This window comes from Dermochelys coriacea, chromosome 1 (assembly GCF_009764565.3).
Source record: "Dermochelys coriacea isolate rDerCor1 chromosome 1, rDerCor1.pri.v4, whole genome shotgun sequence".
Taxonomy (NCBI): Eukaryota; Metazoa; Chordata; order Testudines; family Dermochelyidae; genus Dermochelys; species Dermochelys coriacea.
Window position 1 is genome coordinate 212,746,969 of NC_050068.2, and position 71,703 is coordinate 212,818,671.

The 71,703-nt window shown below is 44.0% G+C and overlaps 2 protein-coding genes across 24 annotated transcripts in view; both read left to right on the forward strand.

Moving 5' to 3' along the window:
* Positions 1–998: 998 nt before the first annotated feature.
* On the forward strand, positions 999–42,587 carry KEL (Kell metallo-endopeptidase (Kell blood group)). Of its 21 annotated transcripts, none has more exons than XR_006280880.1 (19): positions 999–1,259; positions 10,109–10,298; positions 11,918–12,121; positions 12,966–13,090; positions 14,008–14,154; positions 16,540–16,605; positions 18,784–18,972; positions 20,171–20,316; positions 20,768–20,894; positions 21,450–21,560; positions 23,900–23,998; positions 24,565–24,642; positions 25,142–25,245; positions 25,850–25,960; positions 27,975–28,042; positions 28,419–28,585; positions 29,727–29,822; positions 31,371–32,870; positions 42,237–42,587. XR_006280880.1 is itself a non-coding variant. In XM_043513411.1 (19 exons), the coding sequence occupies exons 1-18, from the start codon at positions 1,014–1,016 to the stop codon at positions 31,545–31,547; spliced, it is 2,451 nt and encodes an 816-aa protein (XP_043369346.1). In that variant the 5' UTR covers positions 999–1,013; the 3' UTR covers positions 31,548–31,587; positions 42,236–42,587. The 21 variants fall into 21 exon arrangements, 20 of the variants coding, with proteins under 20 accessions (XP_043369346.1, XP_043369350.1, XP_043369353.1 ...); XM_043513411.1 differs by having other exon boundaries at positions 31,371–31,587; positions 42,236–42,587; XM_043513415.1 differs by having other exon boundaries at positions 31,371–31,586; positions 42,240–42,587.
* Positions 42,588–69,795: 27,208 nt separating this feature from the next.
* The window catches only part of LOC119862273 (transient receptor potential cation channel subfamily V member 6-like), a 161,996-nt gene continuing 160,088 nt past the window's right edge, over positions 69,796–71,703 (forward strand). For all 3 annotated transcript variants that reach the window (XM_043513507.1, XM_043513518.1, XM_038418692.2), the window contains exon 1: positions 69,796–70,464. In XM_043513507.1, coding sequence (XP_043369442.1) covers positions 70,337–70,464 — 128 coding nt within the window. In that variant the 5' untranslated portion in view covers positions 69,796–70,336. The remainder of the gene's footprint in view (positions 70,465–71,703) is intronic.

Below are 71,703 nucleotides of genomic sequence, written 5' to 3' on the forward strand. Positions count from 1 at the left end.
AGCTGGGGGTGAGACGGGGTAAAACACTGCACAAAAAAAAAACTTCTACAGGGACCTCCATGTTCCAGGCTATTCAGAATCATCAGATGGATATGGAGATGTATGCCTTAGGGTGACCCAGAAGTATAAGGAACTGGGGATAAGTAATTGACTTCAGCTTCATAAGGAATCAATATCCTTATCTCATAATTATAAAACTATGAATCTGCATGTGCACTTCACGGATACACAAATAATCTCACTGTAAGATTTTTTTGGCGGGGGGCGCTAATATTTGGGAAATTTCTGAATGCCTGAACTGGAATCCAAGCCTATTTGTACATCCCAAAGGCAGTGTGAGAAGACAATGGCACATTCATCTGGAGAGTCTGTCCGAGCGGAGTGCTGAGGGAGGACCCTGCCACTGGACCTCTGCTCAAGTCTAACCTTTCTGTAAACTCTCCCCCCCCCCAAAAATAGGGCCCAGCCACCCTTCTGTAACTGTCCTTCCTTGTCACTGAGCTTTAGGGGTCTTGGGGGAAGTAACCTAGACTCCCACTCCACTCATGAAACCTTCAAAGGGACCACCAGCTGGTTTTTCTAATCGTCCCAGGAATGGTCTTCAGGGAAGTGGGCTGCTGCTATTTTGTACCAAGCTGGAATGCACATAGGGTGCACCTGCCACCCTGGAATGTATACCGGGTGCAGAAGGAAGAGAATCAGAATTCCATTTCTTCTCCTGCTGGAAATAGATACTGGTGCTTTTGTAGAAGCAGCAGGAGAAGCACATCTGGATTTTTGCACTTTCTGCGGGTGGAGGAGCTCCAGAATGTGCTCCTCATTATAACTGTCATTATCTTGGAGGTTAGCAGAGGCCTCAGGGCCCAGAACAGCAGGTTCAAACAGGCAGTTAGAATATCAGAGCAGGCATGTGGAGTGCAGGGAACAGCAGGGCAGCTGGGGTAGGAAAGAAGAAGCGGTGAGTTGGCAGGGGGGAAAAAATTGCATATTTGTGACCAACATGGGTTCCTGGCATGGCAGAGAGGGGGCAGGTGCACAGGGTAACTCAGAGAGATAGGCTGTGGTGGAGCCTTGTTCCCCCAAAGGGAAGCAGAAAGCGAAAATGCACTGCCGGGGGAGGAACCGGTGTCAGCAGGAGAAGGTGGGTGGGGAGCTGCAGAAATGTATCCATATCTCTGTCTCTCGGCCTCCTGTTTTCTTTAACGGTGTTTTTCAAAGCCCTTTTTCTCATCTCCTCCTCCTCCGAGCACACAGCCAAGGTGGGAAGGAGAGACTGTCTGGGATCTGAACTGTGTTCTTTACCAGCCCTTGGGGAGGAGTAGGGCATAAACAACCTAGCAGCAGCAGCAGCAACCATACAGGGAGCAGGAGAGTCTCCACAATGAATGGCATAAGGACGCCTCAGCAGGTAGGGAAAGACCCCTAGTCCCCTATTCATATCATTTAACACAGTTGTGCTCCCTCTCTTTTTCTTCCTTTCTATGTCTCTCTTTCACTCTTACCCTGCTTTGTGCCCTAAGGGGGGTTGAACAGCTGGACACAATTGCACTTGAGAGTTGGGGTACAAAAGCACTTGCACAGGGCCTAACACTAGGGGTTCAGGTTCCAGCATGGAGATCTACGAAGTTTGAGTTTCAACTTTGTTTTGGACTTGCCTAATTTACACATAGATAACTCCTGGCTCCCCCTCCCTGCTGCCGGTGAGACAAGATATCAGAGTTTTGTGTCTCTATATTTATCTGTATCCCCTGCTTTGCCTGCATTTGTCTTTAAGAGTCTTTCTTTCCATATCTCTGTATCAGAGTGAGTGAATTTGCGGGGGAGGCTCATTTTGCACAATTCCAGTTGGTAACTGCTACTAGAACCACCAGCTATAATTCAGAGTCATCCCAGTAGGCAGTTTTGTCTTGGAGTTGCTGTCCACAGTTAAAGGTTTTAGAGAACCGGTTCCCACTGGTGGCCATTTTGAGTTATACTGAGACTTAAGTGAACAATTTGCAACAAATAATGTATCTGATGAGGTTTTTTTTTATAGTATCCACAAATTGTCCACACACAAATTGCAGAATTCCAGATACACTCTTTATTCAGAATTATTTGCAATTTTTTCAACATTTTTTTTTAGTGTGAGCTCATTCTTAAGTTGGAAATATTTGCAAATTGAAAATCACACTGTATTGGCTAATTATATGTCATGTGGTTTTGTTTCTCTTTCCTGACTAGATGTCTTATGTAATTAATCAACATAACTGCAAATTTATAATCAAATGTACATTTGCCAAGTAGTGTTAATTTGGTTAAATATATAAGATCCAAATGGAACAGAAACAATACCATATGAGTTATGTAACTAATCAACATAACATTAATTTCAAAATATCTATTAGGTTATAATTAAAGCTGTTGAATTCAGCAAAAGGCAGAGTTCATAAGTCTTTGTGTGTATTCTAAATTGCTGTTCCATTTGTTTGTATTCATACCCATTTTTATTTTCTATTCAGACGAATGCGGTTTTGTTGGCATGTATATTTGGGGAATGGCTGTTTTACATACAAATACCCATATTCTCATGAGAACAAGAGTAGTTGTCATTCATTATTTCAATTTTTTAGTGGCTGTTTTTATGCTTCACACTTTTCAATCTTCCAGGCCAGGGTTTAGCAAAGCATCTCTGTTCAGCAAAGCACTTTAGTATATGCTTCACTTTCAATGTATGCTTCAGTCCCACATTTTCCAGGGATTTATGCACATGCTTAAGTGCCTTGCTAAACAGAGATGGATTTAAGCATGTGCTAAAGTGTTTTGCTGGACTGGGGCTCCAAATCTGAGAGGCTAAGGTCTTTGGTGCAAGTGCACCCACAGAAATCAGGCCCAGATTAACCAATGTGCACTTGCACAGGGCCCCCACATCTCAGGTTTTGCTCAGTTGCCCCTCCACTACGATGGAGGGGTGTTGGGACCCTGTGCACCAGGTTGCAGCACCCCTCAGGTTTGGATCAGCCAGTCCTCTGTCATGATGGGGCAGGGAGGTGGGCCAAATCTGCATGGTAGCGTGACCCTGGGTGCCAGATCACAATGCTTGGAGCAGGGAGCCGGAGAGAGCCCCATGGGACAGGAACTGCTGCCTGGGTGGTGAGCGTGAGGCAGGCTTGTTCTCCAACCCACCCACTTCACCCACCACTCCCTGGGATCTCCCATCTGCCCTGTGACAGTATTAGGATTGTAGTGCTGAGGCGGAGGGTGCTGCTGCTTGTGGCCAGTGCTCCCGCAGCAGGGCAAGGAGGAGGAGGCGGCATTGTTCCTCCCATTGAATCGGGAGACTATATCCACCCCTGCATGTGATTACCGTGGCAAATCATGCCTCAGGCCCACTGAATAGCAAATGGTCAAACTGAACAGTTTGTGAACAACCCAATGGCTGAAAATAATTTATTCAAGTTATTTAGAGAATACTTACAAATAATAGCCTGATTCACCACTGCCTTGCACCTTTTGTTTCATCATTTACACCCGTACTAACTGAGTGCAAATTTAGATGTAAATGCTATCATTCTGCTATGGTAGTGTTTTACACCTGCTTTGTGCTCATTTTGCACAAGTGTAAATGTTAATGACAAGAGAGAACCAGGTCCAGTGAATGCATAGGCAGAAATCTGTCACACACAGAAAAAGGGCTAAATTATTTGGAGAATTTATTTGCAACAAATAATTCTACTAGCTCTAACTGTAACAGTCTCAGTTCATGTCCTCTTAGTTTATAAATCACATGGTTGTTGTATCAACCAGACAAGGTACTAACAAGCTTCAACAGGACTTTATTTTCAAAAGTGGAAACCTTTTTACCAAGCTGCTACTGCACCCTCCGTAGCTGTCTCCCAGCCTCTCAATTCCTCCTCCCCCTTCCTTCCTGTTTCCTGTCCTTTCAGATTCCCAACAGCCAATGCTCCCAATTCTAATAATTACAAGCAAAATCTAAACACTACATTCCCTCCTCTCTTAAACTCTCCCAATTAAAATAAAACATTATTGTTCTAACCACAGGAACAAATATGAAACAAGACACTATATTGTTGGCAGAAATATTACACTGAAAGCACTGTAGATACTACGTAACAGTCTAGTCCAGACAGGAGGTCGTCTGGGTCTGATGGGCCGTCTCTCAAGCCCTGGTTCCAGTGCAATGTCTTGTTGTGTTGGTACTACAGTTAAGTCATCCAGTGCAGACTGGGTGTTGGCATAATTTCCTCTTGGTGCATAGGCAGGTGCAAGATAAGAAGCATTCCATACCCACCCATCAGAAAGTCAGTAGGTGCAAGGTCCCTTCTCCTCTATGATTTTAAGAGGAGCTGTGAATTTATGGTCCCCTTTGCGTAAAATTCCATGTTTTCGTATTCTAAGGAAGGAACTACACTCAAACTTTGGTTCCTTTGCATCTTGCCGCTTGTCTGTAAAAGCCTTATACTTTGCTTCGTTCTGTTCAACTGTTTTTCTCACATCGTCCTTGGCTGGGGCATCTGGTCGTGCCTTTAACAATCCAGCAATGTTCAGTTTAGTATTCATCTGTTTCCCATGCAGTAACACTGCGGGTGATCTTTGCGTTGTGGCATATCTTGTAGCCCGGTATGCTTGCAAGAAATCAGTAGTGAAGGAAGAAGAAACCGCCCTTCCAGTTTAGCCGTTTGCAAACTGTCTTTCAAACTTCTGTTAAACTGTTCGATTTCCCTATTGGCTTGAGGGTAATATAGGGATGACCTTCTGTGTAAACTGTTCCTCTGTGCTAGAAACTTTCAAACTCCAGGGAAGTAAATTGATTACCATTATCTGAAACCAGTTCTTTGGGGTTACATTCCCTGCTAAAAACTGAAGAAGGGAACTTAATTACTGTATCAGAAGAGATTTGCGATGTAAACACTACCTCAGGCCATTTACTGAAATAATCTATTAAAGTCATGGCATAATGGCAGTCAACTGGAGCAGTATCAAAGGGTCCTACAATGTCAATCGCAACTTTTTCTCATGCAGATTCAGGAAGAGGAACAGGCTGTAATGGAGGGGTACACGTCACTACTGTCTTATCATGCATTTGGCAAGTGACACAGAATTTTATGAAAAAAAGAAAAGGAGTACTTGTGGCACCTTAGAGACTAACAAATTTATTTGAGCATAAGCTTTCGTGAGCTACAGCTCACTTCATCGGATGCATTTACAGACTAACACTGCTGCTACTCTGAAACCTGTCAGGATTTTTTGAGTGCTTCAGTTTGAGAGTCCATCTGTGGCCACCAATACAGATCCTGTAGGCATTATTTGGTTCGGACAATTCCCTGCTGCATATCTTGTGCCAGGTGTATGGGTTTTGACAGTAATTCTTCTGGCACAAGGAGCTGGCGTGTACCTCGTAGCACACAGCCATTAAACAAAGAAAGTTCATACCGAACTCTAAAATAAGGCAGCAAAATTGAGTGGGATGACTTGTGTAATTAACCTACACACTGTAAATTGCAAACTGTGTATTTTACTCTCAAATAATCAGCTAGAAATTAGCTTCCAGTGACTATTCAAGCATTTGGGCTGAAATGGCAAATTTGGCAAGAGTTGGTGTTAGTAAAACTTGAGTGCCTGAATATTCGTGGAAAGCAAATAGGATTGTGAACATGGCTGAGTCGAAGTATACTTTCTCCTTCAGACTAATATTCTTAGAAAATTTTCCTTGCTTTGTTCACCTCGAGATACATCTTTGCTTTAGGTGCAGATTCTCTCTCTCTTTCCCCTCCCTCCAACTACCAAGAATTTCTCCCACATTCAGCACTTCAGTATCTGAGCACTTTACAAAATTATCATTAGCACAAGACAAAAGCTTCTTCCTTAGACACTCCGAATTGTTGGTTTTTTTTCTCCAGCAATTTCCTCTCCTCCTCCATCATCCCCTTTATTGCAGATGTGGGGAAAAGATCAGCTGAAGAAACAAGTTTTATACTTTGTGCTAAGAGCTGTGAGCTCTGAGCTTATTTTTCATGGGAAGTGAATTCTATCCTCTTGAGCCAGCTGCTGAAAAAGCTCTGCCATCTCTCCCAGGATTAACTCTGCAGACTAATATTTTCATAGTTCCTTATTATACATCTATGGAGATGGACAAAGATGTTTTCTAGCACTGCACTAGTTGAAATTATGGGCCAAAGATTCAGCAAAAAAATTCAAAAGTAAATTTAACAGTTTTGTTTTGTTCAAAATTTTTCACATTGTTTTCAATTTTTGAAAAAAGGAAAAGAAAATTAATTTTGAAAAAGTGTTTTGAATTTCTGGATTTCCCCCCCCCATATCAGTTTTTACTCCTGCCCATTTTTTAAAAAGGCAAGGGGGTGTAAAAATAGGAGGGAGGGGAGGGATTTTCTCTCACTATATATACACACACATTTTCATACATTTCCTGTAGTGAATCATTTAAATAGAGATAGTTGTTTTTTTCCCCCCATGTATTTCTCTAACTTTACCTTTCCTATCCCCCTTTTTCAGGAAGTAAAATTGAGAGAAACTGGGAAATTTCCAACTATTTTGAAATAAAAAATTCAAATATTTAAAAGTTTTGGATATTTTAACATTTTTGTTTAGAAATTTTTCTAAACAAGTCATCAACAATAATTTATATATTTATTCAACAAAAAAAAATTAAACCAACCCTATTTTTGGAGTCATACAAAATATCTGCCCAGGTGATTACTTGGCTTGGCTTGATTCTGTGTCTAACCTTAAAGGCTGAAACAGAACATTTGAATTTGGCCATTTATTCTGTGAGGAGCTCATGAAGTAAGCAGAGCTTTTGGAAGATCTGCTTTTATTGAATTGGAACCTGCCTTAGCCCTGCTGCACTGCCAAATGGACTTTTAACAGCCCGGTCAGCGGTGCCGACCAGAGCCGCCAGAGTCCCTTTTCGACTGGGCGTTCTGGTCGAAAACCAGATGCCTGGCAATTCTACCTATAAATGACAGGGTCCATACCCCATTTGCCCATGCCCATCCCCCACCCTGGAATATCCAGTCCCCACAACATGGAGCAGCACTGGAAATGCTGACCCACTCCTCAGTCTCCTGTAAACCATTCAGACTCCACACTCCATGAATTGAAGCTAGTGATGGCTTGGAGGTGAAAGGCTCTCTATCCTCTTCCTCAGTCTCCTCCAACCATACAGCCAGTTTACCCTCTCACTCCTCTTACCTGAGGCCAGGTTGGAAGGGGCAACCTGCACATGATAGGCTCCATATCCCATTCCTCAGGCCCTTGTAAGCTAGCCAACTGTCTTGCACCCCACAACTTCAGGCCAGATTGGAAGATGTAAAACCCTCCATATCCCATTGCCAAAACCCTTTGAGTATCCAGACCTACCTGAGCTGAGACTAGACTGAAGCCAGAGACTATTTGGAAAATTCTGTAGATCAGTGGCACCCCTTCCCCCCTACAGTTTCCCAGAGCCATTTTTATCCCCTTTCGACCTAAGATCAAGGGTAGTTAGTTTGTATTGGGCCACATGCATCTAGCCATGAGAGGCAAAGGAGGTATTCCCCCATTCTGTATCTTCTTCCCACACTACTAAGGGAGGAGATCAGTGTCCTTCTGAGCAGGCCCAGGACATTGTTATTTCAGAAGTTGAACGTCATTCCTTCAAACGCAACATAAAACGCAGATAAGCTAAATCCAAACGCTATTATTTAGGAAATATGAAGTGTTTTAGGAACATTTGTTCTTGTCATGACCCTCACTGCACAGACCCTAAAATCTCAGCTTCTTTGCATTATTCAGAATTGTGGGTTTGGAGGGAGCACTGTAAATATCTGGTTTTGTTTGTTTGCTTCTTTGTTTTAATCACTGTTATTTAAAGAGAGGCATTATTTAATAAGGAAAATATTAATACAATTTATGTAGGGTCTACTGTGAATCATATTACACAGGAAATGAAAAGTCATATCTTGCTGCTTCCTGTCTTATACCACAACTTTCAGGATTTGAGGAGGAGATATATGTACCCATCAAAGAGCACAAGACCAGAGTACTCCAGGATTTTAAACACCTTGTAATCAGGCTGCCAACCTGAAAAACAGAGAAACATACTGCAGGGGCAAGAAGGGGGCACAAGGGATGGTTTTGGAGGAAGTGAAGGAGTTGCACACAGAAGAAAAGGGTACCCACTCCTCTCTGTTCTTGAGCCATGCAAATTCTCCCTCCCTTTCCACCCCTTCCCTGAGACCATCTTCACTTTCAGAGTAAAACTCAGTGTGTGTCCATCACAAGGAGGTGGAAGAAAACCATTTTTCTCCTTTTTTTGTATTCAATCTGGTTACTTTCTATGTTTCCTATCCTATATGTGCAGGCCCAGCTCCTATGTATTTGATTTCCTTTCTCCTTTCTCCTATTCCAAATCCTGCCTTAATTAGTTGGTGCATAACTGTGCCTTTGAAAATCTGCACCCATTGAAAGTCAATGGGAACTGGGCACCTAACTGGAATGTCTGCCTTTGAAAATTAATGATTTTCACATTAATGATTGTGCTGCCTTTCAAGGATGTAAAATACTAGGTGTGCTAAGCATTATGGCCCCAGCTGCATAAAAATATTGAGGCAGGTTCCTAAATTCTGTTGAAATCAATGGAAGTTAGAAGCTTCAATACCTTTGTGGATCTGGGACTATAACCTTTCTTTTTGCTCTTCTTCTATTCAGCTCTGTATAGGATCTTCTATCATGCTCATCACTAGTGTGTGAGCAGCTTCCAGCAGATGTAGGAGCACTTTCCAGCGCTGCATTAAGCAGCATGACTAATGTCTGCCATGTCTGGTTAGTTCTCTCATATTCTCCCATGGGGAGAAGATTGTGTAGAAGTGTCATAAAAATAAAGGGAAGGGTAACCACCTTTCTGTATACAGTGCTATAAAATCCCTCCTGACCAGAGGCAAAATTGTTTCACCTGTAAAGGGTTAAGAAGCTAAGATAACCTCACTGGCTCCCTGACCAAAATGACCAATGAGGAGACAAGATACTTTCAAAGCTGGGGGGGGGGGGGAGAGGGGGGGAAGGGGGTGGAAGAGAACAAAGGATCTGTCTGTGTGATGCTTTTGCCGGGAACAGATCAGGAATGCAGTCTCAGAACTTCAGTTAGTTAGTAAGTAATCTAGCTAGAAATGCGTTAGATTTCCTTTTGTTTAATAGCTGGCAAAATAAGCTGTGCTGGATGGAATGTATATTCCTGCTTTTGTGCCTTTTTGTAATTTAAGGTTTTGCCTAGAGGGATTCTCTATGTTTTGAATCCGATTACCCTGTAAGGTATTTACCATCCTTAGTTTCTGGAGGAGTCTATTCCACACTCTCAGATCAGCCCCTGAGAAAGCTGTCTCCTGCACCAATGACCTTATAGAATAATCAGGGTTGGAAGGGACCTCAGGAGGTCATCTAGTCCAACCCCCTGTTTGAAGTAGGGCCAATCCCCAATAGTTCCCCCAGATCCCTAAATGGCCCCCTCAAGGATTGAACTCACAACCCTGGGTTTGAGCAGGCCAATGCTCAAACCACTGAGCTATCCCTCCCCCTTCTCTTTCTATACCATCTCTATATTCCTCCTCCCCCACCTGGGTTTTCTGTTATCTTTTCTCTGCTTTTATTATGATTATTGTTTATTATTAATCATGTTTATGGCAGTAGTGCCCGAGGCCTAGATACAAACACAAAGCAGCTGCTGGTCCCAGCCCAAAAGAGCTTACAGTCTGAACAGACCAGAAAGACACAGGGTTGGGGCAAGAGGGTAAAACACAAGCAGAACAAACAATGGGATGGCAGCATGTTAGTGCCATGATTTTGTGGGAGGATTTGGGGTGGGAGATCAGGTAAATGGAAAGAAAGGGAAGGATTGCTGCAGTTGGTGAGGAAGAGGTGCAGAAACAGCTGTTGAGGTTTCTGCAAGGCATGGATAGAAGCAACTGGGGAACTGGTACAATTAGTAATGTCTGGTTACCACCCCTCCTGTGTCAATATTAGTAGAATAGGTGGAGCTAGGAGGGTATGTGACCTGGTGTGACTTTAATAGGAATGTTTCTTCATCTCCTCTTTTCCTCACTCTCCTTTTCAGGCCTGTGAAAAGGATCCGAGAGAGGCTTCAAAGAAAGGAAGATGGCTCCGGGGGAAGAGCCTGCTCCTGTGTGCTCTCATGCTCAGCACTGTCCTTGGGTTTGCATTGCTTCTTGCCTACACCATCCTGACCGGTGGCCTGGGTACAAGACATGACAGTCCTTCTCCTTTCCCTCACACCCGACCCACCAGTGAGACCCCTTCCTCTCTCCTCTCCCTTCATTGCCTTTTGGGCTGAGCATCTATGCGAGGTCTAGGCCCTGGATGATTCCTAAGTCTTAGGAAAACAAATGTCTGAAGTAAATAAATTGTAATAAAGAAATATTGCCCTACCCCTCTCCAAGCCCTCCCTGCCATGTGAAGGCCTCCTTACTCCCAAGCTTCCTGCCAACCTAGTGTGGCCTGGCCCAGCTTTTATGAAGAGCAGCACTGCACCTTCTAAAAGCTATTGTATTACAGTACTCTCATCCCCTCTCTTACCCACAGCTTCTGTATCTCTGAGCAGTATTGGTCTGTAGGTGACCTAGCAGAAATAGGGATAAGTCTGGAATTTGGGGCTGGGGCTTAGAATTGCCCCTCCTTTCCATCCCTGAATTCATAGGCCCGTCCTAGTTTTCACAGGTACAACCAGTGGAATCCTTGTACTAATAAGACAATTAGAGTTCCTGTCAGTGGCAGAGCTGGAAATAGAGCCCAGGAATCCAGATCCACAAGCAGTCCATTTTTTTAACCACTAGACAGATCTCTGCTATAAAGGATCTATAAATATGAAGAGGCCAAGTCATACACATCCTGTTCCTCAGTTTACTTATTTTCCCCTTAGCTGGCATTTCCCTTTAACGCCTTTCCTATCCTTTCCCCATTTGTGAGGACTGGGGATACCCTCACTATAGACCCCTAGAAGGCTGCATTATTTCAAACCTTCTCTATCTCCCACCTTTTCCCCACGTATATCATACCAACCAGTGAAGGTTGGAGCCCTACTTGTATGTTATACAGGACTTTGTTTAGGCCAGTTTCCTATATCTCAGACCATGGCCCTTCCACCCTTCACCTTGAGACATTATGCCACAGCCTATGGCCTTGTCTAGACAAACATCCAAGGTTTTAACTAAAAAGATGTATTATTTTGACTGAAGAGTAGCTTATTTCAGCAAAGAACTGACTTAACTGGAAACCAACATAAACCACTCTTAAAACAAAATAAGAGTGTCTACCCAGGAGTTTACACAGGCTTAATTAAATCAGTTTAAGTCAACATAAGTTGGACTGGTACAACTTTCCTCTGTAGAAAAGGGGTGACAGATTTCACTTTTGGGAAATGCTTCTGATATATCATTGTTCAGGTTTCTCTTTTCCCCTAGCTATGCCCTTTTCTTCCTCTCTGGTGTTTACACCCTTCTTAACCTTGCAGTGGTTATCATATTCCCCTGAGGTCATTACTTGGCCAAACACCCATTGCCACAGTGACTGTGGTAAGAAGATGGAAACAGGAGAAGTTTGTTGATAATCAGCCTTGTGGCCACTTGGGTTGTGCCAAGATGGGACCTCCTCCCTGGGGTGACCATGCAGCCTTTATTTTAATGGCTTCCCTTAATTGGTACTTATTGTCATCTGTCCATAAAGTCAGACATAGGACAACACTTCATCCTCTGTTCAACCATTTTCCAAAGAATCCAACACTGTGCCAAAAGCACAGGATTTTTACCACAAATAAAATGTCAAAATAACCTCTCCTATATTTCCATACTGTTGTCCTGAATTTCCTTTACCCTGCTAATGATGGCTCCTGTCTTTGCTTCTTGCCCAGAACCTTGTGACACCGAGGAATGTCTCATGCTCCTGGCCAGGCTACTGGAGGTGAGAAATGCCACCATAGACCCCTGTGAGGATTTTTATGGCTATGCCTGTGGCAACTGGGAAGCCAACCACTTGCGCACGGAGACAATGGAGTCATCAAATGTGTTTGATGTCCTGCTGGAAGAAAACCAGCTGATCCTGAAGAGGCTCTTAGGTAGGGAGGGGAGATGGTGCATGTACTGCCAGCATCCTCTTCAGTCAGAGATGTGATTACTGACATACAACAGTGCAGCCACAACAGTGCAGCCACTCCCAACAGGGACCAACCCAACCTGTCACCTCTGTCACTGCAACCACAAGCATGAACCTGAGCATGCACCAGTATGGGACTGCACCACTGGGAATGTCACCACAACCCCCAACATGCATCACTACAACCTTCCCCAGAAAACGATCAAACCATTTCAGTCACCATAGACACAGTAACCACCACATGGTCTCTCACTTCAGCCCCTTGAAGTCCAAATCATTTTCCTGACATCTTACACCACCACTGTGGAAGTAGCCGTGCCAATCAGGCAGCAATACAACCAACCGTGCATTGACACACAACCACCTCCATGTTATCTCCCTGTTATTGCCACCAGAGCTATAACCATCCTAGATGGAAACAAAGCTCTCTTGGGATTCTCCAGTGCTGACTTGTGACTGTATCCCTCCGTCTCCTAGGAGTTTGGATGTGATCACGTCTCCCATTACTCTTGGCCCCTAGAAACTATAGTAGAAGCTTCCTTGCTCACAGCTAAAGCTATTACTTTGGTTTAGGTGATTGGATCTTCCCCACTAAAAAGTACAACTCACAGATTTGATCTTCACTGGTGACCATGGCGTTTATGCAGCTCCAGTATGCTATATTTCATCATGGATTATCAAACAAGCTGTAGTTTCTGCTTCAGGATGCACATTACCTCTTACCAACCCAACCTCCTCACCTGGTACTGCTTCTTGCTCTCCTTTAATTTTTGGCTTGTTAGTGTTGTGTGCTTTCCTTTTCTCAGAGGTTCCACAGCTCAGGGTTGGAGGCTCAGCCAAGGGAAAAGCCATCCAGTTCTACCACTCCTGCATGGATACCCAACAGATAGAAGCAGAAGGGGCTCAGCCCTTGAAGGAGCTCATAAATCAGGTGATCATTGTTCACACTATTATTTCTGAGCATACGTATACCCTTATACTTCAGAAAAGAGTTCTACCAGGAAAAGAATAGAAAACAAAAGGGGGAAAGGTAATCTGCTTCATTATTGTTCTTGCCAGCACCATGTCTACTAAACCATGGTGACTAAAGTGTCAGTGATGACAAGTTGGTGGCTTATGCCCATGGAATGAGTATAATTTGTAAATGAAGAATCACAGCCTAATTTATAACTGATGAGACTCCATGGCACAAACATTTCCCTAATAGATATGATGGGCCCAACGCTCATATTTGGCTGCCTGATTTTAGGCCCTGATTATGTATTTGTTACCTCAGTGTCTGTTCAGGCAAGTGTAGCCTTGCTGTTTCAGAATTCCTCCCATCCTGAAGGCAGGGATATTTTTCTTAACAGGAACTCAGTGTAATTCAATAAGATCCAGCCTTCAGGATAGGAAACTCCCTGCAAAAAACAGATGGAATTTTGAGGTGCAATGAATGTACAATCTGATTTAAGCACCTAAATCAGAAAGTATGAAAAATGAGCCCTAACTGCCCTGCTTGAGGGTCACAGTGAAGTGTAGACACTTTCCTTTCATCCCCCTTCTACCTTCTTAAGTCACCTGTGGCCCTCATGTGGCTTTCTCATCCTCTTGCCCTCCTCTGCTCTGTATGGCAATTTTAGGTCATTCCATAAAGATAAAGTGACAGGGTCACTTTAGGGTCACACAGTGAGAAGGTTTTCATGGATTCTTCCCATTCTTCTTCATTATTTGTACTGATCCTGAACCTTGGCTGTCATATTCATCATGTTCCATGGGGTGGAATTTGGAAGTCAGTATCCAGCTGTTCTTGCTTCTCTTTCCACCAATAGTAATCAGTAAGGTCTTCATTTGTCACTCTTTCCTCAGGTTGGTGGCTGGAACTTCACAGGTCCTGGGAAACAAACAGATTTTAACCAGACCCTGCAAACACTCATGGGCAAATACAACACTTTTCCCTTCTTCAGAGCGTATGTGGGACCCAGCTCTTCTGACCCCAGTACCAATATTATCCAGGTGAGAGAATCAGCAGGAGATGGCAGTTGGAAATAACAGAGTCAGAGCAGTACCTATTAGCCTTTAGGATCAAAAAACTGCTTAAGCTACTGCGAGAGGCAGTGGAAACTGGACATATCTTGAGTATTATAAACACATTTGCTTCATAAAAAGATCTCTGCAAATCTATGCAATTTCAACAAACAAGAAGAACTGTTTTGCCATGCAGTGTGTAATTAAGCCATGGAAATCATTGCTGCAGGATATCATTGATGCTACTAGATCATTGAGACTAGAAGAGGATTAGGCACTTTCATGAACTGAACGAAACCAGCAGTAACACTATGTAAGGGACAAATTGTTTTGGTCATCAATCCTCATGAGCTGGGAGGCCAAGGAGTCCTCCTTGCTCCAGTTTTCTAATAAGGTACGCTGTGGATATTTTAAAGCCTTTGTCTGCCAGAAACTGGAGACCAGATACTATTTTGTACCAGTTCCTTTTCTTACTTTTCTTTTAAAAGAAATTAGAAAATTAAGGAATTAGTGGAAAAAGTAACACAACAACTTATCATTCATTTCTGGAAATTGAGCATATGGAGAGTGGGTTAGGGTGAGCACATGCAGATAAAGTTATTTCCCTTTCTCCCACCCTTTATCTGCCCTTGTCTAGGTTATATAGTAAGCTGTCTTAGAGGGGACTGGCTCTTATCTGCCTAGCACAATGGGGCCCTGGTCTCAGATGGGGTCTCTTGGCATCACTTATATAAACAAGTTATGAATTTTTTAATGAATTGTTTAATTGTTTAATGAATTTTTATGTAATAATTAGGGCTGTCAAGTGATGAAAAAAGTCATGATTAATTGTGCAATAAATAGCAATTATTTTTAATCATGCAATTTCACTCTTAAATAGAATACTATTTATATAAATATTTTTGATTTTCCACATTTTCAAATATATTGATTCAATTATAACAGAATATAAGGTGTACACTGCTCATTTTATATTTGTTATAAATATTTGCACTGCAAAAATAGTATGTTTCAATTCACTTAATACAAGTACTGTAGTGCAATCTCTTTATCATGAAAGTTAAACTTACAAATGTAGAATTTGATGTACAGAAAATAACTGCATTGAAAAATAAAACAATGTAAAAAACTTTAGAGCCTACAAGCCCACTTAGTTCTACTTCTTGTTCAGCCAGTCGCTCAGACAAACAAGTTTTACATTTGCAGGAGATAATGCTGCCCACTTCTTGTTTACAATGTCACCTGAAAGTGAGAGCAGACGTTTGAAGGGCACTAAAGTAGCCAGTGTTGCAAGATATTATGTGCCACATGTGCTAAAGATTTATATGTCCCTTCATACTTTAACTTCAACCACCATTTCAGAAGACATGCGTCCATGATGAGTTCTGCTCGATAACAGTCCAATGCAGTGCAGACCAACGGATGTTCATTTTCATCAGCTGAGTCAGATGCTACCAGCAGAAGGTTGATTCTTTTTTGGTCATTTGGGTTCTGTCGTTTCTGCATTGGAGTGTTGCTCTTTTAAGACTTTTGAAAGCATGCTCCACACTTAATCCCCCTCTGATTTTTGGAAGGCACTTCAGATTCTTAAACCTTGGGTTGAGTGCTGTAGCTATCTTTAGAAATCTCACATTGGTACCTTCTTTGCGTTTTGTCAAATCTGCAGTGAAAATGTTCTTAAACGAAAAACATGCTGGTCATCTGAAACTGCTATAACATGAACTATATGGCACAATGCTGGTAAAAAGCAGAGCAGGAGATGTACAATTCTCCCACAAGCAGTTCAGTCACAAATTTAATTAACACTTTTTTTAAATGAGCATCAATCAGCATGGAAGCATGTCTTCTGGAAAGGTGGCCAAAGTATGAAGGGGCATACAAATGTTCATCATATCTGGCATGTAACTACCATGGAATGCCAGCTACAAGAGTGTCATGCGAACATCTGTTCCCACTTTTAGGTGACATTGTAAATAGGAAGCGGGCAGCATTATCTCCTGTAAATGTAAACAAACTTGTTTCTCTTAGCGATTGGCTGAAGTAGTACTGAATAGATTTTTAGGCTCTAAACTTTTAGATTGTTTTGTTTTTGATTGCAGTTATGTAACAAAAAAATTTACATATGTAAGATGCACTTTCACGATAAAGAGATTGCACTATGGTACTTGTATAAGGTGAACTTAAAAATACTATTTCTTTTATCTATCATTTTTACAGTGCAAATATTTGTCATAATAAAATCAGTTTATGACAATTGTAAGCTGCTTGCAGACGAATTATTGAACAGATAAAGAAACAAAAGTCATTGAATAAATTATTTCCTCATCTCTAGTGTTTTAGTATTAAGTGTTTTTCCTTCATTTCATTCCTCAGATTGACCATCCTGAGTTTGAGATGCCACCAGAGAGCGACTACAATGAAAAAGCAAATTATCCTGAGGTACCATATCAGAGGCTGGGGCAAGGGGGGGGAAAATGCATACTGGGTTAAGGGATCTACTTTGAAGTGTCCCCTGATTTGAAGTGGTTTGTGAGTGGTGATCACATGGGCTCAGTGTTGGATGAGATCATGGGGCTTTTCTAGGGCTTGTCCACACTAGGACAGGATGGGGGTGTTTTAGAACATTTTTAGCAGGTTTTCAAGTCGTGGTGTAGGAAGGGCCTGTTGACATTTTTTTAATGTGTTAGCTTGTCAAGGAGAACATGGCTTACAAAAGACTTGTCCTGATTATACTAGGACTTTATAACCTGTTAGTTAAAATGTAACACATTTCGTCCTAGCGTGGATGAGAGCCCTTGGAATCAATCACCTTTGAATTCAGTCCAGAAAATCCAATTCCATTTAGTCATTTCATCTTCCTGAACTGGATCAACTGAATTACTGCAATTTACTGAGTGAGAGTCTTTCAGAGATCTTAAATACCAAAGTTCTGTCTTCCCACCATGGATATTTAAGATCCCCTGATAATCCAAATAGAAACAGGAGTCTGGTCTGCTATCTCTGTCCAAAATTTCCATTCCGTTTGTCTCACTGTCTGGAGTGGCTAACAACTGTGAGTGCCAGTCTCAGGGCAGACTGTCAGAAAACAGGGCAGACACCCCAAACTGCTGGTGTATTCTATAATTAGATTTCACCAAGCCGGTAACAAATGTGCACTCCTGAATCACTACATCAGCCTTACCATGGAGTCATAGCCTCTCCAGCCTATCTTGACACCCAGACAAACTGGACTTTATGATAAAAAGGTTATATAAACCAATAATCACATCACATTAGGTTACTCCCAATCTCAAAGGATCAGTCACTTACCCCAGATCAACTCTGAATCTCACATCAAAGACAACGCTGGCAGCCAATTCTCTAGTAAACTAACTAAAGATTTATTAAATAAGAAAAGAAATGAGAATTAATGAGAGGTTAAAATAAGTAAAATACATTAATAGGCGAGTCAAAGTTTGTAAGTCCAAAATGATAGCAGCTGATATAATAAACTTCTAGTTGCCCAAAAGTCTTTTCAGGGAACCCAGATGTTTCTGGGGATCTCCACTTTGGACTTTTACGGGGAAGATACCAAACACAAACAGAGCTGATGATTATTCCTTTAAATCAGTATTTATAGTTTCTGCTCACAGAAGACAATCTGAAGAGTGTCTTCAACCATATGGGCCAGTAAATTTCCATTGTCAAATACAATGACCCTTGCTTTGAAAGTTAGCACTCTTCTTCATTTACATTTCCAAGGGTCCAATCACTTTTAATGAGTAATTTAGTTACATTACCTCTTACATTGTGTATATCCCTGTAATAGCAAACAATCCTTCATTAGTTTTCATGAAGTTTACACATCAAGTACATCCTCATTTTAACACAAACACCTTTGATCTAGGGTTATCTAGTTACAGGGATATACATAATGTAATGCGATAGCAATCAGCAGGTTATATATAAGCAAAGACAATACCATTAACAGTTCCTTTGTGTGTTCACAAATGAATTGGCCGGATTACACTGCAGTACCTTTGGAGGGGAAGGATAGTTCAGTGGTTTGAGCATTAGCCTGCTAAACCTAGGGTTGTGAGTTCAATCCTTGAGGGGGCCATTTAGGGATCTGGGGCAAAAATTGGGGATTGGTCCTACATTGAGCAGGGGGTTGAACTAGATGACCTCCTGAGGTCCCTTCCAACCCCGACATTCTATGACACTCCTTTGATTTACATTAGCATATGGATAAATTAGCTACAACCCTGTCCTGAGCTGGCACCAAGGAAGACAGGACCACACTGTTCACTTCTGCTTCATGCAATTAAACAGCTGCCTCCTCCCACCCCAAAAGTAGCTGCATTTCAGTGCTAAAATGATCCCTATATTTAAACCATGTATAAAGTGTAAGGGAACTATATGCTATTATTTCTCACTGATAATTCAGTTTTGTTCACAGATCCAACAGCCCGACTCAGCAAACCTTGCTCCAGGCAGATACACAGGAACATTGGGATAAAGGGGTGGTTTGTGGTGATGAGATGGTGGGGAACAACCCCTGAAAGATTGAGGGTTGCATAGAATGGTTCAGATCCCAATTCATAGCTCTTCTACTGGTGATTGGTTTTAAAATCACAGGTTGTCCGTGTGTATTTCTCATACCTGATGAAGCTGGGGACACTGTTGGGAGGGCCACAGAATGTTACCTCCACTGTCATCTCCTTCGCCTTGTCCTTCATCTCCAATCTCCAGAAGGAGGTCACCCCACTGCAGGAACGGCAGGAGAGAAGGATGCTGTTCTATCACACCACTATCAGGGAGCTGCAGGTGTGTGTCTTGAACTTCCAGGTGAGAGAAGATGTGTGGCACCCCTTGAAGGAGCCTGGCAAAAATTGCCACTCTCCTGCCTCCTAGAGTTTCCTCTGCCACTGAACTGTCAGTTACAGACTAACACAGCTACCACTCTGAATCAGTAAAAACCAATGATGAGTCCTTGTGGCACCTTAAAGACTAACAAATTTATTTGGGCATAAGCTTTTGTGGGCTAGAACCCACTTCAACAGATGAATGGAATGAGAAATACAGTAGGCAGGTATAAAGATACAGCACAAGAAAAGATGGGAGTTGCCTTACCAAGTGGGGGGGCAGTGCTAACAAGGCCAATTCAGTTGGGAATGGGCCACATCCACCCTAACAGCTGACAAGAAGGGATGAATAGCAACAGAGGGAAAATTATTTTTTGTAGTGATCCAGCCACTCCCAGTCTTTATTCAGGCCTAATTTGATGGTGTCAAGTTTGTAGATTAATTCCAGTTCTGCAGTTTCTCATTGAACGTACATGGCAGAGAGGTATTGTGCACATCTATCAATGTGATATATGCCATCAATGTGCCAGCAATGCCAGCAATGCCCTTCTGCCATGTACATTGGCCAAACCAAACAGTCTCTATACAAATGATTAAATGGACAAATCAGACAACAACTGTAACATTCAAAAACCAGTAGGAGAACACTTCAATCTCCCTGGACACTCAATAACAGACTTTAAAGTGGCCATTCTTCAATAGAAGTCTGTTTTTTGAAGGTTTTTTTTTGTTAAACTGGCCACATTAGCACTGATGCCCCTATGGGTAAGGCAACTCCCATCTTTTCATGTGCTGTATATTTATACCTGCCTACTGTATTTCTCATTCCATGCATCTGATGAAGTGGGTTCTAGCCCACGAAAGCTTATGCCCAAATAAATGTGTTAGTCTTTAAGATGCCACAAGGACTCCTCATTGTTTGAGCTATCAGTGCATCCCCAATCTGCTGAGGTTGTTCTTTGCTAGTTCCAGGGCTAGACTTCCATTCTCTGCCCTTTCAGTCCTGTAACTCCTCTCCCTGCACTGTCAGTGCCTCTGAATCTCACTCAGATGAGACTGGTACCACAAGGGGGCAGAGACACATTCCTATTTTCCCCATTCAGTCCTGGAGATAGGCAGGGAAGTTACATTTCAGCATTTCTGTTTGGCTTTACCTTTAGGAAAAGGCACCCACAATCGATTGGCTGTCATGCCTCCAGGCAGCCTTCCATCCTGTGCAACTGAACATCTCCCAGCCAATCGCAGTGCACGACATGGATTATTTGAAAGGCATGTCACGGCTGATTGAAAAATGGCAGAAGGGGAGGTAGGAGCTGATGTCTAATACTGTAGCCATTGTGCCTTGAGGAGGCGGTGATAGCTTCAGGTGTTAAACTAACCACGAAGAATAGACTTAGTCAGTGTTCAGATGGGAGATGGCCAAAGAAATACTAAGGCACTGCAGGAGGATGACCTAGCAGGGGCTCTTCCCACTTGTAGTCATTAAAGATCCTATGGCACTTTTTGCAAACTTTGACCTGTTTCCTGGCCCAGTTCCAGCTCAGGCAATTATATTCTGCCAAACTAAGTTCTTCCTGCAGTTCCAGGCAGAGGTACTGTTAATCACTCCTTGTCTTCACTGTTAAATGGTATCGCTGTTTGCGGTTAAACAGCTGCCACAGTTTACCCAAGATATGGGTGCATTTAGTGCTGGCTGAAGTGTTCCTTATATATTATTTATCCCTATAAATGTGCTGCTTTGTGTCTTTTCCCCCCAGGGTCCTACAGATCTATATGATCCTCTGCCTGGTTGGAAATCTCTCCCCAGCCCTTGACAGCCGGTTCCAAGATGCACGCAGGGAGCTGTTTGAAAAGCTGCATGGAAAGACAGGGGAATCTGGGATGGTGAGTCAGCTTTCCTTCAGTTCCCCCAGCCCCCAAGGCAGCTCTATAGATGCTCTGCTCCCATGGCCACCCCCACTGGCTGCTGCCCCTGATCTCTAGTCCTTGAAGAGGAGTTTCTCATGTTGGAGGGACAGAGTGGAAGGACATGTGGACCATGATTGCTGGAAAATAGGAAGTAATGCTGCTTTTTCCCCCCTAGTGATGATGCCATCAAGGAAGCCAGCCCTGTACCTACTGCACCCATGGAGTTCAATCCACACTAAGAGGCTTCCACAAGGACAGGGGTTGGAGAACAACATATAGATAGGCAGGTTTCCCTTTTCTGTCCCTTCCAGCCAGGATATGAGTCCCCTCCACTTGTGGAAGCAAAGAGGGTGAACCAGCCTTGAGTTCTATGGTCATGTTTTCTGAAGTGCTCAAAGCCTTTTAAGGTTGATAAAAATCAAATTAAAATAAATTAAATTCTTGATTTGCTATGATCATTACTACACATTTCTCTGTCCCTCTTTTTCTGTGTGCTGGTCTGCCTTCTTCCTCTCTCCCCCCGCCCCCCAGGTACTGGCCCATCGCTGGAGAAAATGCCTGAGTGACACTAGCACTTTCTTTGAGCCTGTCCTTGCAGAGATGATTGTGCAAGAGATTTTCCCTCAAGAGACAAAGGAACTCGTAGGTATTCTTCTTCCCCCACCCAAACACAAACTCAGCTTCATTTGCTTCTCCTCTTTCCATTCTTAGCTGATGACCTGACCTTGACAGTGTACTTCCTTATTCCTTACAAATGTCCCATCATTCTTTGTGAGTGAGGCAGATTATGGGATCAATACATTTATTGCTAAAATAGTGAGTATTAGGACCTCCATCCTTATCCCTTCAGTAACAAAGCAGAGAGTGGGGCCTCCAGTACTCATGCATGATCCTACACTAACAAACCACTGTGTGCAGGCCCAGCACTCATACAGCACCCTACAACAACAGGCCAGTGCATGCCTGTACTCATACACAACCTACAATAACAAACCAGTTCAGCTCTAATGTTCATGAGTATCCCTACAATAACTAGTGTATGCAGCGAGTTGTAGCTCATGAAAGCTTATGCTCAAATAAATTTGTTAGTCTCTAAGGTGCCACAAGTACTCCTTTTCTTTTTGCGGATACAGACTAACACGGCTGCTACTCTGAAACCTATCAGTACTTTCATGTGATCCTACAATAACAAACCAGTGCATACATCTCTAATGTTCATGAGAGACAATAGAATGACAACCGGTATGAACATAATTTATGAACAACAGCAGCAAGTGCAGTTCCAGCCATCTCATGATAACAAACTAGCATGGATTACCCAGTGCTTGTGAGCAATCCTATATTAACACATCAATATGCCAGGGCTTCTGAATGGTTCAGTAATAACAAACAAAGGGAACTTTTTTGCTAAGGGATCAGATTTTCATTTCCATTTCCAAGTGTAACGGGGCAGGACTCACCCCTGCGGCACCTCCTGCTGGTCATCTAGGGAATTAGCGTTTCCAGCCTCCAGAGCACCCTCTTCAGGCTGGTTTCCCGCTTGTCACTGGGCCCAAGTCCCTCCTCAACCCTGGTGCCCCTTTCAGGCTAGGGTACTGCCCCCTGGCAGTACCCCCACAGATTTGGGTCTCCCCTCCCCAAGGAACCCCCACCCTCTATCCCCACCTCACCTCAGTCTATGGCCACTGTCAGTCATCAACTAGCCCCCATTCCCTGGGGCAGACTGCAGCGTAAGTGCCACTCATCATCAGCAAGGGGGGTTTGGACCTGCTGCCTCTGCCTACCCTTGTGCTGTCCTCCACAACCCCAGTACCTTTCTTTAGCCTTTAACAAGGCCTGCAGCCTGGGGGGTTTCCTTGCCAAAGCTCCCCAGCTCCTTTGGCCTTCTCCCAGCCCTGCTTCAGTCTTAGTACACTGCTTAACTCCTAGCCATATTAAGATCCAGGAAGTAGGCAGGCAAAGCCCATCCCTCTCTACATCAAGTGAGTGTGTGTTTGTTCCTGGCCCACTGCCCCCTTATAAGGGCCAGCTGGGCCCTGATTGGGGCATGACCGCATCTGTGGCTGGTTCCCCAATCAGCCGAGGCTTGCTGCTTTTCCTAGCAGCAGCCCTCTCTGCCATCTCAGCCTTCTCCCAGGGCTGATTTCAAGCCCTTCAGGTCAGTAGCGGGTGGCCACCCCACTATACCAAGTTATTGGCACAAGCACTGAACTTATAAAGGGTTTGCAATGTGTGGAAAATGCCATGAAAAAATAACCCAGGGACATGGGACAATGAGAGACTGAGACCTTAAGAGGAAAGACCAATGAAGAAGCAGAGAAGAGAAAGAGGGAAGAAGGACACAGGAGAGCATATCAAACTACAGCACTCATCTTCCTTATAAGAGCAGCAGTGAAGTGAATTTGCTGGGCTTCCTCCAGGGCAGAATATAGGTTCCACTGTGGGAGAAGTGTATGTGTGTGTGCACATGTGTGTAGCGAAGCCCTGAACTGACTGATTGAATCCCCCTCAGACAGCACCAGCAAGGAGGAGGGTCAGATTGTGTAATAGAGGGAGTTGGAACTAAATGCATCCAGAATTTTCCTTTAATTTAAGCAAAGGGAAAATAGTCTAGAATAGATCCCATCCCATGTTAGGAGAGGAGAAGTCTAGAACTGAATGAACAAGGCATTGTGTTCTCCTCTCACCTAAGCAGAGGCAAGGGGGAGGTGAGGAGAACAGGGTTAAGGGAGCAGTGTATAGGGACAAGCCCATTGCTGAAAGGATGTAGAGAATGAATTTCTTTCTCACTTCCTGGAAAGAAGGATCCTTACCAGGGCTGGGCTGTAGCTCAATTTGTGGAGCATGAAGAGAGAATAGCCCAGGACTGAATAAACAAGGGCCCCAATTGCTCCCCTCTCCTCTCAGACCCAGATATTGCATTTCCTAAGGAGCAGCTGCTTTTCTGTAGCCCTGAGTGTGTCTCTCTTTCCCCTTGACAGGCTGAGAAGATGTTCTCTCTGGTCCGAGATGCCCTCCACAGTCGGCTGGATCAGGTGGAGTGGATGGATGAGCAGACCCGACAAGAGGCCAAGGACAAGGCATGTGTGGAAGACACAGGTCACTGAGGTCTTTGTATCCCAGAAGCTCCTGGAGAATGGATAGGTGTCTGCACCTGCACATACTTTGACATGCATGCTCATGTACATGATCCTACATGGACACTTTTATACATACCTGCTCAACACTTTTAGGTGGATACACATATACCATCATACGCACATGGTCATACACTGACATGTATATATGGAGAAGCTCCGTGTTTATCCATGCACATCCACAACTGCATACGTGCCAACATATATGAACACCAACAAGCTTACACATGGAGGGAGATAAAAAACAAGTCCATGGGCTTCATGAGAGAAGCTGCTCTTTATATCAGGGCTGCATTTGGCGTTAGGGCACTGACTTGGGAAGGGAGAAGAGCAAAGGGAGATGTGTTCCCTGGAGAAATCAAATAGGACAGCTCTTATTTTTACAGAGCTAATTTATAAGTCCTACTTACCCTGCCCTGAAACACATTATATGGACATTCAAAATGTAAGGAATCCTCTTGGTTATGTGTATTATTTAATTTTATTTTACTTTATTTTAATGATTTAAGGTTTCTAAGCTTCAGGTGGAAATTGGCTATCCAGACAGCATCCTCCAAACTGCTGAAATGGACCGGGAATTCCAGGATGTGAGTTCTACAATGCAAACATACCTGTCTTGTTACTGGTAATATACCTGTTCCATACTCAAGGGCATCTTCTGCTGGAGGGGAAGGGAGCAGAGCATACTCCATACAACTTGCATACCTTCTCCTTTCCTTCCAATGTCTTGTTTTGAAAGAGGTTGGGTCTGGAGAAGCTGGGAGATCCAGCCAGTGCTCTTGCGTCTTTGCCTACTCTGCCTCCTGTTGGGACAGGAGAAGTTGGGGGTGGCACAGTTCATCCCCCAAAGAAGGCATGCTCTGCTTTGCTTGTGATAATATCTCCTGCAGTCCTTTTCCACATCTTAGGTTGGAGATTTTGAGGGTTGGGAGAGAAAAGAGAGAATATTTGATTTTTGATTAACTCCATTTTCTGCCCTGTTGGTGTTGTCTCTTTTGCCCCATCCTCTCTCTGATTCTCATCTCTCTCTTACTCTCTCTTCTGTGTCCTTTTAAATATGCTCTCATTGCCTCTCTCTTTCCTCAGCTGGAGATACATGACAATACCTTTTTGCTCAATGTGGTGGCCTGCCTGAAGGCTGTGAGGGAAAATTTCTCCCTGAGGCTCCTTCAGCCCCACCTACAGGATAAGTATGTTTCAGCCAACAGGTGGTGGGGATGATGTGTGGTAGGGGGCAGTTATAGGAGGTATATAGGCAGTGGAGAGGAGGTATAGGAGCAGCTGATCGGATACAGAAGACGATACAACAAAAACAAGAGGATTTGAGATATGGTATAGGAATGGGCCAAGACAGTGGGGAGGAAAGTTGCTCTTGTGGTTAATGAACTGAGCAGAAAGTCAGACAAGCTGGGTTCATTTCCCTGTTCTGCCACATGCCACCTGCATGACCCCAAGCAACTCTCTTTGCCACTCTGTAAAATGAGGCTACTAGCACTGGCCTACCTGACAGTGGTGTGGGGAGGGTACATCCATGAATGTTTTCAAGGAGCTTAGCTTCAACAGTAATAAGTGCCTAATAAATAAATAAAGGCAGATACAGTGTTTCTACTGAATACATGAGGTTCTGAATAATGTGAACCTATAACTCTGCCTCCTCTCTGTATGGGATTGCACTGGGGAGTCCTTTCTCTATGTCACCACCATTCCCACAAAGGCCAGTAGGGAGAGAGAGCAGGAGAAGGTCCCAAGCCATTAATAGTGGGTGTTCTCTCTCCTTTCTTTTTCTGCTTCTAGTTGGGAGGTCTTCCCTTGGTCTGTCCATTCCTACTACTCAATGAGGCGCCACACCGTGGTCTTCCCTGCGGGAATGTTCCGCAGCCCCTTCTTCCATGCTGAGTTCCCCAGGTACTAAGAGGCTGCAAAGCCACCAACATAAACCTCACCCCTTCGGCATGCTGGGTTTCCAGCATATTGTTTTACTGCAAAAGGCCAAAAAGCGGGAGGGAGGGTCCTGCTCTGACTGAACTCAGTGGGAATTTGGCCACTGGCTTCAGTGAGAGCAAAATCAGAGCCTAAGTGCTTTCCATGTGGAACTGAGATAAGCCGCTGATGCTGAGTAACCTCAGGCTCTTACCCTGAGACTCAGGCGGGCAGTTTTCCTGGCCCTCACAGGCAGGCAGAATATAATAGAGCAAAAAGAAAAAAGACTTGAGGCTTGTCAAGACAGGCTACAAAGAAGACAGTTCCTGAGCCCACCTCAATATTGAGTCACTCAAAGATGGGGATTTATTATTTTCTAGATTCCAAGAATAAATCCTGTGATATCTTTAGGCAATCTCCGGTCCAAAGTGTCTTCAAATGGATCAAAGACAACTCTGCTTCCCCTTTATAAAAAGACCATCTCTACTAAGCAACCATTTATTTATTTATTTTGCATTATGAGGTTTGTATGCCTTCCTGTGAACCATCCAACAGTACAATGCTGTTCCTCTATTATAATGAGAGCACCTCTGTTGAGCAACCAGTTGTTGTCGTTGAGTGGTCATGTAAGACACATCAAACATTGTTTGATGTAATTTTTTGTCCCCCTGGAGAAAGGTTTTCACAGAGAGAATAATCCCAGACTCATTAAATTCCTATTGTACAAAAATAGCTCTCACTATGGGAAGGAATGAAACAGGTGGTCTGATCAATATAATAATTCTTTTCAGTCTAGTCTTTTTTAATGCTATGTGCTTCCACTTAATGAGTGAGTCACTTCGGAATCAACAGATCTGCCCCCTGTATTCAGTCTGATCTGCCGATTAAATTGACTGTGATGGAAGTATGTTTGTTACGACGGTTAGCCCAGCAGAGCCAACCCTTAAGAGAGAGAGAGCATTAGATTCAGGAGTCAGACATCCAGGGTTGGTTTGTTTTTTTTTTCAAAAATGCAGTTTGAGGTTGACAAAAACATTTCACAAATTCATTTTGAATTCTCCAAGTTGTTTCAGATGAAATAAAAACAAAAAAAATCAAAACATTTTATTTTGACATTTTTTAAATGCAAAGTTTTGATTTTTCAATTCTAAATGACTTTTCATTTTGAAATTTACTTCAATTTTATTAAAGAAACTTTTTTAAAAACTGAAAATGAAATTTCTTTTCAGGTGGAACTGAATGTTGCATTCAACACAAAGCAAAATTTTTTTCAGCAGTTTGCAGAAAAAGAATGAAATTCTCGTCAACCCTGAAATAAAAGTTAGTTTTGATTTTTCAGAATGGCCAGTAAACTGAAAAATCAGTTATACATCCAGCTGTAGTTGCAGATAACCTTTAAAATGTGAACTGACTGTAACCAGTGCAGTGATGTCTACTGAGTCTGTAAAACTCTTAAAGCAGCAGCTGTTAAAGAGATGTGAGCTGCTCCTATTCATTTCAGTGACCTGTTGATTCTGAAATCTAGTAACGGTCACTAAGTACATGTCAATGTTCTTTGCTTTTTCATTATTGATCAAGATGTGTAAAAAAGGAGAGGGATGATCATATTGTAGAAATTTGATTGTGAGTGGACTCATTCTGGTGTTTCAAATGGGTGGAGCTTGGTTTGTGGGTGGAGTTTGTGGGAGTATCACAACTATTTCTAGTGAAACCCCTGATTAGATTACTATCTTGCACATCTTTAGCAGACTTGTTAACAAACATCCAATTGCAATTGTTCACTTGTACAATCCCACTGTGTATACATTATACATTTACTGAACATGTTGATACGGAATAACAGAGACGATAAGCATGTAACCCCTGATACTGGTTTTACACCATCATTTGGCAGAGTAGAATCATACTTGATGAAGCAGGACTGTACAGAGAAACCCTTGCTTCCCCTGCCTCCTGCAGGTTTAGCAACTGATACCTCTTTACATTCTGTGTTTTTCAGTGCTGTGAACTTTGGAGCCATGGGAGTCATCATGGCACACGAGCTGCTTCATGCGGTCTATGATTACGGTGCGTATTGTGAACCATTCAGGGGTGCAGCAGCATCCCCTGGCTTGAAGTAGTAATAATAACTAAATACATGGTTTCCACTTTCAGCACCCTGACTTTAAAAATTGTTCCAGTGCCCCGAACCATTGCTGGTAATTTATAATAGAGTCTGTTTCCTCTGCTCACTGTCACAGGCCTCAAGGGTGTGTTCCCTTTGGAGAGCTCAGGGGAGTTGCTCCAGGACCTGCTCCCTATTTAAATTTATAGTGCAAAGGTGGGTTTGGTAAATTCAAAAGACTCAATCCCAGACCATGCTCATTACTAATGGGAGAAGTGACTGAATCCAAGTGGATACTGATATTGCATTTACCTTCTTGGATTTCCCTCTTCTCCACAGTGGTGCCTGAGAGCTGTCCTAGATGCAACAGGGATGCATTAGTGCGGGGTACAGACTGCCTGGTGGAACAGTATGAACGCTACTCTCTGCAGGGCCTGAGAATCAATGGCACTTTCACCCTCCTGGAGAATGCAGCTGACACAGGAGGACTCGCCATCGCTTACCAGGTATCACAAACTACCTGCTGTTCTAGTCTTGTAGTTTCACACAACTCTGCCTGTGCCCCTCAATCCTACCCTGCAACCCCCCTGCCCTGCTGTTCTGGTCCTGGGCTGCCCAACTTCCTGTCCCTATGTCACTCCACAAATGCACCTCAATCCAAATTAACTGCACTCTTTGCTGATCCAGTCCTCCACCCCATCCCTTCTTCCCCCACAGCTCTACCAATGCCCCTCAGTCCTGCCCCTCAGCCCCCTGCTATTCCAGTGCTAGGCTCCCCACACAGCCCTGCCAATGCCCCTCAGCCCCCTGCTATTCCAGTGCTGGGCTCCCCTCACAACTCTGGTAATGCCCCTGAGTCCTGGCCTGCAGCCTCCCTGCTATTCCAGCCCTGGGTTTCCCACACAGCTCTGCCAATGAACCTCAGTCCTGTACTGCAGACCCCCTGCTATTCCAGTCCCTGTTGGTTTTTTATTCCGAGACGGTCCTTTGTATGAAAATAGATGACCGTTATTTCAAGCTGATACAGGCCCCTGGGAACTAAACTGATGTCCTTCAATTAATTTGTCTTGGTCCTTGATGAATCAATACCCATATCTATTGAAGTAAAAGTACTCGGTAGAAGAAAGTTCCTCTTCAGTTTTCCGTTGCTGGGGAAGTTATGAGGTTTAATTAAATAATGTCTGTCACATGCCTTCAGATCTTTAGACAGAAGGTACTAGTGATATGCAAAGCATGGCAAGTATTTTTCGACCATGGGTGACTCAAGTTGAAATAGCTTTTATTCAATTATAGTGCATCAAACAGCATCATCTTCTGACCTTCTGCTGCCACTGTGTGGTATTGTCTGGAATGGGAAGCACAACAGTTAGGTTGATAGGGAGGAGGGCAGGGATAAGCCATCTCAGAGAGCAAGGAGATGGGATGGGAAAGAAAAGAATGCTACACTTTCTCGGTGAGTGGGTGGATGGATGTCTATATCCCAATGTAAGAGCTCCAGGGCAGCACCACTAGGCAGCACCACCATCCACACTGGGAGGATGAAGGCTCCTGATTTCAGCTCTCCCTTGTGAGTTAAACTTTAATGAAATTTGTGGGACACAATCTGAGATTTTTTATTTTAATTTATCTGTTCCTCTTTCCCCACAGGCCTATAAGAACTGGCTGAAAAAGCACAAACAGGAGAGGAATTTACCTAGGAGTGGACTCTCACACTATCAGCTCTTCTACATCAGCTTTGCGAATGTAATGAACGCCCTGCTGATCTTGTCTGTCCCAGCCCATAAGGCCTCTTTTAATGTATCTTTCTCTCATACTTTCTCTCTCTGATTTGTGTGTCTGATTATCACCATCTCCCTCCCTCCTGGTCTGAGTCTGTCTCCTAAGTTCACAGCACTGGACTGCTCTCTAAATGCTGATCAAAGGCCTCACTGAAGACCTACACCTTACACTGGGCTCTGAAGCGATAACAGACTGTCAAAGGGACCAAGCACAACAATATCTATCTAAAAAAGAAAAGGAGTACTTATGGCACCTTAGAGACTAACAAATTTATTAGAGCATAAGCTTTCGTGAGCTACAGCTCATTTCATCAGATGCATTTGTGAGCTGTAGCTCACGAAAGCTTATGCTCTAATAAATTTGTTAGTCTCTAAGGTGCCACAAGTACTCCTTTTTTTTTGCGAATACAGACTAACACAGCTGCTACTCTGAAATATCTATCTACTATACATCATTTAAGGTTTATCTAAGGCAGCAATCACTGGAATATCTAAGAACCCTTGGTTATGATGACTGATGATAATGAAATAAAAAAAAAATTATTTTTAACTTCCCCATCAAAAGATAATTTACTTACTGGGGAAGAGTGGGCAAGAAGAAATTTAGGTTTGCAGGAAGGAAAAGACAGCAAGAGTGAACCAGCACTGCCACTATAATGGCTTTAGGGAGAGAGCTGATCAAGTATTTTGGTGATGCGGTCAAGTACATGGATGGATGGAGTGAGATTTTTCAGGTACCTTCCTCTTAGCAAGTTTAGGGCTTATACATAATCAAACCCTTGAGCTGCAAGTGAAGTGCACTTCGTAGATCCCTGGTGTTATGTTCTCATAGAGGTTCAGGGAACATAGAGATCAGTCATTGTATTCCACACTAGCTGGAGCTTCAGGGTGCTTATTGATAGTAGGCCTGAGAAGAGTGCAGAAGAAGGTGATCCAGTCCTGAGGCTACAAAGGATTGGGTCACTCTGGTAAGGTCTGCATTAGAGAAGAGATGTGGCAGCTCTAGGACCAGCTGTCAGTGAATGCAGGCAGGATTAACCAGAGTGATCAACTGGGGTTCCAGCAACAGTGATGAGTCCAGTATGACCCAGATACTGCAAATCACCTGAATAAAGGCTGGACAATCCCCTCCAAAGAATGACATATTCACAGCACTGTCCTATAGGTGCTTCCCCTTCCAGCCAGCATAATTTTTGCCTTATCAGGACTGTGACTAAATCAACACACTGAAATAAAACAGTGACAAGTTTAGGACAGATAGATATGGATAGATGGAAATCTACCATGCACTAGGAAATGGCAGTATCCAGGTGTAGATCTGAGTGTCATCCTCTCTCCTGGCATGGTTGTCCAACATATCTCTCTGCCTCTCCTGTCTCCTCATGCTCATGTTGCTCAGGAAGGATGACAAGCTGGAACCCTGCAGAACCTATGTGAGGGCTTGTGGGTGATTCCAAAGTGAGCCTTTGGGATCATTCTTAGATGCTGACATGATTGTTTTGTTTCCCTCCAGGGGATGTGTGGGCACCAGAGCCCTGAGAGACTGCGAGCCTTCCTGCACAGGGATCCGCACAGCCCCCCACCACTCCGTGTCCGTGGGCCCCTCAGCAACAGCCAGGACTTTGCCAGGCATTTCCACTGCTCCAGCACAACACCAATGAATCCAGCCTTCAAGTGCCACATCTGGTAATCCACATTGAGAAGGAGAGGGAGAGAGAGAGGCAGGCAGAATTATGGAGACTGGAGCTGTAGAACTTTTCCCTGCTGAAGAATGGCCTGCCCTCACGCAGAGACATGCTGGAGCCTAACCAATTCCTCCCCATCCCTTCTTCTCATCCTTTTTCCCTGCCAACAGGTCATGGTGGCAGAAGGTTCCAGTCTGGGTAGCAGGAGGGAAGAAAGGCTAAACATAGCAGCCAGTACAGTGTATGCTACTCTCCAACTGCTCTGCATGCCCTGCCCCAGTTAGGCCAAACTTGCTCTTCAGAGTGTGGGGGCACAGGCTTGCAAGGTCAATAGACAAGCTGCAATCATTAACAACTCGGGGGGAACCTCACAAGTCCCCATGCACACCTCCCACCCTGGACCACCAGGGACAGAAGAACCTGGTTCTCTCACTCTGAAAGCACATTGGGGGGTAGGGGGAGAGAGACACGCTGGTTACTGCTTCCAGATGGGAAGATGAGACATTTAATTAATGTACATTGCTAAAAACCCCACCTGTCTTAGCGCCCCCAATATGAGTGGGATGGTCCTGGGATTTTATCTTATTTTCTGCTACTTAGCCTAGTGTCCTGGATCTGACCTGCCTAACTCTTTGGGATTGTTTTTTCCCCTATTACTCTTACCTCTGACCACTAGGGGCCTGGCCCAGTGCCAGCTTGAATGGAAAGCTCAGTTCCATTAACTTCATTGGACTTTGGATCAAACCCTAGATACCACTCCTCCAATGCAGCAGCTGCCTCTCTTTTCTGATTGCTCCCCCTGCTGACTTCTGCCGAGAAGGAATAGCTGCAGCAGTAGCAGCTATGCTCAAGCTTTTTCACACTCAGAAGAAAGGGAAGAGCATGCACTGGCTGAGGGAGAAGAAAGGCTGGAATGGTGGAACTCCTTCTGTGGAGAAGAGGAAGTGGGGAAGCAATTCATGGACGGGACAGGGAGTGGAATCTCAGGAGTCAGTGATGTAGCTACAATGTTGCAAGTAATGAAGTTCCACCAGAACCATTGAGTTATGAGGTTATGGGGGACTTCCAGATGGAATGGCGCTCTGGCACATCACTTGGTCCATAGGGTGGCAATGTCGCTCAAACAAATTTGGCCCTTACCCCACTGGGGCCCAGGCCAGATTTGAGTGGCATTGTGACCCAGGTGACACCACTCATCACTCAGATTTGGTCTGCTGTGTGATGTGGGGTGGACAATGGGGTGAGAGGAACTGAGGGGCAGCTGCCAGCCAAGATTAGGAGTTGTGTCCCTAGCCTGGGATGGGAGCGGAGTGCTGAGTTGGGTACTGGTGAGTGGCCTGGAAAGTCCTGGGGGCCAATGGATGAGGGGTTGGGGGTGTGAGGTATTGGTGTATTATGGGGCAAGTGGGAGGAGTTGTGGCAGACAACCGAAGATGTGGGAGGTGGTGGGGTAGGATGTGGGCCCAATGCTGGGCATAATCAACATTTTAGATTTTGGAAGGGAGCCCCTAACCTAGTCCTGCACCAGGGCCTTGTCATGTACTGTCAGGAGGAAATGGGGTCTGGGAGGGTGTTATCCTCCCCCCGCACCCCACAAGGTGTTAGAGATTCCTACTTATTGCCCCCAGTCACTTCATATGGAGATAACAGACAAGTCTTGTTCCCTCTCACAAAAAGGCATCAGGTTAGGGTGACCATATATCCCATTTTGGCCAGGACAGTCTCTTTTTTTAAGCCCTGTCCTGGCTGTCCCAACTTTTTTTGGCAAAACTGGGCATTTGTCCCATTGCTCTTGTCAACTGATCAGTTAGCAAGAGGAAACTGTACACATGCCCAGTTTTTCCAAAAAGGTTGGGTGCAAACCTTAGCGGAGTGTGGAGGAACATGTGTGTGGGGGTGAGCAGCAATGCCAGCCCTTCGCAGGAGGGAGGGCTTGGGAGAGCGGCTCGGGCCGGGCCAGCCCTCCACAGGTGGGTGGCAGGGAGTCTTGGGCTGGCTCCACACAGGAAGAAAGGAGGGGGTGCCTTGAGCTGGCCCCATATGGTGTCCCATTTTCCCTTTGGGAAAATATGGTCACCCTACATCAACTTAGCTAGGGCCTGGGCCTGTTTAAGGAAAGGTTGGGATGGGATTGTTTCCAGGGTTTATGGGAGCCTCCAGAGTCAGACTAACCATCCAGATTTTAGAATGCTTCTCCAAATACCAAACTGATTTTCAGGAATTTTTGCTATCCAGATGGGGGAGTTTTGCTGCTGTTATGTTTTTGTGACCTAGTATCGTTGTAACCAAATGTCTTGTAGTAATGCAGTGTAGGGGGGCAAAGAGTGAAAAATGTAGTGAATTTCAGGAGCAGCAAGAAAACTGGCATTTAAGAATGTTTCTATGTTACTAAGAACAGCCTGAAAACTATCAATTTGGAGGCCCTGATAATTAGACCTATACTTAAAAAAACAAAAAACCTAAAATTCACTAGAATTGGAGAACACACCCCTCCTAGCTCATGGATGCCTGGTTTCTTTGTAAAGCTGTCACTGGGAAATTTTTTAAATGGTGGGAGCTGTTTTATTCTGACCATTATACAGTAACTCCTCACTTAACGTTGTAGTTATGTTCCTGAAAAATGCAACTTTAAGTGAAATGATGTTAAACTAATCCAATTTTCCCATAAGATTTAATGTAAATGCGGGGGGTTAGGTTCCAAGAAAATTTTCTGGGGGCAGACAAAAGGCATTATATACTGTACAGTACTGTGGTTGGGAAGTGCCACTGGCTTACTCCAAACAGGCACAGCCCACTGCAGGCAAGGACACTAGGAAGCACCTTGCGCAGCAGCAGCAGAAGCTTCCCCCCAGAAGAACAGGCGCTGACTTTGCTGGGGAATGCTCCAGGCCCACCTCTTCCCACCCCCGATCCTCCTCATCTCTGGAGCACACTGCATCCCCACTCCTTCCCCTCCCTTCGAGAAAGTCCTAACAGCTGTTTGGCAGAGCTTAGGACTTTCTGGGAGGTAGGGGGAGGAGCAAAGAAGAGGAACTTGTTCAATGAAGAACAGCTGTTTGGTGACCGAGGAAGTGCTGGGAGGAAGGGGGAGGAGGCAGAGAAGAGGAACTTGTGCAATGCTCCCTTGTAAAGTTGCTGGTCTTCCACAAAATCTTACAAGCAGCGGACAGAGCAGGCAGCCAAACCTGTTACAAGGAAACATTGCACAACTTTAAACAAGCATGTTCCCTAATGGAGCAGTGACGTAACTTCAAAACAACGTTAAGCGGGAGGACGTTAAGTGAGGATTTGCTGTATTACCAGTGTGGTGATTCTTTGGGAGTAGATATTGGTATTGGGAATGAGCATCAAAATTAAAGCTGGAAAAGACCTATTAATTGTCTTATTACTGTGACAATTAGCAAGGGTTGTGGAGGATTCTCAATCTTTGGCAATTTTTAAATTAAGACTGGATGTTGCTCTAAAAAACAGGAATTATTGGGGGAAGTTCTATGGCCTGTTTATACAGGAGGTCAGACTAGATTATCACAATCATCTCTTCTGGCCTTGAAATCTATGAATCCAGTGCTAGCCAGTATAGGCCAACACAGTTTATTCTTCAGCAGCACTTCTTTTGAAAGACTATTCCACTGTTCTATTCTCACTGATTAAAGCCAAAGAGAATGTATATGAATAAAAGGTTCCTTACCTGTGTGGTTATTAATAACACTTTTGACTGAAAAATTATAATTGAAATTATTTTAAAAAATTAAATGTACTATTTACTATTAATGCTAATTGATTCATTTTTTAATTTCACTCAGTATAAGAGAATGAAAATAGACTGGTGAATTTCACTTTTTTTCTATCAGTTTTATTTTCCAGCTCTCAAGCACTAGGTCACTGCTGTAATATCAGAGTTGCAAATGCTGCAGGAGAATGTTTAAATCCAAACAAAAATCTGTATTCCTTGGAGTGAACAAAGAAAATCATAGAAAATCATAGAAACATTTCTACTAGTCTTGAGAAAATGGTGTATATCAAACTCACAGTTTGATAAAAGTAATAGCACATATGCTGGTGATTTTCATGCATAGATCTCAAAGCACTATACAAAGAGGGTTAGATATCATTACCTTTATTTTATAGATAGGGAAACTGTGGCACAGAGACACTAATGACTTAACCATTATCGCACAGCAGGTCAGTGGCAGAGATGAGAGAATAAACCATAGGTTAAATCCTGGCTCCCTCGAAGTCAGTGACAAAACTCCCTTATGATATTAATATGGCTGGATTTCACCCCAGGCCTTCTAACTCTTACCCCTATGCGTTATCCACTGCATCACACTGACTCTCTTTTAAAAAAAAACAACCTAATATTACATATTTAAGATTACTTCCAATGAGAAACAAATGTGGATTTCTGGGGTTTTTCTTTTCTTTTATTTGTTTGCTTCCTGAATGTGTTGGCATTCCTCCTCCCCCGCCCCAATATTTTTTCTTTTTTTTTTTTACATTGGAAATTCAGGTCTTGTCAGCCATGCTTTTCTTGGAAGCCTCTTGGGCTACCAGAGAGTTGGGATCTTTATAACATCAGAGAAATCATGCAAATGAAACCTGATTCATTGAGATGGAAAGAGATTTTTTTCTACTGTAACTGTTTAAAACCATTTGTTTGGTTGTTTGCGGTGATGCTTTTGTTTTTTAAACATCTATTTAACTAACTCAAATACCTGAATAATCAGTGCAAAGCAAAGTTCTTGTAAATAGGGCATACTTTACCCTTCAAGTATGGGCTGTGAGATCTGAGAATCTACATATCCATGTCTTCCAAGAAAGACCTCCAGCAAAACAGGAAAAACAAGACTTTATTTTCCTTTTATTTCTAAGGTTAAAAAAAAAAAAAAGAAGGTGGTAAATACCTTACAGCTTAACTACACATGGAGTTATTCAGGGACAGCTATTATTGAATTGTGTTGACACACCCTTACCTGGATTGTAAACTCTTAGGCAGGGCTCCCTTTTTGTTCTGTATCTGTACAGTGCCTAGCAATAGAGTCCATGTTCATGACTGGGGTGCCACCTTAACAAATCCTGTTAGGCCTTTTTTGTCCCTCAGAAAGACCACAAGCCCAATGTTGCTATCCTTTGCAGGTCACTCTTAAAGTGTTTACTGATTTCCTCACCCAAACTTTTCCTCTTCGTTCAATTTTGTTCCACTAATTCCTAGGTCAGTCACCTCACGCAAGACGCCCTGAAAATACTCCTCTTTCCTTTGCATTTATTTCCTTTAGATACTACAGCCTGACCTAATGAATTGTGAGCAATATATATTGAGAATGATTCCGCTCATTTTGCAAAAAGAAAAGGAGTACCCGTGGCACCTTAGAGACTAACAAATTTATTAGAGCATAAGCTTTCGTGAGCTACAGCTCACTTCATCGGATGCATTTGGTGGAAAAAACTCATTTGACTCACTCCATTGTACTTGGGTTGCATGTCTCCTTCTTTGCTTCTTTACAAGAAGGCTTTATAAATAAAACCTTTACAAAAATAAGGCTTTCTTTTCTGGTTGGTGTTTGCTTTAGGTTTTTCCAGAGGACTTCTTGTGGGGTGTCATGATACCTGTATTGTGAGCTTCCATAGCTCAGCTGAAGGGGTAGACATCCTTTGTCCAAACGGTTCATTCATTGGATTTTAATAAAAACAAAGAGTTCTGAACAATCTATAAACCTTTTCCATCACAATTGCTTCAGTCTCTGTTGACTCTCGTAATGTCATCTTTTCCCTACTTATCCTATTTCTGTAGAGTCTTTTAGGATGGACAAGACCTGAATTTCTAATGTTAAAAAAAAAAAAAAAAGGAAGGAAGGAAAATAAACTAACAAATAAACCCTTCCCAGGCCAGCAAAGTTGGCACAAGCCCAATTTTTAAAAATCCTTTGCAGGTCAATTTTAATATTTCTCATATGCTTTCTATTGGCTATTTTGGTGATTTTTTTATAATTGGTATTTCAAAGTGTATTTAGTTACTTTACGCATAATTTTCGTCATCAAAAAAAGATTGTGTTATATCCCCAACAAACCTATTTTTTATTATTTAAACTGATTCTTACAGTAAGCTACACTGGGCTCCGTTTTGACTTTTTTGCTCCTTGTTAATCAGGGAAAAAACATTTTCTCTGGAGTGTAGTTGAGAAAATGTTTGTCATTCAGTAGTTTCTTTTCCAGCAATATATGTAACATAATTGAGTAAGCCCTTTACATTGCTGATCTTTCAAAGACAGAAACATCTTTAAATATGGGACATTTTTGGCCATTATAGTGTCTGACTTTATTACACAGGGCATAGTTGGCCTGTGGAACTCATTGTCTCAATATATTATGGAGATGCAAAGTAAAGTGGGATTCAAAGCAGGCTGAGATGTATCTGAGTAAGAAAATATCTGCAGTGACATTGGATAGGATCAGCTCTTATAAAGAATATCAGACCTACTAGTTTATGGATAAAACCATCACTAACTGCTTGCATTAAGAAATACCTTCCCCTGTAAGCACGTGTTTGTATAGTTATGCTGGATTTTGCAGCTTCATGTGAAGCATCTGGTAATGGCCGCTGTTGGAGACAGAATACCAGATCAAATGGACCAGCTGCTGCCCTTTGTATAGCTAGTTCCTTTCACTCATTCTCATGTGAACAATCCATGTCATTGGTTTAACCATTAACCATTAAGTACCTACAGGGTGAGTCACTCCAGATCCTTGCATTGGTGGACCGTTAGGTATTTTGGCTGCCACACTGTAGAAACTGGGTCTCTATCACCTTAGCAGCACCAGGTGAGAAAGGAATTAAGACTGTGACCCATAGCTAGGTCACCAGCATGGCAGTGCAGCGCATAAGCCCCTTTAGAGTCCCCTGGCCCAGCTCACTGGGGAGTGCTCTGCTCTGCCATAAAAAGCAGAAGGGAGACAGAGGATGGAGATCCTGAGATGGGGAAATCTGGTTTATAAGAGATTCCGCAAGCTTTGGATTGAGGGTTTATTGCTGTTCTCAAGGGAGTTGGGAGATGAGACAGATCTGGGTGATGGGGAAGGTGCCTGTTGTTGTCACTGGGTGTCACAGGTTCCCTGGGGTGTGGGTAGTGGGGAAAAGCACTGCTGCCTAGTAGGCAATCATGAAACGCAGGTAGACATTCAGGTTGTCTTCATCCATGAGCATGGCAATGATTTCTGGTTCTATGTCACGCATAAAAAAAAGAGCATTATGCTGCCTGTGTTCAAGGAGATGGCCAGATCCAACAGCAAATCCTTCACCACTGCATTCCTCAGTCTTTGTGCATCCTCGTTCTGCACCATGTCAATCACCTCCATGCCTTCCCCTGTTGATGAGGCCACAAAGGTTTCTTCCATTTGCTCCCAGCCTGCAACTCGAGAGGGGGACATAAGCTCTCCTCTCTGCTCTCTCAGTCCTCTCCGCCTCTTTCACTGTCCATCCTGTCTGTTCTCTCATTCTTTTTGGTCTCTTGCTGCTTCTATGTCTGTCTCTCCTCTCCTCCCACTCCTTTCTCCATTCTCTCCTTTAATTCATCCTTACCCCATGTCCATGCTCTCACTCTTTCACTCCCCTCTGCACTTAGTCCCCTCCAACTCCCCAACTGCTTCCCTTCCTGTCCCCTTTTCTCTCTTCCGAACTCCCTCCCCTCACTATCCTTCCTCTCCCTAGACGTGTCCCCTTAGCCCATCCTTCACCATATTGTTGTCATAGCTGCCAAATTCTATGTAGCTCCTTGTGTGACATGCTTATGGATGTGTGTGAAGTGAGTGAACTTTTTCTACACCGGCAAAATCATCTAATGCTAATAAATGAAAGCTAGTACTAGTAAATGAATGCTACACTGTCATCTGAGGCTATGAAGGTGCTCTGACCCAGCTGTGACCCGAGATCATTATAGATGGGGAAACCAAGGCAAAGAAGAGGGATGAGACTTGCCCAAGGTCCTACCGCAAGTCAGTGGCAGATCTGGCAATGGAACTCAGGAGTTCCAGGCCTGTGCATGAGCCACATGACCCTACTTGTCCCTATAACATTTTCCCTCCTCCCTTTCCCTTTCTCAACCATAATCTCTCATCTAGTCCCTCCTACCTTTATTTCTTCATGGTTGGCCCTCTCTCTCTCTCTCTCTCTCTCTTTGGTCTCTCCCATCCCTTTCACCTCCCCTTTTCTGCTGTCCCTCTTCCCACAGAGATCCAGTGCCCCTCTCCCAGAACTTGTGAACTCTGGTCCCATCTCCCTCATTGCACGGAAGGCTGCTGGAGGTGGAATGTGCTCAAGCTCACAGCCTGCTCACCTCTCTCTCCCCAAGTGAGGCAGAAAGCAGTAAGGCCAAGTGAGGGTGGGGCAAGGGGAGGAAGCCTTCGATGCCTGTTCAGAGAAGCTCTGAGAGCAACCCCTGCTGGGAAGGGGAGTTGAGCAGATGAAGGGGAAACCTTGCTCCCTGCCTATGAGTGGCATTTTAGATGGCATGAGTGAGCAAATGGCAGGATTGTATCATTTAGTAGTTATATTTGTAACACCGACACTCCTGGATGGGTCAGCAGCAGCGGGGAGCAAACTTGAGACCTCTGGATCTTAATGCAGGAGCCTCTGCTGCCTGAGCTAAAAGACAGATTTTTCAGCAACAGTTGCAGCAGGCTTACCAATTTCTAGTTGGCCTAGCCACCCCTAGAGAAGGACAGAGTGCCAGACTGGGTATGCATCATTTACATATCATAGTACCACTCAGAGGCCCTGGTCCAGAGCAGGGCCTCATTGAGTTGAGGCATTGCACTTATAGATAACTAAAAAACAAGCTCCTCTGAAATCGCCTCTCTTTATATCTACCCTTCCCTTATGCTGTCACTTCTTATCACCTTTCTTCCCTCCCCATCCCATTCCTTTTTCCCCCTCATTCCTCTTTGCTAACTCCTATTCCCGTTTTTCTATCCATTCCCCTCCCTCTTTCTCCATCTCTAGCAGTCCCCTTGAACCCTCTCTTTTTTTTTTTAAATCCTCACACTCTAACCCCTCCTTCACCACATCCTTTCTTCCTTCCCACTCTGACACCTTCTCAGTCCATCCTCTCTCCGCATTGGCTCTCCGCACAGGAAAGCCAGAGACAGCCTCTCTAACCTGGTGGTGAGCTCCTTCCCTCAAGCTTCCTGTCCTTGACTCCATGGAACATGGTCTGGCTTTTTGATGGTATGAAGGCATCAGAGAACACCAGGAAGTGGGTGGCCAGGAGTACGGCCAACAGATAGAGGGTGTACCCCAGGGAAACCATCAGGATTTGATCACCCCTCCTCCACCTCTCCCGTCCAGCAGGAGATGCCTGTACTCATTGCCCCTTGAATTAATGAAGGACTCAGGATCCTCCTGGCAGACTGACTCCAGCTCAGGGTGGGCTGTGACATCACCAGGCCCTTGTGACATACCGTGATGTCATACTCTGTTGTGCATCTGCCCTGTGAACAGGTGGGGGGCGGGGGGGAACAGCCTCCTTCAGACTAGAGCAAGGACTCACTGCTAACAAGAACCTAGAATGTGGAGAGAGTGGGAAAGCACGTTGGGAATCTGTTGGATCATGATTTACTTACAGCAAAGACTGTACAAAACTAAAAGGGAGACTAAGGAAATTGGGCTAGCAAACTGTAAGACCATAATTAAAGGGAGACCACTGATCTGAAAATCACACTTCACTCTGAACATGTTGTACCTATTATTGTTACAAGTTTCCCTTCATACATTATAATAGAAACAGACTTCACAAATCATATTTGTCTCTGTTTTTGTGCGAGGGGGAAGGGATTGTGTAGTAGTTTCCCTGTACTACCAATTAGCTAGAATCCATGTTCTTTGTATAGATCTTTCACACAGCGCCGGTGGAGAGAATCACATTTTTAAAAATAGGAAAACTGTGCTTTTAAAACCATAAAAAATGTGAAAGGGACTCAGGGGCAGAGGTGGGACCTGAAACTACATTCTACTTAAGAAGAAGATGACTAGATTTCAAGATGAAGCTTTAAATAGAAGCATATGCCCTAAAACAGCCTCCAGATGGTGCTCTAGCATTATGAGTGAAGAGACACAGCTGCTGTTATTGAGTAGTTTTATATTATAGATGAAAAAGTTATTTTAGGTCATGTCTTGTCCATCACTTCTCTTTTCCCCAGCCTCTAGTGGATTGTCCACTACAGTTTAGCCTTCAGGTCTTTGTCTGGACCACATTTATATGTCTCAAGTGATGGGGTTTCCAGCATGTGGCTTGGGAAGCAATTTTCTCTAATTATTTTCAAACTCATGGTGTAACCACAGCTCCATTTGCCGTTAGGAGATGCCTACAAAGTTTGTGGAATTTTAAGCAGAAAGTTTTGCATCATCATTTATAGGCTGTTCCTCTGCCCTTTTCCCTCCCTCCCCTGCACATTTTCTTATTCCTCCTATTTGTTTCACATTTTCTCCCTTTCATCTATGAATATGGGACAGACTCCTGGGCTATTTATTCTTTCCTGGATATAATTGTTGGGCAGCAGCCGGTTAACAAGCTTATCTGTGTCAAACCCAAAGTAATCTTACACTCTTTCTTCCGGGATGCTGCTTCTACTCTCAGGTATTTGCTTCTTTCCTGGGTGCCTGGGATTTTTAGCCTTATGCTCAGGATACCATTTCTTTTAAGCCTAGGAATTTATCAAAAGACTGCATGGGCTGGAATATGACTTTCTATATCATGGGATGTTCTGCGGTCATCTCCAGATTCCTGACCGGGACTTTGAAACAATCAAAAAAGAGATTTGCCCCAGATAATCTTTCCCTGTTTCTACCATGAGCCCAGGGCATGCTGGCTGGGACAAGACTTCAGGAGTTTGTGGCCAAATGTTCACAAAGGCTCAGGACAATGAGGGCCATTAGTGTCACAATAGGACCTGCAGTGTGCTGAGCTCCCTTGAAAATCTGGCCTTTAGTGAGTGCTGTATATATGCCATGCAGTGCCGGTGAGATCAGTAAAGATCACTGTTTATGAATACCACTATCAAGTCTCAGTGCCTTGATTCAAGGATACTCTAGTACACGAGACACCACAGGTTCCATATGATCCCCAGACATAGGCAGTGCACACCGGATGGCTCAAGGGGAATGAGATTGGGCTATAGAGTTTTTCATCTCTTGATCACTACTTGTAATCAGCTTGTCCCTGTTTAAAATGGGTGCAGTCGCTGGAAAGGTAACTCCCAGGAGCATGTTCCCTATAGAGACCCCAGGGGACCAACTGGATCCTGTTCCAAATTTAAGGATGGTGTAGCATGTATCCCAGTGGTGTATCCCTATGGGGACATATTTATTGTTTAAAGGAGGTGCAGTACCTAGGGAGCTGAGTCCTAGGTTAGAAGCTCATGGGCCCAGGTCATAAATATAAAGGGAAGGGTAACCACCTTTCTGTATACAGTGCTATAAAATCCCTCCTGGCCAGAGGCAACATCCTTTTACCTGTAAAAGGTTAAGAAGCTCAGCTAACCTGACTGGCACCTGACCCAAAGGACCAATAAGGGGACAAGATACTTTCAAATCTTGGGGGGGGGGGGGGGAGGTTTTGTTTGTGCTCTTTGTTTACGTGGTTGTTCTCTCTTGGGACTGAGAGAGGCCAGACAGAAATCCATCTTCTCCAACCCATCCTAATCCAAGTCTCCAATATTGCAACCAGTATAGGTAAGCCAGGCAAGGCGGATTAGTTTATCTTTTATTTTATGTGAATTTTCCCTGTGTTAAGAGGGAGGTTTATTCCTGTTTTCTGTAACTTTAAGGTTTTGCCCAGAGGGGGATCCTCTGTGTTTTGAATCTGAATACCCTGTAAAGTATTTTCCATCCTGATTTTACAAAGATGATTTTTACCTTTCTTTTTTTTTAATAAAATCCTTCTTTTAAGAACCTGACTGATTTTTCCATTGTTCCAAGATCCAGGGGTTTGGGCCTTTGATGATTTTGTAACCAATTGATTAGGATATTATTCTCAAGCCTCCCCAGGAAAGGGGGTGTGTAGGGCTTGGGGGGATATTTTGGGAGGAAGACATCTGCAAGTGGTCTCTTCCCTGATTCCTTGTTTAAAACGCTTGGTGGTGGCAGCATACTGTTCAAGGACAAGGCAAAGTTTGTACCTTGGGGAAGTTTTTAACCTAAGCTGGTAAGAATAAGCTTAGGGGGTCTTCCATGTGGGTCCCCACATCTGTACCCTAGAGTTCAGAGTGGGGAAGGAACCCTGACAGCCCATGAAATGGGAACAGGATGATTGTATTATCTTCCCCTGATTACACAAAGTTCTGGCCACTCCGCTTTCACTTAGCCCACAGAAAAATGAATCTGGCAGCAGAGCAGACACATAACTGAGATAGCACTAACCCATAAAGAGGTGCTGTAGAGAGTGACAGGACTTTGGGCTAATGCCAGCACTACTTAAAAAGAGTTCTTGACTGAGCAAAAAAATCAGGAAGTAAAATTCCTAAAAATAGAGATTCTGTGCAGGGTGGAACTGGGGGGCACCGACTGGTGAGGAAGAGGCAAGTTGCCTTAGCAGCCGCATCAGAAGGAGGTGCTCAGGCACCACCCTTCCAGCACTTGAGTGTATATTGCTCTGACTCTATGCTCCCATCCCCAGATACAGGCAGGTGGTCTCGTCACAGGAAGCTCAGGGTCTGAAAGGAAGTGGGAGGCATTGGGGCAGTGGGATGTTTTTGCCTAGGCCATCAGGCTAATAAAACACTCAGCACAGAGAAATTATGAGTGAGGCAATACACACAGAGGAGGAGCCTGGTAATTTCATAAGGCTCCCAAGCAGCTAGTGTGGTGCAATCCAGTATTTTCCCACATTTTGAAAGCTGACTTCCCCCACTGCCACCTTCAGGAAAACGACCACAATCATGGCCTGTTGCTAAAGGCCTGCCCAGCTTCTGCTCTGGTCAGCTAGTCCTTCGTGCCCATCCCCATCCCCATGTTCGGGAAATGCTGGTGTCAATCTTAGCAATATGATTCTTCATAGTCTTTTCTACATGCTGTGATGAACAGCATTCTCCTTTGGCAAATTTCCCTTGGTTCATCACAGGGCCCCTGCCTGGAAGGCTTTAGCAAGTTCACCAGCCGAGCCCCCTGCTGTGGAGGGTTAAGTTATCCCTCCCACCTGTAACCTCCTCCAGAGATCTGCAGCAATAGTTCAGGTCCAACCATGTGCTCAGATGCACAACTTTAACTCTGACCTTGTATTTTCTCCTGTACAGACAACACAGTGTAGATGTTTCCACTACTTGTCTGTGTATAGCACCAGGCCAACTGAATGTTTAAACTTTTATATATATTTTTTTCATTGAAAGGGATATGGGTCAGCTGGGATGTTGGGATCTGGATGGAACATCAGGTTGTTCAGAGATGGGATTTTGGTTTGTGTCCCTAATGAAACCCTAATGAAAATAAGTATCAGAGAGACTTTAGCTATGTACACAATACCACTTAAGTTGGCAAAATTTATGTTGTTCAGGGGTGTGAATATTCCACCTTCCTGAGTGACATAAATTACGCTGGCCTAAGCACCAGTGTGCACAGCGCTATGTCAGCAGGAAAGCTTTTCCCTGCTGACATAGCTACTGACGCTCATTGGGGATGGATTAATTATGTCGACGGGAGAGCTGTCTCCCACTGGCATGGAACGGCTACACGAGAGATCTCCAAGCAGCATGGCTGCATCAGTACAGCTGTGCCACTGTAAACTCTCTAGTGTAGGCATAGCCAGAGTAAAAAGGGGAAAAGGGAAGAGTGAGAGTGGGGGCTTGACTACACTAGGAAGTTTTACCACTTTAACTGTGCCAGTATAATGAAATCCACTCCACTTCATCCCAAAGTATAGATATAGTTATATTGGTCTAAAGGTGCTTATACTAGTATAGCTGAGACCATGTATGCACTAGGAAGGCTTTACCAATATAAGAATACCAGTGCACTATACTAGCCAAGTGTTCCTCGTAGGGATGCAGCTTATGTCAGAAAAGCTGCACATTTGCTAGCATAGCTTCTACAACACCCCACTTCCAAGTGAAATAAACTATAACTGTAAAAGTGCAGATCTGCTGCTATAACTTTTGCCAGCACAGCTCAGTTGGTCAGGGATCACACCTCTTCACAGTTCCTGACCAACCAAGCTGTGTCAGCAGAAGTCTGTAGTCTAGAGTTGGCCTTATTCTGGTTCAGTTAGGGAAATAAGCTGTACCAGTATAAGGCTCCTTCTTACTGAAATAACTGTGTCCACACTAGGGGCTTTTATTGATACAACTAGTTTGGTTTAAAAAAATCACACCTTTAATCAAACTAATTATATCAATAGCACTTCTAAGTGTAGTCCAGACCTGAGAGAATGAGACCAGGAGACAGGGAGAGGGTGTGAATCAGAGGAGGAGGGGGGCCAGGAGAGAAAGGAGAAAGAGAGAGACAAGGTGTGGTGAAAGTGAATACGGAAGTGTTATTTACTCCTTCACATAACACAAGAACCAGGGATCACCCAATGAAATTAATGGGGAGCAGGTTTAAACCGTATAAAAGCAAGTATTTATTCACACAACGCAGTCAACCTGTGGAACTTGATGCCATGGGATGTTGTGAGGGACAAAAGTAAAACTGAGTTCAAAAAAGAATTAGATAAGTTCCTGGAGGACAGGTCCATCAATGGCAATTAGCCAAGATGGTCAGGGATGCAACCCCATGCTCTGAGTGTCCCTAACCCTTTGACTGCCAGAAACAGGGACTGAATGACAGAGGATGGATCACTCAATAATTGCCCAGTTCTGTTCATTCCCTCTGAAGCATCTGGCATGGACCACACTCAGAGGACAGAATACTGGGCTAGATGGACCATTTATTTGCCCCAGTATGGCCATTCTTATGTTCTTAAGTAAAGAGAGAGAGGTTAGCAGGTGTGTGTTGGAGTGGGGAGGGAGGGGGTGAAAACCCCCTGGCTCTGACATTGCAGAGTGAATGGCCGTTCTGCATTGCTCGCTTCCCTGTCTGAGCTAATTGTTCTTTGTACTCGGAATCTCCTCACGCTTGGACTCCCCCAGCCTGTGCTCTGACAGATTGCAAGGCAGATTAAACACCACTTACCATTTCTGAACTAGGTCGGCTTCCCCCATGCCCTGGAAACCTCACTGCACGCTTCCCCCTCCTGCTGTGGCACTACCCCCATTCTGCTAATATAAACCCTAACTCCTACAAGCTACCAACCCCAGCTCACCCCCGTTCTTCACCATCCAAATCCAGAAACAACTGAGCTTCTGTGCCCCCTGCAATGGAGTCTAGGTGCAGCTCCCATAGCCCTTGCAGAAGGCAGCCCCAGGTATGAGAGAATAGCCCGATTGGATCTAGGGTTGCCAGTCATCCAATTTTCTACTGGAACATCCAGTCGAAAAGGGACCCTGTGGCTCTGCTGGGTACCACCAACTGGGCCATTAAAAGTCCAGTTGGCGGTGCAGCAGGGCCCGGGGCTAAGGCAGGCTCCCTGCCTGCCCTAGTTCCACGTAGCTCCCAGAAGCAGCTTCCAGGTCCCTGCAGCCCATAAATGCATGGGCAACCAGGAAGGCTCTGTGCACTGCCCCCCCTCCCCCACGGGAAGGTTCTGCAGCTCCCATTGGCCAGGAACCACGACCAATGGGCGCTGCGGGGGTGGCGCCTGCAGGCTTGAGGGCAGTGTGCGGAGCCTCCCTGGCCACCCATGCACCTAGGGACCGCACTTCAGGGACCTGGCAGCTGCTTCCTGGGAGCTGCAGTAAGCACTGCTGGGACCCAGCACTCTGAATCCCCCCCAGATCCCAACCCGCTGCCCCAGCCTGGAGTCCCCTCCAGCACCCAAACTCCCTCCCGGAGCCTGCACACACACCCCAACATCCTTCCCCAGCCCCGTCCTGCCCCCCAAACCCCTCATTCCCGGCCCTACCCCAGACCCCACACTCCCAGCCAGAGCACTCACCCCCGCCACACCCCAAGCCCCTGCCCCAGCCCAAAGCCCCCTCCTTCACCTCAAACCCCTCATCTGGACCCCACAGCAGAGCCCACACCTCCATATGGAGCCCACATCCGCTCCTGCACTCCAAACCCCTTGGCTCCTGCCCTGAGTCCCCTCCTGCACCCCAAATGCCTCATCCTGGCCCCAGATCCTGCACCCCCAGCCAGAGTCCTTACCCCCTGCACCCCAATCCCCTGCCCCATCCTGGAGCCCTCTCCTGCACCCTGAACCACTTATGTCCAGCCCCACCCAAAGCCTGCACCCCCAGCCCAGAGCCCATACTATCCCTGCACCCTACCCCCCTTCTCCAGCTCAGAGCCCTCTCCTGCACCCCAACCTCCTGCCCCAGCCCAGTGAAAGTGAGTGAGGGTGGGACAGAGCGAGCGACGGGACGATGAGGGATGGAGCGAGTGGGATTGGGGCCGCAGTGAACGGGGGAGAAAGAGGTGTTTGGTTTTGTGCGATTAGAAATTTGGCAACCCTAACTGAATTCCTGTGCCCCCTAAATGGATTCTGGGATAAGCTGCTTAGAAGAGAAAGGAGGAATGAAACAATGAAGTAGCAATGTAGGAATGTAGCAATGAAGTAGGAGGAAGCCCAGGATAAGGGCATTCAGGGGATTTGCAGGTGACTACATCTTTCAGGGCTCTACCTAGCAAGTGCTTTCTGACATGATCTAAAAGGGGGGGGAGAAAAAAGGCCATATTTCCCAGCCACTCTCCAACAGAGGCAGGTCCAGCCACTGCACATGGATTAGCAGTGGGAGAAGGCTTGGACAGAAGGGTTAATGTACCCTCTTCCCCGCCAAGGTGAGTGAGCTGGCACATTAAATCCAGTCAAGCAGCTCTACGGTCCAGTGGAGCACAGAGCCATCAGTCACACCAGGGGGATTATTACTCTCCACATCTGATGACTCTCCTCTTTTGAGGCCAAGCTCCTTGCAGGGGGGGAGGTGGAGAGGCTGCAAAGTCATTCCCAAAATGTGGGAGTGAAGGCCTCGAGGCAAAAAGCAGCCAGTGGAGGGAAGAAAAGAAATGGATTAAGAGATCATATCAGTGAGGTTTCTGCATCCTCCCCACAGGCGCTGCTCCTCAAAGGACAGGAGAGAGTTAAACTACACAAAGGTTTCAGAGTAGCAGCCGTGTTAGTCTGTATTCGCAAAAAGAAAAGGAGTACCGGTGGCACCTTAGAGACTAACAACTTTATTAGAGCATAAGCTTTCGTGAGCTACAGCTCACATTCATGAAGTGAGCTGTAGCTCACGAAAGCTTATGCTCTAATAAATTTGTTAGTCTCTAAGGTGCCACCGGTACTCCTTTTCTTTTTTTGAAACTACACAAAGACTCCCACAACCTGTCTGTGAGCACTAGGTGCAGCAGACTGGGACACTGGCAGAACTAGGGGACTATGGGGGCCCAGGGCTGGGATAGCATGGAGGTTGCAGGGCAGGACTGAGGGGCATTGGCAGAGTTATGGGGGAAAGAGGGAAGGGGTGGAGGACGGGATCAGCAAGGAGCGCAGTTAATTTGGATTGAAGTGCATTTGTGAAGTTACATAGGGACAGGAAGTCAGGCAGACTGAACTGCAGGTCAGCAAAGCTGTGCATTGGCACAGGTGTGTTGGGAGTACTGCACTAGGAGTACTAGGGGGTGCTGCAGGTCAGAGACAGGTCCGATGAAGTGAGCTGTAGCCCACGAAAATTTATGCTCAAATTAATTTGTTAGTCTCTAAGGTGCCACTAGTACTCCTTTTCTTTTTTGTACATTAGGAAAGCTCTATGGGAGCCCCACGACTGGACTAGTAGGAAATGCTGCTGATATGGACTAAGTGACATTGGCAGAGCTGTGGGGGAAAGTGGGGCCAGGGCTGGAAAAGAAGTGGGTGCTGCAGATCAGAATGTAAACCTATTGGGATGGAGGTTAAGGAGTTTGTACCAGGCTCCAGGGGAATTGTCAATGAAGTGCCTCAGTCCAGAGCCCACAGTAAGACTGGCACAGTGATTACAGACTGTGATAGGAACAGCATGGTATCTGTGCTGGGAGTCATTGAGTACACTGCAAGGTCTGAGCGGCCATTCCTCCTGGGGCAGATAATCCATTACAGCTCTCTGTCCTGCTTATTATAAGGGTGTTAAGCAGTTCTGCCAGAATCTGTTTTTCATGCTTCTCATATGCATTCCACCTCTAGGCATGCCCTCTTAGCTCTTTGTTTTCTCAGGCAGCATTCATGGCCTGTAAGGGGGACTTGGGGGAAAGGGCAAAGTAGTACAGAAACCTGACATGGGGGTTCAACAAATAACCCCTTTCCAGCTCTGACACAGAGAAAACATCCTGCTGCTTCTGTTACTGCAGGTGCCAGCAGTTGACAAATAACAAACCTGAGACCCTGTTATCCCAGTGTATAGCTTGCTTCTCTCTCCCTACCTGGCTGTAGCAATAAAATGGAAGTTATGTTGATTTGTGAGCTATAGGAAAGTCATTTTAGAAGCTTTGCACAGACTGTGTCAGATATATGTTTCCTCTGCAAACTTATCTTCCTCCTCAGCATTGTGCATGAATGCCACTTCCTTACCTTGCCCTCTGCCTCTCTCATCTGAGTTTCCATCTTCTCCTCTTGCCTTAATTAGCATTATGACAGTTTTAAAAATATAATAAAAAGCCTATAGGGGCTACCTGCCATAAATTACCAAACAAAACTAGATCCTCCGCAGAACACCAAACTCCCCTCTCCTCACACAGCTGATTTCTCACAAAGGCCGCCCTCCCCAGCAGTCCATGTGAATAGATGGGACTTGCAGCATGCTCTGAGGATCAGGAGACTAGCAATAACATTTTCAAAAGCACCTAAGTGATACAGGAGACTAAGTCCCATTTTTAAAAGTGACTTAAGGATTTAGGAACCTTAATCTCATTGAAAGTCAATGGAACTTAAGTTCCAGAGTTCCAAGTTATCAAGTCATATTGTTTAAAGCCACAGGGGCCCACCAGATCATCCAGTCTGACCTCCGGTACATCACAGGCCACCAACATCTGCACACTTAACCCAACAACCAAAAAGAGACCAAAGTATTACAGCCCCCAGGAGACTAAACTAGTATGTACCACAGGCAGAAAATAGGAGTGACCAAGACCCACCAGTGCCCGAGCTCCCTACAGTAGAAGGGAAATGAGTGCCTAAGTCACTGTTAAAAATGAAACTTAGGTTACTAAGTCACTTAGGTGGTTTGGAAAATTTTACATGTGTGGGTAATTTGGATTGGTGGAAGTCTGTGTAAGAGCAGAGGGCCTCTGACAGAGAACACTCTACTGCCAGCCCCATCTCTTAAATGGAGGGGCAACCTCTGCGAATCATAACTGTGGCAGTATAGTATGAGGGGAGAGGCTAGCTCTCAAGTTGCAGCTGTGATTACTGCAGCTCCTTTAGAATCATAGACGATTAGGGTTGGAAGAGACCTCAGGAGGTCATCTAGTCCAACACCCTGCTCAAAGCAGGACCAAGACCAACTAAATCATCCCAGCCAAGGCTTTGTCAAGCCGGGCCTTAAAAACATCTAAGGATGGTGATTCCACTACCTCCCTAGGTAATCCATTCCAATGCTTCACCACCCTCCTAGTGAAATAGTGTTTCCTAATATCCTACCCGGACCTCCCCGACTGCAACTTGAGACCACTGATTCTTGTTCTGTCATCTGCCACCACTGAGAACAGCTGAACTCCATCCTCTTTGGAATCCCCCTTCAGGTAATTGAAGGCTGCTTCAAACCCCCGCTCACTCTTCTGACTCTTCTCACCCAGTTCCCTCAGTCTCTCCTTGTAAGCCATGTGCCCCAGCCCCCTAATCATTTTCATTGCCCTCTGCTGGACTCTCTCCAATTTGTCCACATCCCTTCTGTAGTAGGCGGACCAAAACTGGATGCAATACTCCAGGTGTGGCCTCACCAGTGCTGAATAGAGGGGAATAATCACATCCCTCGATCTCCTGGCAATATTCCTACTAATACAGCCCAATATGCCATTGGCCTTCTTGGCAACAAGGGCACACTGCTGACTCATATCCAGCTTCTCATCCACTGAAATCCTCAGGGCCTTTTCTGCAGAACTGCTGCTTAGCCAGTTGGTCCCCCAGTCTGTAGTGGTGCATGGCATTCTTCCTTCCTAAGGACTGTGCACTTGTCCTTACTGAACTTCATCAGATTTCTTTTGACCCAATCCTCCAATTTGTCTAGGTCACTCTGGACCCTATCTCTACCTCTCCCCCCAGCTTATTGTCATCTGTGAACTTGCTGAGGGTGCAACTAATCACATCATCATTAATAAAGATGTTGAACAAAACTGGGCCCTGTGGTTCACTGACATCAGAATCATGAGGCAGACCCCAGAAAATAATGACACTGGCTTTAAAAACCTGAGATTTTTTAAATAATACATTCTGGGTTGTTCTAGTTTCTGAGTACACTTGTTTTTTCTCTGGCTAGCAACTTATTTTTTAAAATAAAAGAAAGCAAAGATTTTTGTATAATCACTTGACTCCAGGATCTGGAGCTTGAAGAAAAACACCAAATAGTGTGAAATGCATGCTAAAATCACAAGACTGGGGAACATCCCTTGTTTCTCTCTACTCTCTTCCCTTGCTCCCTTTGTTTGTCCGGTAATCTCTCCTCTGTCTCCTGACACATTATTGTTACTCTCAGAGTGGAAGCCTTTGCAGAAGACAGCCTCTATCTATTTTCCACCTCATTAGCTTGCCATCCTTTTTCAGATCTCCACTAAAATGTATCTTCTTTCTATTGAACTTGAGACAACTTGACTGAGTAGCTCAAGCACAAGACTAGGGAAGGATTCTTCTCCCCCAGCCCAGCCCAGCACAGCCTTGCCCCTGTACCAACATTAAAAGACCAGTAACATTCTGTAGCTGGTAGGGAAAAAGAGAGAATTCCCTCATCACAGGTACTGCATAAAGCACCCAAGGTAGTTCTCTGAAGGACACTGCACAAGCCCTGATAGTGGGCATGCCAGGGGTGGAGGGAGCTGAGAGTGAGATGGAGGAAGGAGCATACCCATAGCACAGTTTTATGACATTACCAGCAGTGCTACTGCTCATAGGGCAGCCTGAAAATTTACTATATCTTAGACACCTCTTGTCCCCCAGGGCTGCCCAAAGTGTGAGAAGCATTAAGGTGGATTAAAGACACCTTAGCTCTGTGTACCTGAACTGTGAGTTCTGAGTTGTGCCTCTCATTGTCAGGCTCTGCCACAGACTTCCTTGGATGAGTCACTCAACCGTTCTGTCATTCATCTGAAAATTGGAAAGAACCCTACTTGCCCACTTTCCTGGGAATATGGCTAACTGTCTCCAGAGGGAGCAGGGAAAAGTCTCTTCTGTCTGAAGCTGCTCACACAGTCTCTCTGTTGCAACTCCTTCCCACGTCATAGAATATCAGGGTTGGAAGGGCCCTCAGGAGGTCATCTAGTCCAACCCTCTGCTCAAAGCAGGACCAATCCCCAATTTTTGGCCCAGATCTCTAAATGGCCCCGTCAAGGATTGAGCTGACACCTTGGGTTTAGCAGGGCAAATAAATTTGGGAAAGCAGCCAGGAAAGTAACAGTCAGTAGTGGCACTTATGTCATGGACCAGAAGATGGGGTAAGTAAGATGAGACACTAGGGGATGAGCAGAGACCCCAAGCATTCAAAAATCATGTGTAAGACTCTCAAAAAATCATGAGATTGTCTTTTTAAAATAATGGGATTTTTTTTTTAAAGTTGAGCTAGTTTTGCTTGCCTTCTGTTTTTCAGCCTTAGGGTCCATGTTTTCAGATTTTTGTCTGCACAACCAGGAGGGCTAGAAATTTGATACTTTTTTCTGTTAAAGATAAGCTGAGATTCTGATATACTCAAATGGTTCCACGAGCTGTTGCTTTCAGAAAACACCAAATATTGCAAGATTTAAGATGAAATAATGAGAACTGGCAACATCAAGATCCATTAGGGATTGGGGATGCTGGAGTACATGATGGGCATGCAAACTTCCAGGTTATGTAGGGTAGGGAGGGTGTCAGGAGATTGGGTCATGGGCAGTTTGGCCTAGTGAATGTAGCAGGAGTCAGTTCTAGTGGGCAGAGTGAGGGCCAGAATCAGAGTCAGAGTTGGAATGCAAGAGCCCAGGGACAAGGCAGAGTCAGAGCCAGGGATCAGAGTCAAGGGTCAGTACATAGAGCCAGAGGAGGCAGGAGAAGGTTGAGACAGGAGTGGAATAAGGCTGGGTGTAAGGCAGGGTCTAGGCTGGAGCAGAGTTGTATGCAGGTCATGATCTAGGGAGGATCAGGCCTAGAAGCAAGGTAAGCACCAGGAGGCTGAGAATCTGCAGTCATGGGCATTGAGCAACCAGCAAGCTCCTGCTATTGCTGGGTCTAAGAACCAGCGTTGCTGGGTCTAAGAACCATGCTCAGCCAATCAGGCAGGGCAGTGTATCAGGCAGCCTCACTGGCTCATTTGGCCATACTCCTGACAGTGGGGCTCTCTGAATTGTGTTTGGGGACCCATCCAAACACTCTTACACTGCTGCCCTAAAGTGAGACATTTATAGACTAAGAGTGAGGGTCTAGATAATACCTTGCACTTGCCCTATCCCGAAATACTTTGCAAACCGATATACAAGCTATATAAGGATCTCCCACATGCAGCACTGAAATAAAACCATCTCCATAGTGGGACCCAGCAGACGTATTCCACTAATGATAAGTCTTTTCACATCTAGATCTCTTTATCCATTTGAGCGTTCAATCTCCCTATGAGATAGGTCAGTATAATATGTAGCTGTGTAGGGAGGCACAATACAGTTACCCAAATTGGTCTTTAGCCAAGAAACCTGGGGTAATAGCCTCATTGCTGTACAAAGTTCTGTGGGATCTTTAATTTAATGAATATTAGTGCTGAGGCCTTCAATTTTATGTCATCCCCAACACATGTATCTAAGCAGAGGGGCTTAGGGTCTCAGGATGGAGGCCAGAACAGCAGCATAGGGCTTCAGTTAGGGAATCCATGAGCACAAGACCTTAATGGAGGGTCCTTGAGATTGCAGGACCTTCATCCAGAGCATCTGTTTGGGAACAAGGCTACAGGGCCACAGTGAGTTCACTGCAATAAGCATGCAAAGCCTTGATTTGGGGTCTGTTGCAATGGCAGGGGGCAGGGAGTGGGATGTGACATGGGCGGTAAGGCCAGGGTTCTTTCTATACCTACCTTTCTTGCGGTGGAATCTGTGTATATCACTGCTACCCTATGTACCTTGGGTTCACCTTCTGTGAGATGTGGGCATAATGCTGCTTCTCCTCCTTTGTAACATGCTCTGAGATATATGGATAAAAGCACCACATCAGGGCTAGATGTTCTTATTGCTAACAGTCGTAATTACTATTATTGATATGGGGGCCGCTGGAAAGGGATTGCAGGCTATCTACTTGGGCTACCTTGGGACTGGGTGCCATGCCTCAATGAATGTGCTTACCGAAAGCAATGGTAGGAGGTTGGCATAGAACTGCTGCACGGAGTCACTGAGTGCGCTGGCGGGCCACTGCGTTCATTCCTCTCCGGGCACAGAATCACTGACATTTTTCTGACATGTTTTCTTTATGAATGCACAGTTCTGCTGGATTCAGTCTTCATTTTCCTGTTCCAAAGTAGAGCACATATTTTAACTTTTCATTTGCTAAAACATGCGAATCACTGTTGCAATCTTCTTCCAGGCTGCAATTAGGGTAGGATGAATGAGGGCAGTAGAATGTCAGGCTCTGGGCACCAAGGAAACCTGGTGTCTGTGAAACTGGAGGTGCAGGGGTTCACTTGCTATCTCAGCTACCATAAACTGCCTCTATATTAGTGAGCTCCATCACTGACACATTTAGATATCCCTTTCTAACAAGACAGAATGTCCAGGGTTGAAAAGAACTAAGTAAACAAATAACTCTGTGTTTAAAATTTAAATCCTGATTATCGGAGAGATTATTCTTATTTAATTCTCATTATTATAATCACATTCTCCAAATAGCCACTGAATAGTATAATTTAACCCAGACGACTTTAACTTCCGAATTAGTAACAAAATTGAAATCACTCCAGTTTCCTTCTACTTGGAGAAGTTCCTCTTTCCCAGTCTCTCTCCCTTTTTCTATCTCTGTATTTCCCATATCTGCCATATTCATGGAACTTATGTAGCTACGTAAATTTTGGGGTGATGAAAAAATTATTTTTTCCAGGTGTTGTACCTTTAAATATAAATGGTGAAATGCTGGCTCCATTGAAGTCGTTGGTAAAATACTCACGATTGTGAGTCATTTCAAAATGGCTGGTACAGAGGGTTTGATGCTCTGCTCTCCCACAAACACCTTATATTCGTTCTTTCTTTCTTTAGTTGCTTTCCTTACTCCTTACAAGGAAACAAAAGTCAGCCAGACTGAATGGGAATGTTTTGCTATTTGTGTATGGGAAATATAACCATTTTAATTGTGCCCATGAAGGTATTTGGAGAAAGAGATGGAGGATACCCATTTATATTCCAATGAAATTCATTTTTAAAATCATTTGAAAAGGCAGATGGGGCAAATGATTGCTACAACAATAAAGAACTGACCTTCCCAAATACTGGCACTGGTGGAACATATACTGTGTGAGTTGCTCTACATGTGTGTGTCCCTGTCTGTATCTCCTTCTCTTGCATGCCTGGAGCTCTCTCATCTCCTCCTCAGAGATATTTCCTGTACAATAATCATAAAATAATAGCCAACAGTTAATACTTTGCTGTTACAAGACAAACTTAATATAAAGTGTGCACCATATGCTGAACGTTTAAAATATCTTTTTATGTTTGGCCCAAATATTCTCTGGTACCATGGCCTATCTTTGCTGTTCTCACAGCACCATGGTAGAGATCATTCTGGAATATGCATTCTTCCCACAGTGTTTTTGACACTATGACCTCCAAATATCTAATCTAATCTATCTGTCTTGGAATTTGTACTATGCTCATCACTGTGATACCTGTGCTCAGACATATGATGAGTTTGTTTGTGTTTGCCTCGTAGTCTTGCCCCAGGAAATAAATAGCATGGGGTTTTGTTTGGTTTTGGGGGTTTTTTTGTGGGAGGTGGAGGTTTGTTTTTTTCTGGTTGTTGTGAGGTTGGTCCTTCATTCCAGAGATCACAGAATCATAGATGTTAAGGCTGAGTTGGATCTCAAAGGTAACAAAGTTCAAATTCACTGCATGTAGTAACATTACACTATTGCTCTGAGAGCTTCTTATCATGTTATATGACAACCAACCCCCAAACTCTCCATATTCACTGTAGTTAAAAAGTATGTCCTTGGTATTTTTCCACTAGAACCTTTATTTATAGCTTCTAAGGGTTGTCAAGTATGTATGATCTGAATATGCTATTATTAATAGAAAACCTTTATTTTATATAACGGCCTTCATACCAATGGATCTTAAAAGACTTTACAGATTTAGTAAAAGTGTTACAGAAATTGCCTACATAGTAGAGTTAAGATTAGCTAACAGATAATAATAGAAACAATTATAATATTTGCTTGGTAGTGTAAGCCATAGTTAACATTGGAAAATGCTTTCCCCCTCTTTATTTGTTCATAACTTTTAAAGAAATTATCCATTTGGGTTTCCTCTTGGAGGAAGAGCATACTATCTCTATCTTCAAGTGCAAAGAAGATGTGCAAGAATATAGTAATTACCAATCCACCAAATTCATGGTTCATATGATGAAATTATTAGAAAGAATTATTGAGAAAATACTTTGTAAGGAAGTGGAGCACCAAGTAGGTGACAACCAGTTTGGGTTTATGCCTGGGAGGTCAACAATGGTTGGATGTAGTATTTGAAACCCAAATATCTCAGAAATACAGAGAGACATGCAAGGCATTTAGTGTTTGTGGGTTTAGAGAAGGCTTATGACAAGAGTTCCTAGAGAACTGATATGGTGGTGCCTGCAGATGCATAATCTGCAAGGATATATGTTCAAACTATCATGGACAAGTACAAGGGTAGCAGAACACTAGTGAGAAGAAGCTGTGACTAAAGTGAACCATTCACTGTGAGGGTAAGTTGTCAATAATTAGACTTAAGTCTTTTGCTATTTGTTGTTGCAATGGACACCTTGATTCAGGGCATTAGGGGAGAGGCTCTATGTATCTTGGTTTTCACCAATGACATGTTGTGTTGTGAAGATTAATACGAACTGGAAAGGGATCTAGAATGACAAAGGGCTGCATTAGAAGAAAATGGTTTACAAATCTACCTGCTCCTGCAAACCCTGCAATTTTTCACCTTGAAACTTTTTTTTCTCTACTCCCCCAAGACCAAGTCCCAGCTCTTGTCTCTAACGGTAGTCTGTTAACTCTGCTTTTGACTCTAAACCCTGTTGTACCAAATCATCTTTAACCACCCCTAACTAATTTACAACCCTTCAGCAGCCCTTGCTGAAGCACCAAACTTGAAAGATTACTGGCAGCTTCCCATAATGCTGCCCATACTTCAAACCTCTCACAAGTGGACTGAAGTGCCTCCTTTCCCTGGAAGTCATTCAGTCTCAATGGGCAGGGACCTTTTTCCACTACCTATATACCAAAGGAGGGTGGGCTTCTCAGCCACCCGCCATCCCTCTGGGTTCCCTAACACTGCCTCCATTTCCTTTTTAATCTCATCCCAGGTTGACCTCTGCACCTGGTATGGGTCCTGGTTCTTCCTTATCCATTTATCCAAAAAATCCTTTACCCTGGCTTGCCAGAATCCGCAACTACCATCACGAGAGTTCGCTATACCCCCTCCAAGCAGCTGCGCTGACTGTTGGGAAGGGGGATTTACAAGCGGCCACTCATCTATCCAATGCGATGAACCCAAGTCATGGCACCAAGATGTTAGAGGGCTTATTCCTTCACCCGCTTACTTTCCTGGTCCTTCTCGCATGAACAGAGAGCAACAATACCCGAAGTCCGAAGGTGCAAACAATTTGATGTTTGTTGGGGTGAACTTCCAGCAAGCAATGATTCCAATTTCCTTCCTTAGTGTCCCCCTTCCCAGCTCTGACACCACAGAGCCTTGCCTGTATCCCTGTTCCCATTCCCTGTTCCCATTCTCCCCATTAGCAAAACATGATTCCAATTCACCCACCCCTATTCCCTGTTCCCATTCCCCCGCTTACTTCCTCATTGACTACAGACTATATAGTAAAACTTGAGTTCTGCTTAGCTGTACCTTAACCAATTATTTTACTGAAATTTAACTAACCAGTCATTGCAACATGATTATTTAACCAGTTATATCCCACCACCTTAATTGGTTTACACCCAACAAAATTAATTATACAGCAGACAGAAACAATCACAGAACCAGACATAGATTATACAGAGAAACAATAGGGAAATTGGGACTACAGTGATAGAACAACAAAGAAATGAGGATTTCACATCTCAGCTATTGATAAGTGAGTTCTTGCCAGACAGATGCTATCAAACTAAGTTTCCTTTTACGTCTTCTAGGCTCTTCCCTTTCTCTGGAGGTGATAGGCATTAACAGGGCAGGACTGTATTCCTAACAACCGAATAGCACCTTATTTCAATGTGACTAGTTTGGAATGTAAGAATGTGATTGTTTGCTTATCATAGAATATCAGGGTTGGAAGGGACCTCAGGAGATCATCTAGTCCAAATCCCTGCTCAAAGTAGGACCAATCCCCAATTTTTGCCCCAGATCCCTAAATGGCCCCCTCAAGAACTGAACTCACAACTCAGGGTTTAGCAGGCCAATGCTCAAACCACTGAGTATCCCTCCTCCCATTATGGCTGCCTCTGCTGCTTAACCAAAGGCCTTAGCCTAAGAACAGGGCCTCAGACTGTCACAGTGAGAGAAGACCCTTACACTCGCAGACAGTGATTTTGATTCTTTCTTTCATACCTCTGTAACTAGCTAAGTGGTAAGAATACACATAAATTCTTAGAGTATAGGCCTTTGCAGACAGACCTGAATATCTATATCCTAACAGTGCTTTGTTGAGAGGGACAATGAGAAGCCAGTAAAGCTAGATGGTATAAAGTTAAAGTCTATGCAACAATTCAAATACTTTGGTTCATCATTAAGTCATGATGGGAAGGTGGATGGGAAAGTTAGGAGTCGCAGGAAGAGGGAACTGACAGGAATTGTCTGCAATAAGAATATGACAAATTAACTAAAGAACAAAGTGTATACAACCATGATTAGGCCAGCCATGATGTATGCATCAGAATGCTGGCCAATGATGAAGAGAAAAGTACAACTACTTCACACTGTCAAAATGAGAATGCTCAGGTGGAGGCTGGGTAAGTTGAGAGCTGATAGGCTATGCCGGGGTAGTCAATAGGCAGACAGAGGGTCAAATGTGAACTGCAAAATGCTTTTGAGTGGACCCCCAAATTTTGTATTTATTTAATATTATCATTATTGCTATTTTTAAGAGTACAAAATCTAGTAGTCACAGAACAAAGACCACAAGGCAGACCTAGAAAATAGTGGTTCAAGACACAGAAGGAGAACATGAAGAAGGGTGGTATCAGCTTGGAAGATGCACTTAACAAGAACTCTTGGAGACAAAAAACAAGAGCAACTGACCCCAACTTATGGGACAAGGTGAAAAAGATCCATTTGGGCTGAAAATTTCCATTATGGTAGGTAGCATGAGGAAAATCTCTTCAGTCATTTTGGAATTCTATGTGGCTAAATACAGTTCTCTCTGTAAAAAAAGAGAGAGAGAGGGAAAGAAAAGATTGCCACACTTTCTTATCCACACAGATAACTAAAGTCTATATAATGCCAGTAGGTAGCATAAATCAGTTCATAATCATACCTCAAATATTATATTCAGTTTTGATCACATCATCTCAAAAAGGACATAGATTAAAAAGTTTCAGAGAAAAGCAGCAAAATTAAAAAGGTTAGAGCCATAGGAGGAAGGAAGGTTTCCATATGAAGAGAGATTAGATAGTTTATTTTATAGTTTGGAGAAAAAAAAACCCAGAAAGTGACATTACAGAGATCTGTTATGAAAGGAAGCAAAATGCTGACTGGATGAGCCAATAATCTGATCTGTTAATGGTAGGAATCAGGATAGCAGATTAGATGCATATTAAATGAGCATTGGCCAGGAGTTAATTTTTATAATTCACCAATTGATCGCAGAAAATAGGGACTTAAAGGGGGAAAGTTGTTATAAGAATGACTCTTGCCTCCTGAGCTATCCACTCTAACCTCATGATTAATTTCACAGAGAGGAGGATGTGAGTGAGGAGAGTGTATTTGCTAAGCATGTCTCTGGATAAACTCAGTGACTCCAAAGAATGTAGTGTGGAAAAATGCCCTTGGGTGGATGGAGGATGCTCAGATGGAAAAACACTCTAGACACAGGGTCTGGATGAAGGTCACACTGAAGAGGCCTACACAATCACTGACCTACGATATATTTGGGGCAGCCCAGGAGAACTGCCCTGTATCCCAAGACCTTGAAATTAGAAGAAGCTGGGAAGTAATGAGGGCCCACAATGCCAGTCAGTAACCCTCTTGCTCTCATGAAGAATCAAGCACATGGGGTGTTCAATGCACTACAGAAAGATGAACCCCAAGTTCTTACAACTGTATCCCATAGGTTTGGCGAGTGGGGAGTGAATCCTTCACAACAACAGACATGACAGTCACATATGCAAGGATAATTTATACTATTCCCAGTTTCCTTTCCCTGTAGGTATACTTGATCCTGCCGCAGCATGGGGGGATGAACTAGACTACCTCTTGAGATCTCTACCCGCCCCACCTTTATATGATTCTTTCAACTCGTCCATCACCCCAGACAGCCCCCAACTCAATCCTGTGTCCTTCCTGCTGCTTCCCCGACTCTCACCACCAAGCCTTTCCCTCAAACTTCTACTCTAGGCTGAACCCCCATCCTGCTGCTGCATCCTAACCCAGGAGACATCAGATTAGAAAATAGATGGATCAAATGGTGTTGTTAGGTCTTGGCAAAGTTAGGAGGGTTTCTGAGTGAATCATGGGGGAAGCTGGAGTTTAGGAGGATTGGCGACAGCTTCTGGCATTGGGTAGAAAGTCACATGAGAATTACATCCTAGGTAGGACAGATCAGGAAAGCTTTGCCTCCTACTCTGTAAGGTGTCCAGGGCAGTGATTGTCTTGGTGTCTAGTTGGACACTTTCTTCTTCTGAAATCATTGGTCATGTTTGTAAAAGGAGCCCCTGGGATCAGTGGATATTCACTCCTGCCATTGACAGGGATTATACCTTATAACCTTTTTTAACCCTGACCATATAAAGCAACTAACAACAGGAAATAAAGAGCAGCCTTCAGCACTCCTGTGTGTCCCACCTTTACAACAATGATAAACATTCCATCATCAGAATTCAGTGGACAGGTATTAATACCAAAAAGCTATAGGTGTGGCAGCTTTTTTTCTGGTATTTCGGGAGATACTGTTCATTATTTACAAGGATTTAGATGGTTGCCAATTTATTTGTGAAGAAGTTCATAAATCCCAAAATGTTCATGAATTTTAATGCAAATAGTCATTCATCCAAAAATTCAAACAAGAAAGTTAATTGCTTCTCTTTCTCAGAAATCATTATTCTTCTGTTTTAAAAGTTTCAATTGTCCATCTAAGGACTAGAAACAGTAGATGTAACATACAACCAACTGGACCCACAAACAGCAAAGAGCCAAAGATATCAATGAAACTGCTAGTTTGTGAACATCCCATAAACTGACATTTGTTTGTAAAAACTATTCAGCAAATATCTGAAAATGCTGACGAGATTCATAGACATTTTAGCAGGTTCGCAAATAATTCATGAGCAGAAACAAGGGCCAAATTTGTTTTTTTGCAGTGAATAATTCACTGAGTTCCAGCAGACACTTAGGATGATGGTGCATGAAGAATAGACTCCATCTAGAGGTTGCCAACCCTCCAATATTGTTCTGGATTATGTCATATGAGGAAGTCTCCAGGAATATGTCCAACCAAAATTGGCAACCCTAACTCCAGCTCTCAAATTTTGATGGCTCTACTGTTCTAACAGGAGAAAAAATGTATCTGAGTCAGTGAAGTAGGCACAGCTATGATTCAGGCACAGTGGTAGCAGATGTGTTGAGTAACAAAGTGCCATTTTTACACAGCTGTCATTTTTCAGACCTTAACTGCACTTTTAAGAAGTTCGTAAATGACAGAGAAACATGGTAAAACCTTGACCTGATACTCTCATTACCCCACTAGAGGGCAGTAACTCACTTCTTGGTGCAGTGAAGAGAAGGCTTGAGAGGAATATGTACTGGTATGCATTGTTACACCATATTGCAATCATGCCACCCCAGGCTGTGATCTCATCAGGTCTCTTAGCTAAGTAAATTCAGATTAGGACACTTGGACTGGAGACCCAGAAATAACCTCAGTGCAGCAGGTGATTCTGTAGTGGGTGCCTGTACTCTCTGAGTCAGCCTGAACTAGTGTTGCGGAATCCTTGACTGTGCAATGCTCCCTAGCACTATGGTGGAGAATTGAAATCAGTACTGAATCAGAGAGAAGTAAGCCCCCCTACTGAGTCACCTTTCAACATAGCATTCCCTAGTATTATGCTATGTTATTAACTTCAACGCTGACTCTATGAGATGGGTGCCCTCTACTGCATCACCAGCACTACCATCTGCAGCATCCCCAAACTATAAAAGAAACTAAAGTACTGAAATATAGTGAATAAAAATAATTTGCACCACAGCAATATGATAATCTCATGTTTACTGGAGGCTGCAGGGGGCTAAGTGCCTGGAGAATTTTTTGAGTCATAGCTATGAAGGGAGGAAATAACTATTAGGTAATCTCTTATCTCAAACCCTATCCCCCCATCACCAAGCCAATGGAAGATATTTCCTTACAGTCTATTTTCCAGCACTTCATCCAGTCTAGTTCTAAATAATTTAAGTAATGGAGCTCACCCCATCTTATTTAGGAGACAATTCAGAGATTAGTCTATATAATCGCTAAGAAAATGAGCTTTAAATGCTCTTACTTTTATCAGCGTCAGGGAAATTAAAAACCTCTACATCCTGTGAATTTCCCAAAGAGCTGATCTCTGAAATTAAATCCCCATGGATAAAAACAATCTCCTACTCGAATGGGAAAGCACAGAAGCTTAAATTTGACTGCAATGAATGTCAAACCTGGAGAGATGGGTTTCAGGTTTTTTTCAAGACTTTTACCCTTTTATCATGTTCCTAACTTTGCAGCTGGGGTTACAGTTCAAAGTTTTTGCTACAAAGTGGATTTTTTTTTAACTCCCAACATACCTTAAGACTACTGGCTTAACTGCAGCTGGACTAGAGGTTTTTCGTCTTCCTCTACTAGGGTGACCAGATGTCCTGATTTTATAAGGACTGTCATGATTTTGGGGTCTTTTTTCTTATATAGGCTCCTATTACACCCCACCCCCATCCCAATTTTTCACACTTGCTGTCTGGTCACCCTATCCTCTGCACCATGGGGCATGGGTCACTTGCAGGTTTAAACTAGTGTAAATGGCGAATTCACTACTGCTTAGTTTTGTTTTACTTCAATATGTATTTTTATGCATTTACATATTATCTTCACAGGAGCATAATGTGGCTTGGTGCAGTCCGCATATGTAAGCTGCTATAAGTTGGTTGAGGAACTATTGTGTTGTAACACTATCCTTTAACACGGTAGGAATGCAGTGTAATTCAAAACCTAAATGCATCCGATGAAGTGAGCTGTAGCTCACGAAAGCTTATGCTCTAATAAATTTGTTAGTCTCTAAGGTGCCACAAGTACTCCTTTTCTTTTTTCAAAACCTAAAGAGGTGATGTAAATGGCTTGTTGGATGCACGTATACTCTTTATCTGAAGATGGCAGCATATCCCTGACTGTATGAACCATTCCCTTGCTCTGGAATGGCTGTGTCTCTCTCATGATTTGTGAAATAGGGGCCATCTAAGAGGAAATGTTTAAGAGTTGTGAACTGGAATCCATTTGTGATTCAGATTACAAAAGAGATCCTATAATCTTGTTTCAAACAGGTTGAACATGAAGGAGAGATTCAGAGAGGAGGGGAACAAGAGAAAGTGAAAGAGGAAGCAAAAGAAGGACGGCTTTAGAGAGTGGACGGACCACAGGACTGGGAGCCAAGACAGGACCCCTAATCATGGTCTGCTACTTACTCTCAGCCTGGCCTTGGGCAAGTCACTTGACCTCATTCTGCCCCAGTTTCTGCAAGAGTAGAATGGGTGTGACTATACTTATAGCCCACAGAGATGATGTGAATATTGGTTAGTCAATGGCTGCTCAGTGCTTTGAAGATGTAAAACCTGTTCTAAGTGCTAGGTATTGTTACAGAGGCAAAGAGCCTCGTGTGTCCATCAGGTGAGTGGCATGGATTGGGGAGAAAAGTTAAAGTTACACCCAAGTACAGCCACAAAAGAATGTAAGTTTACCAAAACTAGAATCTCCTCTACGCTCTCATCATGAGCAAGTTCTGCTAATACCATCAGCTGTCACATTGTCTGTTCTCTGTTTAACAGAGATCTAAGTCTCTTCAGGAGCTATAAATGAGGGGCTCTTGCAGCATGTTGATATACGTAACTTCTTCCTTAGATGGAACATCCTCCTTCACTCTTGTAATATCCTCCATCACACCCATTAGCTGCTCTTCACATTGCAGGTATTGTAGGAGAATAAGGTGCACTTTACCTTTTTCTCTTTGGACTAATATTTGAAGTATCTCTTCTCCCTTGTATTTTTTTCTATTCTTAAGGAGGTGTTTGGACCCTGTGAATGAAAGGAGGAGAGAGAGAGAGAGCTCTCATTCTGACTTGTCACAAGTTAAATACATTGGATCCAGTGCTACATTCCTTGGACACTCAAAATTCCCACTGAAGTCAACAGGAGTTTTGTGAGAACAAGGAATGCAAGGGTCAGAGCCATTTAGACTAAAGGAATCCATACCCTGTAGTGAATGAATCATTTGTGACTATAATTTAATTTGCATATGCTGACATCAACTATTTTGATTACAATCAAGACAATAAAACTGCCTCCTGCCTTGGCTTCAGCTCCTCCAGATGATCAACACCCAAGGCTCTAGTGTTCCTACATCACGCTGCAAACAGACATGATCCTGATGTTGTCTTCTGACTCGACTATCATTGAAATAGACTTTAAAAGACAAGGGTCCAGTTTGCTCTAGGATAATACCTGGAATTCACGTTGGCTGTTGCATAATGTAACTTTGGGTATAGATTAGGCCCTTTAAGCCTCACAATACCCCTGAGAGTTAGGGAAGTATTGTTATTTTCATTTTGCTGATGAGAAAACTGAGGCACAGAGAAAGGAAGTGACTTGCCCAAGGTCTTGCAGTGAATCAGTGTCAGAGCTAAAAGTAGAATGTAAAACTCTTGACTCTCACTGATTTAAAACTACATTTCCTTGCACTGGAATGGGAAGTACTGGGGTTGATTAGGCCATCTAGTACAAATCCACACACAGCAAGATTTGATGCATGAAAACAAGAATGGGAAGCACCACATATCTGCTCAGTTAGTGCTCTACATGGTTTATGAATAGCCAGCAATTGGTGGTGATGACAGAAGTACCTTATGTGCGGAAGAGGGCAGAAGGACTGTGTTATAACCATGGCAAGACCATATGACCAAACAGCATGTTCCCAATGGTCAATGTAGTCTTGCAATTCCCCTTAACTTGTAGTAGACATGTGCAAATGGCCATTCTCTGGCCTTGTGAGTATCTCTGTTTTTCATTTGTCTCTCCACCAAATAGTATAATCTACTGATTTATCTGTGTTATTCCACTTGCTCTCAAGGCCAGGCCTGTGCTGGCAGTGATGTACACAACACTGATTGAGCTTCCCCCAAAAGGTAGGGGATCTAATGTGTGCCACCACAGAACCATCGCCCCAATTGTCATTACCACTTGCTCTGACCATTGTGTTGTGTGTCATCTTTCCATGAGGTCACTATTGCACATGCTCTGCAGCCTTCCTTCACCCACAAAGACCTTTACAATGTTTTGTCTGACAACCAGCCTTGGCCTCTGGAATGTTTTCCCATGTTGTAGCCAGCTTCCATTTGTTGTCCATGCTGGCAATTCATCTTGACCACATCCACTGCTATAAGCAGAGAAAATGCCCTCTTGCAATGTCTGGGTGTTGTGTGTGTATGTGTGTTGTGTCATGATGCCCTCCAGTGGCTGAGCCACAAAAAGGATAAGAGTCCTACAATTATCGTTGGAATTCTTCTTTAGCTCAAGTGTGTTTGGAGTTGAAGGACCAGCTCGCCAAGTATGCATGTGTGTGTTTGTGTGTGGCTGAGCTAGTAACTATGTTGCTAGTCTGCAGATGCAATGTATCCTTGTATCCTTTCATCCATGGCTACATTGTGGTACCACTGCAAAGGGGCAGCGCTTATTGCTGCTTGGAACAGCTTTGGGAAGGAATGTGTACCACTATCCATTCCCTTTCACCTAGTCACATCACCTTTTAAAGTAACCAGGCCCTTGTCTCCTTGAGACACATCACTCACACTGCACTGCCCACCCTTCCCTATGCCATTGGGCCGCACGATGACATTAGTTATTTATAGACATTTCCCCCCCCCTGCATCAGTCAAAATGGACATTTTCCCTACACAGCATTGGGTTAGGGGGCTACCCCGAGAGAGAGAGAGAGAGAGATATTTTTCCCACTGCTGGCCTGTAATGGCTGTACAATTAGCACTGGGTTTAACCTATTTAAATTGGAGGTGTAACATTTACACACTAGAGTCCTTCTAATTGTTAGCCTTAGCCTGCAGGTATGACAATACCCCCCCACACTCACCCCCCAGAGAGAGAATGCCAACTATGCACCAAGAGCCAGCAACCCAAGAGCGGGGGTGGGGAGAGCAGCTCAACTAAATGAGGACTTATCTGTCTATCTACCTTAGGTATTTGTAAGGTGCCTATCATCTTGGTATCTAAGAGCCTTATCTTACTTCGACCCTGGCTTCCCTACCCCACCCGCTCTCCAGGAAATGCAGGAGGGGTGTGTGTGTGTTGATTTAATTATCCAAAGGCTAAATCCCTCCCACCACCATCTGTTTCTCCTGGCTGGCATTAATGTCTGAGCCCTCACTGACTGCAGTGAGGAATGAATGCCCTCAGAGTTCAGAGATTCATAAATTCCAAGACCAGAAGGGATCATTGTGATAATCTAGTCTGACCTCCTATATAACACAGGCCATAGAACTTTCCCCAAAATAATTCTACAGTATCTTTTAGAAAAGAATCCAATTTTGATTTTAAAATGGTCAGTGATGGTGAAGCCACCACTTCCCTTGGTAAATTGTTCCAATGGTTAATTATGCTCACTGTTAAAAATTTACACCTTAGTTCCGGTCTGAATTTGTCTAGCTTCAACTACCAGCCATTGGATCATGTTATACCTTTCCTTGTCAAACTGAAGAGTCCACTATTAAATATTTGTTCCCCATGAGATGCTTATAGACTGTAATCAAGTCACCTCTTAACCTCCTCTTTGTTAAGCTAAATAGATTGAGCTCTGTGAGTCTATAAATATGAGGAAGGTTTTCTAATCTTTTAATCATTCTCATGTTTCTTCTCTGAACCCTCTCCAAGTTACCAACATCCTTCCTGAATTGTGGACACGAGAACTGGACACAGTATTCCAGAAGTGGTTGCACTTGTGCCAAATACAGAGGTAAATATCCTCTCTGTTTCTGCTCCAATTCAAGATCCCTGTGTTTATGGATCCAAGGATCACATCAGCCCTTTTGGACACAGCATCACATTGGGAGCTTGTGTTCAGCTGATTATCCACCATGACCCCCAAATCTTTTTCAGAGTCACTGCTTCCCAGAATAGAGTCCCCCATTGTGTAAGCATGGCTTGCATTCTTTGTTCTTAGGTATGGACATTTACATTTAGGGGTATTACAACACATATTGTTTGCTTGTGCCCAGTTTATCAAGCAATCCAGATTGCTCTGCATCAGGGACCTACCCCCCACCCCTCAATATTTACCACTCCCCCAATTTTTGTGTCATCTGAAACTTTATCAGTGATGATTTTATGTTTTATTCCAGGTCAGTTCAGTTTGACACTTACACTTAGACTGCAGGATTCAGAGAATCCTAGGAGTTAGAGATCAGAAAGACCTGTTAGGTCACCTGAATTAGCCCTTGCAGATTAATCTTTATTCCTCCTTCCCCTGGTTATTTTGGTGTTTTACTCACCTTTCTTCTCCAAAGCCCCACTTCAGATTTCTGCTCCTAACTGCTGATTCTACTTAAAGTCCAATGCCAAGTCCTTCAGACCTTACTCAGACAAAATCCCTACTGACTTCAATGGGAATGTAGCTGAGTAAAGACTAAGGGCCTAACCCCGCTCCCATTGAATCATGACAAAACTCCCATTCTCTTTGTGGATCAGGGCCTTGTTGCAGGGTTTGGCCCATAGTTTCTTTGCTCTCAGGTAATATCCCCTACTGTCTTTGCTCTAGAGTAGCAGCCGTGTTAGTCTGTATTCGCAAAAAGAAAAGGAGTACTTGTGGCACCTTAGAGACTAACAAATTTATTAGAGCATAAGCTTTCGTGAGCTACAGCTCACTTCATCGGATGCACAATGTGGCTCCTGCTTATCAATACCCCAAGCCCATGGAGTCACTTTGTGCTTCTTTCCATCAATGAAAGAATAGTACAGACAAATGGTAAATTTCACTCTCCTTCTAAATATATTGTACTGACAAAACAAGGTAGAGAGAGAAAGTAAGAGAGAATGCAAGGGAAAAAAAGGAAGGGGAAAGGGAGGAGGGGAAGTCCAGAGACTCAAGTCTTTCTATACAAATATCTTTAAACTCTTCTCCCACCTCCTAAAAGATTTGGAGATTGGAAATTATTTTGTATGCATGCGCGCGGGTGTGTGTGTGTGAGAGAGAGAGGTGGGGATGGGGCAGGCCGGCCAGCTCCTTAAACACAAGCTGTGTCTCTGATGTGATTTGCGGAGAGGAGAGTTGGGAGGTGTGGCCTCCTTCGTACTGTGCCTTGGTGCCTTCCCAGCAGATAGTATCTTTCATGACACACTTTCCTATGCTCACAGAGCTAGATGCTGCTCTGCCTGATCTGCTCAGCCCTCTGTCTATGCTCAGATGCACGTTCCCAGAGGTAGCCGGGGTGGATAAGGAAGAAACTTCTCTAAATCCTAGACCTTAGAAATGGAAAATACATATTAGGAGCTGAAGCCTTAGCTATTCCTCAGCAGCTGGGCAGGGTCAGAGCACCTGAAGCATAGGATCCCCAGTGGCTGTCTCCAAAACATACACACTTTTGGGGAGGGTTATTTTGGGGATCAACTCACTGCTCTCTCTTTTTCATTTCATTCTGATAGTCGGAGTGGCTCAGGATGGCCTGCTAGCCAGAGGTGGTTACATTTTTCTTTTGAACAGATACATCTGAACTAGCTGTGCACAGGAGATTCCGGTTAGAGTTAATAAACAGTGCGGAGAGGAGAGTCAGCTCATGGCCATTCAGTAAAACTGCCTTAAATCTTTCTGGGTGAGGGTTGCTGGCTTCTGCTTTGGTATAGAAGGCTGCTCCAGCTGAAGAAAAGGAGGAGAAAGGAAAAAGACAATGGGGTTGCCCTTGCCTGGGAATAGCAAACCTTTCATCCAGCTCTGGAACAGGCTCAGACACAAGTTACAGGGCAAAAAATCCTGGGCTCGGCGTCTGGATGAAATTCACCTGCTGCAGCAGAAAAGGTACAGTGTCGCTCAGCCTTCTTGCTTTCCCTCCTCTGCATGCTGCTTTCTGTGTTAAAGCTTGTGTGTCTCTTTGCCCAGGGCTTTCTGACTGTAGATAAACTCAGCAAGTGCTTGCAGCACTTGTCTATCTGCCTTTCTTTCAGACTTTTTTAAGGAGGAATATCTCTGGAGTTCAAATTGTATCTCTGCTCATCTGTGAAATAAATTTAGTGGGTCTCAGTTTCGTCCCCATGAATTCATTATGTAAACCTACTGCATAACTGGGCACAATATGCAGTTTCTGCTCAAGAGGGATGCAGTGCTAGAATAGCAGGGTGTGTGTTAGGATAGAGAGGCTTTGGCAGAACTGTGTGAAGTTCCCAGGACTTTGATGAAGTGAGCTGTAGCTTACAAAAGCTTATGCTCAAATAAATTTGTTAGTCTCTAAGGTGCCACAAGTATTCCTTTTCTTTTTTGCGAATACAGACTAACACGGCTGCTACTCTGAAACCTGTTCCCAGGACTGGAATAGCCAGGGTGAGCACTGTAGGGCAGTATTGCAAGGAATTGGGACAACTGACTGTAGTTCCCAAGGCTGGAATAACAGGGGGCTGCAGGATAGATGTGGGGTCCACTGACACATCTGTGTAGGAAGCCCAAATAGAGATTAGCAGTTGGGTTACTGGAGGTCAATATTGAGTTGCATGTTGAAGAACTGTATGTGAGGAAACACATAGCATATGTCTGCATTATGCCTGCCTGTGACTAGTAGTATCTGCTCCTTGCTTTCACAAGTACTGATTTCACTCCCTTAAAAATATGTCGGTTATGCTCTCTCTCCAGCTGCCATTCATTCAGAAAGGTCATGTCAATATGAAAGCGTTTTTGTGCAAAACATCTTATGAAGCATCAGCATGAAATTCATGTACTTGCTAATTATGTGTGTGTTAGTGCTGCCATAACTGCTTGCATTGAAAAAATGAGGGCTTGTTTCAGAGGAATTGCTTCCTACCTCCCTGAAGCCTTTTGCCTTTCTTTTCTCCCTGAGCACAATGGGTCCAAACCATTGTTATCCTGCACCCTGCACAGCCACCTGCGCCAAGTGGGTATAAAATGCTACTGGATCAGACTGATGTTTTGCACCCACTTGGCACAGGCATAGGTGACTACCCAAGGTGCAGAGCAGCAATGGGCTTAATCTTCCTCTCAGGGGGAGTTATAGGTGCTCAGAGCTTCTGTCTGTATGAAGTATATTAC

Bases quoted from the DNA above. Each gene is read 5' to 3' on its own strand.
- KEL (XM_043513411.1), top strand. From the start codon at position 1,014: ATGGCAGAGAGGGGGCAGGTGCACAGGGTAACTCAGAGAGATAGGCTG. The intron at 14,155-16,539 runs GTGAGAGAATCA...TTCATTCCTCAG, and splicing joins CCAGTACCAATATTATCCAG to ATTGACCATCCTGAGTTTGA. The intron at 24,643-25,141 runs GTGAGTTCTACA...CTCTTTCCTCAG, and splicing joins TGGACCGGGAATTCCAGGAT to CTGGAGATACATGACAATAC.